Here is a 72,089-nt window from a genome sequence, read left to right on the forward strand (position 1 = left end):
CAGTCGAATTGCAGAGGTCCTGAAAAGGAAGGGCCAACACTGCAAATACTGACTCTTTGCATAAATGTCATGTAATTGTCGATAAAAGCCTTCGAAACTTATGAAGTGCTTGTAATTATATTTCAGTACATCACAGAAACAACTGAAACAAAGATCTAAAAGCAGTATAGCAGCAAACTTTTTGAAAACTAATGTTGGAGCTATTTAGTGCTGTGTTTAGATTTCATTATAAATTTATTCATTTTTTGATTTAATTATGATTCAATTTCTGTTAGTGTTTTGTTAGTTTATTATTTGTTTTGTTTGTTTCATGCACGCTAGGGGGCACTATGGGTTATTTAGGTAAGCGCACGGCAGGGACTAGTATGCACCAGGTTAGGCATATGGTTTTTTACCGGAGCGGGAGAGGCACAGGAAATTTGCTTTGTTCTGTGTTTGCTCGACTTCAGTCAAAAATAAACCACGTCTTGTTGAATTTTAATACTTGTTTGGACCTGATGTTTTTCCCACCCGCGTACACCAAAACCCACGGTGCATCAGTGGCCTTTTGATTTTGTTTGATTTGAACTTTGACTCGAGTTCCTTTTCTTTTAGTTTTGTTTGTTACTTCGTTGACAAACGGCCACTACATTCAAAGTAAAAAACCGGCCTTTGAACTCTTCAATACTGGACTAAAAGGATCGCTTGGATGTGGATTTATGGACAAAAGACATTAAGCAGTCCTAGATTCAGCCGAGGTGGCGACAAGACGCATTCTCTGGCCCAGATCACACAAGACTTCAACCTTCTCAAAGACACTGGTAAGTCAGCGATAACTGTTTTAGAGCCGTAATGGAAAACGGCCAAACGAGTGGAGTTTGACAGTATTTCATAAGGAATCGGTTGAATGTCACACGTCTACGCATGGCCACGTGCCTTCATTCATGCATAAAAAGTCCGGCAGTGTGTGTTTGTTTTAATGAAGAGGATCTGACGATCAATAATCATTGTGTGTTTTGCAAACCTGCTCTCTTGTGCGTCAACGAACTGTGTGATTTGTTTGTAAACAAAAAAGGAAAATAATTAAAAGAAACGGAAATGTCCGACGTTGGTGCAAACGATACTGAAAAGCCAAAAAGAAATGTTAAAATGTCTGCTAAAGGTATAGAATATAGTGTGATGACACTCCAGGAAAAAAGGAGTGAAAAATGCAAACATGCCAAAAAGTGTATGAAAAACATGAATGAGTTAATGACATCAAAGGAAAATGTTGAGTCAATGAAGAATGAGCTTTCTGTGTTTGTAAGGTGTTGCGAAGACGCACATGATGTCCATAAATCTTTTATGAGTCTACCTTTGCCTAAAGATGAAGTTGAAAGACAAAGTAAATATTTCACGGACAAAATGACAGAATATCGTGATTTCACTGAGAAGGTAAAAGGATGGCTCTCTGACGCGCATGATTCACGTGCTGAGCAAAATAAAGATACTCCTGATGATCAATGTAATGCTGATGAAGTAAATCCTGAAGACAGTGTCTCCAACGTTTCAAGTGTAAAAGCGAGCATTGAAAAGGCGCACTCTCAACTATCACGGACTTCTTCGACGTCATCTGCGCGCATTAAAGCAGAGGCCGACAAGGCAGCGCTCGAGGAGCGCATCGCTGCGCAGAAAAGGAAACATCAAATAGAAGCGCAACAGGAAAAACTAAGGAGAGAAATGGAGCAACTTGAGCTTGAAACGGAATTGGCAGCAACAAACGCAAAGCTTCATGTTTTGGAAACCAGGTCACAGTGTGGCTCAAAAGGTTTAGACGGCATGAATTCTTATTATAAAAGGAATAAGCCACGAGGAGTGAGTGATTTAAATGCAGACGCTAACACTTTTGTCCCAGATATCATGAATGTCAATGATCATGCTCTTGGTTTGTCTGCTTCTGGACTCCAACCAGCAGTTGTTAAGCCTAAACAAAGACAAAGTAAACAAATGGATGAAATGACATTAAAGGCTGATGCTCCAGTTCATGTGATGCAAACTGTAAACGGAGTGCACATGGGACATGCTCACCATCAGACCCAAGCTTTGACTGACAACTATCAAAATGATGTTTTAAACATTATGCAAAAACAAAATGACATCGCTGCTTTGCTTGTCCAACAAAATCTGTGTGCTGTCCTCCCATCTAGGAACATCTCTGTGTTTGATGGAGACCCTCTCCAATACAGATCTTTTATCAGAGCTTTTGAAAATGGGGTGGAGGCTAAAACAGATAAATGGAGTGATCGTTTACATTTTCTTGAACAGTACACCAGGGGGCAGCCAAAGGACCTGGTGCACAGTTGTCAGCATTTACCATCAGAGCGGGGATACCACAGAGCCAAAAGTCTTCTTGCAGAGCACTTTGGAAATGAACACAAAATTGCTGCTGCATATATGGAAAAGATACTTAACTGGACACCTGTTAAAAGCGAGGATATTAAAGGGTTGCAATCATTTTCTTTGTTTCTGCGTGGATGTGCAAATTTAACAGAACACTTGATGCACATGAAAGAGCTGGACTTACCATCAAACATGAGGAGTATCATCTTGAAACTTCCCTACAAATTAAGGGAAAAGTGGAGAAGTGTTGCTTGTGATCTGCAAGAACGAAGAGGTGATAGAGCAACGTTCACTGATCTGGTAGGATTTATAGAAAGACAAGTCAAGATTGCTTCTGATCCAGTCTTTGGTAACATCCAAGACCTACAGCTCACCAACTCCAAAACATCCAATGCCAGTCACTTCAAGCAAAGGAAAAGAGGGAGCAGTTTTGCCACCAATGTCACTGCAGTCAAAGAAGGAGTTATAACTCAACATACAGGAAACAATGCCAGACACCCTACTCTTAATTGCCTGTTTTGTACACAAGGTAATCATTCATTGGATCAATGTCCACAGTTCAAAATGAAAGTACACAGGGACAAGATTAATTTCATTAAAGAAAAAGGAATCTGCTTTGGATGTCTGAAAGTGGGCCACATGAGTAAAGATTGTAGAAAACGTTTGGACTGCAATATGTGTCACCAAAATCACCCAAGTGTCCTTCATATAGAGCGGCAGGATAAAGGCACATCCTCCAATCAACAGTCTGTGAGCTCAACAACTGCTTCACCTTCAGTGTCTCAGACTTGTGGCCATATTGGGGCTGGTCACAAAGATGCCTCAATTTTTTCTATTGTTGCAGTCAAAGTCAAGAGCCAGAGGAGCAACAAAACTGTGCAGTCATATGCTTTCTTGGATCCCGGGAGTTCAGGAACGTTTTGTACAGATAATTTGGCAAGAAGATTGAATGTGAAGGGTAAAAGGACAAGTATTCTGTTAAGAACAATGGGTCAAAAGAAGATTGTAAATGCTCATATGCTGTCCGGTCTTGAAGTGTCTGGGATAAATATGAATGATTTTATTGAGTTACCTGGCGTTTTAACGCAAAAGGATATGCCTGTTTCCATATTCAATATTCCACGACAAGAAGATTTGGAACAGTGGTCTTATCTCAAGGCTGTTAAGCTTCATAACATTGATGAAGGCATTGATTTGCTCATTGGAACGGATGCACCAAAAGTGATGGAGCCCTGGGAGCTAATCAACAGCCAGGATGAGGGACCTTATGCTGTCAGAACCAGAGTTGGTTGGGTCGTTAATGGTCCACTTCGTGGTGGGAGCAACAGGAACAAAAGTGACTACTCTGCTGTAACATCAAACAGAATCTCTGTTGAACATCTTCAGGAAATGCTGATTAAACAGTTTAATTATGACTTTAATGAGAGGTCATCGGATGAGCAGCTTGAAATGTCCAGAGAGGATGTAAAGTTTATGAACGTCATGAACAACACCACAAAGTTAATTGGAGACCATTATTGCATTGACTTACCTTTCAAGGAGGAAAATCCCCTGCTGCCAAACAATCGTCGCGTTGCAGAACAGCGCCTCAAGAGCTTGAAAAGAAAGTTTGTCAAGAATGGTCAGTTCAAGGAACAATACATCACATTTGTAAATGACATGGTGAAGCAAGGATATGCTGAGCTTGTGCCTTCTGATCAACTAAAGCAGAGTGATGGAAATGTTTGGTATCTTCCTCATCATGGGGTTTATCATCCCAGAAAGGGCAAGCTGCGAGTTGTTTTTGACTGTGGAGCAGCATACAGAGGGACATCACTGAACTGTCAGCTGTTGCAGGGCCCTGATTTAACAAACTCTTTAATCGGGGTCCTTGTTCAATTCAGACAAGAGCCTGTTGCAGTGATGGCCGACATTCAAGCAATGTATCACCAAGTTCATGTTTCTGGAAAGCATATCAACTTTCTCCGCTTTCTCTGGTGGCCTGGTGGAGATACTTCACATTCTCCAGAGGAACATCGCATGAAAGTACATTTGTTTGGAGCAGTATCTTCACCAAGTTGTGCAAATTATGCATTGAGGAGAACTGCAGTTGATAATGCCCAACGTTTCCCTCATGAAGTGGTAAATACAGTCAAAAGCAATTTTTATGTTGACGACTGCTTGAAATCAGTGGCCTCAGAGGAGGAAGCAGTGCAACTGGTTAAGGATCTGACTGCACTTTGTCACAAAGGAGGATTTAATCTTTCCAAATGGATCAGCAACAGCCGAACAGTGTTGCTGTCAATTGCTGAAAACTGTAGAGCAAAAGAAGTGATGGAGCTGGATTTGGACATGGACCAACTTCCAATGGAGCGAGCATTGGGACTACAGTGGTGCATTGAAATTGACAAATTCAAGTTTAGGACCTCATTACAGGAACAGCCACAGACCAGAAGAGGTATTTTGTCGGTGGTCAGCTCACTGTATGACCCCTTAGGATTTTTAGCCCCATTTACTATTCCAGCCAAACTGTTGTTACAGGAGCTTTGTAGAAGAGGCTTGGGGTGGGATGAAGCCATTCCTCATTCCCTCTCTAAAAGGTGGTTTGAATGGTTGGAGGATCTTCAAAAGATGGCTGAGTTCAATGTGGATCGCTGTATTAAATCCAGAGATTTTAAAGACCCTGACACAGCACAGCTTCACCACTTTTCTGACGCCAGCCAAGTCGGATATGGAACAGTGTCATATTTGAGACTGAAAAAGAATGACAGAGTTCAGGTTGCATTTCTGTTGGGAAAGGCCAGAGTTGCTCCACTAAAACAGACAACGATTCCTCGACTGGAACTCACAGCAGCGGTTCTTGCAGTCCGAGTTGATAAAATGCTTCAAAAGGAGTTGCAACTGAAACTGGAGAAGTCAGTTTTCTGGACTGACAGTGCAACTGTTCTTAAATACATCTGTAATGAAACCAGGCGATTTCACACTTTTGTCGCAAACAGAGTTTCCTTCATCAGAGATGCAGCAAGTGTTCATCAGTGGAGATATGTTGGATCAAAGGAGAATCCCGCAGATGATGCCTCAAGAGGAATGAGGGCAGAGACTTTCCTGAAAGGCAGGAGATGGACAAATGGTCCAGAGTTTCTTTTTGAGCCAGAGGAGGTTTGGCCTAAGTTGGATGCTGAGCTCGATGCGATTCCTGTAAATGACCCAGAGGTCAAAAGGGATTTGATAGCAAACTCTGTTGTTGTGGATTTTGAGTGTGCCACAGACCGCCTGCTTTGTTACTTTTCATCTTGGAAAAAACTAAAAAGGTCTGTTGCTTGGTTGCTGAGGGTTAAGAGAGCTCTTGTGTTATTGGGACATAAGAGGAAGGAGTTGTGTGCCTCTGCAGACTTCAACAAGGACGAGCTGGAGACTCAAGGACCTGCAGTGGAAAGTAAAGTTCAGAGCTTTAAAGCCATGCTCAAAGAAAAGAGTCTGATTCCTGAAGATTTAGTGAAAGCAGAACATGCAATTATTCAGTATGTACAAGAACATAAGTTTAAAGCTGAAATTGCACTATTGAAGAGTGGCGGCAAAAGTGTTTCCAAAGCCAGTCCGCTGTACAGACTAGATCCTGTGATAGATGATGGAATTCTCAGAGTAGGTGGTCAGCTGGGTCGAGCAGCAATGCCAGCAGAATCCAAACATCCTGTCATTCTGTCCAAAGATCTGCATGTATCCATACTGATTCTGCGCCATATTCATCATCAACTGGGGCATGCAGGGAGAAATCACATACTGGCTAAGCTGCGTCAGAGGTATTGGATCATTAATGCAAATTCCGCTGCCAGGAAGGTGATATCTGAATGTGTGGTCTGCAGACGAAATAGAGGAAAGCTTCTTGAACAGAAGATGGCAGACTTGCCTGAGGAAAGGGTGTTGCCTGATAGAGCCCCTTTTACGGACGTAGGAGTCGACTATTTTGGGCCTATCGACGTTAAAAGAGGCAGGAGTCTTCTTAAAAGGTATGGAGTGTTGTTCACATGTTTCACCAGCCGTGCTGTGCATTTGGAGGTAGCACATACGCTGGATACAGATTCCTGTATAAATGCTGTCCGGAGGTTCATCTGTAGACGAGGCCCAGTTTCCTCCATCAGGTCTGACAATGGTACAATCTTTGTCGGAGCCAACAGGGAGTTGAAAGAAAGTCTGGCTGGGTTAAATCATGGAAGCATTCAGAGAGCTTTTGTTGAGGATGGCATAAAGTGGAACTTTAACACAGCTGCAGCTTCCCATCATGGCGGTGTGTGGGAGCGCTTGATTCGTTCAGTGAAGAGTGTTCTCACTTCAGTTCTCAAACAACAAGTTCTGGACGATGAAGGACTCCATACTGTGTTCTGTGAGGCTGAGGCCATATTAAATGACAGACCAATTACAAAGGTCTCTGATGACCCAGATGACCTGGAGGCACTCACACCTAGTCACATTCTGACGTTAAAAGGCAAGCCAGTCATGCCACCAGGATTATTTGACCACAGTGACCTGTACATCAGGAAGAGGTGGAGGCAAGCACAATACATGTCAGAACTTTTTTGGAAGAGATGGATTGCTGAATACTTACCAATGATGCAAGAGAGACAAAAGTGGATAAGACCAAGGAGAAGTCTCACTCCTGGAGACATCGTCCTCATTGCAGATGCCACCGCCCCAAGAGGATCTTGGCTGATGGGGAAAATTTTGGACGTGAGAGCAGATGCAAGGGGCCTAGTGCGTTCTGTGCGCCTTCGGACAAGAACCAGCATTCTGGAGAGGCCAGTGACCAAGCTCTGCCTGCTGCTGGAAGCAGGGGTGTGACTCCATGGACTCTCTCTCTTTCTTGCTTTTTCTCTCCTTTTTTGTCTCTATCTTTCTTTGGTTTGTTTTAGGTTCACCACAAGGAAGACCGGAAAACGAAGCTGATGTATGATATGCTATATCCAGTTGTAGGTTAGGGTTGAGTGAATAGCTCCTTTGGGAGTTTGACGTAATTGTGATTTAATGCACAATTAGGGGCTGGAGTGTTGGAGCTATTTAGTGCTGTGTTTAGATTTCATTATAAATTTATTCATTTTTTGATTTAATTATGATTCAATTTCTGTTAGTGTTTTGTTAGTTTATTATTTGTTTTGTTTGTTTCATGCACGCTAGGGGGCACTATGGGTTATTTAGGTAAGCGCACGGCAGGGACTAGTATGCACCAGGTTAGGCATATGGTTTTTTACCGGAGCGGGAGAGGCACAGGAAATTTGCTTTGTTCGGTGTTTGCTCGACTTCAGTCAAAAATAAACCACGTCTTGTTGAATTTTAATACTTGTTTGGACCTGATGTTTTTCCCACCCGCGTACACCAAAACCCACGGTGCATCAGTGGCCTTTTGATTTTGTTTGATTTGAACTTTGACTCGAGTTCCTTTTCTTTTAGTTTTGTTTGTTACTTCGTTGACAAACGGCCACTACAACTAATATTTATGTAATTCTCAAAACTTTTTGCCACGACTGTATAATTGTTTGCCCTTGATTCCGACCAAATGAACCGAACTAGAGTATATGCTATGTTTAGGCAAAAACTATACTGTCAAATAAAAATTAAGAAAATAAGAATAATCTACAAGCAACAGCACAAATAAATACAATAGAGTAGGTAGGTTTTTTTGGGGGGTAGGTCTAACATTAGTTTTTAGATACAGAAATTGAATAAAGAAATGAAATTTAAAACAGCATTGTTCAAGCAAATTCAAGATTGCTCTTTATTAAAGTTACAAAAGCTATTCAATCAAGAGCAGTGAGTGATTATTATAGTTAGATTTTTTCCGAGAAAACGTTCCATCCCTACTGACCTAAAAAATGGAAGCTGTTTTTGTTGTCATGAATGACCACTGAGGTCTCACCTCTGTATTTGTATTGTAATCTCGGAGTATAGTTATGAAAAGACAAAATGAATCCGGTGGGGTCCAAAGAGGCCCTGAGATGTATTCACAGTCTGATCAATTGTTCATTAGTCGGCACCAGCCAGCTGTCAGGCTATATATATATATAAAAAAAGAAAAGAAAACACTTTTCATGAGGCTACAAGAGTTGCAGCAGAAGCAAGATTTAGTCTGCAAGATTGACAGTGAAATCATTTTCATAGAAGTTTCTTATGTTTGCAGGTCAAGGAGGTCTCCTAAACAAATACTAGCATTAGCTACATAGCACTGGTATTCCTCTGAAATTTAGTTGCAATGATAATTTTTTGGCAGGTAAACCTGCAAAGCTAAAGTTGCCATTTGTTTAGCATTGGGCAACATAGAAATATTAAATAGGAAATTCACAGATCTTTTTAATGGAACACAGCATTCTTACTCTAGAACCAAAGGAAAATGATGTTATCACACAATGTAAAAGCTGCAAATTGTATTACATTATTATTGTTTTCCCTCCTCTGCGGCTGTCAATCATTCTCCATTCAGTATTCAAATAGCGCGCACCTCTCCAATATTATATATTCACATTATAATGCTTCATCTGTAGATAAAAAGGCTGTGGATTTGCATAAAATGACTTTATTTTGTGTATTTGTATTTTATGTTTGTTGCTGTTTTTAAACGACTCACTTGTGCCTGTTAGATCACACACATCACAAGGACTATGAATCAGTATCAAACGCACAATAACTGGAATCTAAAACTGTAAAGAAACAAATGATCAATAAACTGTTGGACAGATATAGAATAGGATTTGTGCGCTCGACATTTCTTCGCTTTGTGCAGTGAACTTTTAAATGTTTTAAAAGCCGTAAACTTTTAAAATCACTTTGTGAGCTCAGTTTTGAAGCGTTTCATATTATCATGGTTTTGCGCACTGAAAGATTATTAAACTTATTATAACTTTATTATAACTATTTAACTTATTATATTTTTAGCCTGCACAATACATTTTAAATAAGCATAATTTAATTGTATATTATTTCTGTGTAGTCTAGTGTAAGCATTATAAATATATACACTTTTGAATTCTTCACATTAATATATAAATATAAAATTGTGAAATGTATGATTGCCTGTTTGAATTTTATAAGAGTACTAATAGTAATTTGTTTTTATTAACACGTTTAGATTGTATAAAATTACTGTGCAGATTTTTTCAAGAATTACTTTTTGCATTTATTTGCATTACATTTAAATAAAATATGTTGCAATTTTTAATGTGCCCCTCTGGTTAAACACTGGCCCCTCCTTGGCCCCCCTAGTTAAATTTGTCTAGAGCCGCCACCGAGAGAGAGAGAGCGAGAGAGAGAGAGAGAGAGAGAGTGAGAGAGAGAGAGAGAGCGCACGAGAGAGAAAGAGAGAGAGAGAGAGCCCCGGCCGCACGCTCACCGTCTTCAAACAACACGAGCACTGTCTTGCTCTCTGTCCCTTAATTAATCAATTGACACGATGGAGTCGATGTTTAAATCATTTAAAATGAGAATGTAAGTGTGCTCACTCCATTTTTGTTTGTAAGAAAAAATTTGATTACATTTCATATCGCAATATATAATCGCAGAAAAATAAAATATCGCAATGTCATTTTTTCCCAATATCGTGCAGCCCTAGTGACAACTTATAATGTAATCACAGTTCATAAGGTAATACCAGCACATAATTTAAAACAATGTTTACAATATAATAATTATCTTTCAATAAAATAAAAAGCAATTATATTAAAAGAAAATTAATCTTATTAGGCTACATTGTGAACTTTTAATTTTGTGATTTAAGACGTGCTTCATTATTTTTAGCCACTTTGACCCAGAAATAAATTTTATATATATATATATATATATATATATATATATATATATATATATATATATATATATATATATATATATATATATATATATATATATATGTGTGTGTGTGTGTGTGTGTGTGTGTGTGTTCACGGTGTTTGTGTGTGTGTGTTCACTACTGTGTGTGTGCACTACAATGGGTTAAATGCAGAGTACAAATGTGTGTCACCAAAAAAACTAAACCAAAAACAAGAGCACCTTTAGTTGAAACTGCAATAATACATTATTTGGCTAAATCTTCTGTGCATATTTGCATTTGTGCTCTTGCAGTGCTGAGCAGTGTAGCCAATCACAGACACGTCCGTTGGAACTGAACTGGGATGAGTGACAGGCTCAGGGAATTTGAAATTATAACGGATGCACACTTTGCATGCATTCCATACTGTCTGTAATGCATTCAGAATTTGAATAAAAGGTTCAATGTCCCCTCACTAAGTTCAGCTATAGTTAAGTTATTCTATATAAAGGCTAAAATGAATCTCAGATATATATTTGCTACACACACACACACACACACACAAACACAAACAAATTAATTATAAAAGGAAATATATGTTTCTTTATAGATTTAATTTGGACAAGAAAAGATTAAGCAAAGCAAATATGTTCACCTCGAAGATTTCTTTTGGCATTTCTCTCTCTCTCTCTCTCTCTCTCTCTCTCTCTCTCTATGTATATATAATAAACATACTGTGGGCTAAATAAAACGGCACACATATTTTGACAGTCCCTTATACTGGGCTGCTTATAATTTATGTCCCCAACAATGTAAAAATCATACATACACCCTTGCTTCACATAACACAAAAAAACTTTTCTTCATTATAATACTATTACTATAGCTGTTAATTATAATTATATTTAACAAGTCTTCTTATTATACCTACACTGATACTACTAATTTATAATTTATATTTTTTGGTGTTTTGTTCTCACAATTTCAGAATTCTGAAACAAAATATTTTGACAATATTTTGGTTAGTTTATAATGTAATACATTTCTCATAATGTAATAATTGTTTTTACATAACGAGCTCAAGCTTTTACTCACATTTTGGGAAAATTATTACATTATGAACATTTTAATACAATAATAATGTAATACTTATTACATTATGTGCAGTTGTGAGTTGCTACAGGCAAAGCTGACTGATGGAACACAAACAGGACAGTCCCAAATGTTGTACTATCAACTATACTTGGCTCTTTGAAAAGAAAGAAAGCCAGTGAAGAAAAGTAACACTGTATGAGTAATTATCATACTGGTTTTGTTTTTGACCACTGCTGTATGACTAGGATATGATGCAAAACAACTTTAAACTGTAACTTAATCAACCTTGTCACTCAGGCAGTATAATACAGTAAGCCTGCCTCAACTTAAATTCTTTGTGCTATGAGGGAGAGTGTTGTAATTGGCTTTTATTTGTTTCTTCTCTTATCACTGTCTTGCTTTCATGGAGAACTTCAAACTAATTAATCAGGCCATGAGAATGGAATGATGGAACCAGTCATTGTACTGGTTCCATACTCCCTTGTCTTTTTCTCTGAATGTCCCTTGCAGTGCTGACAAAGGCCTTTTGAAAAACACACTATTATGAGCAGATAAATTTGAGGGGGGGAAATGTGAATATTCAGTAAATATATCTTTAGTATTCATTTTCCACAACCTCAATTACATTAATTCTGTCTTGCAATGATTTTGTTCCTATATTATCTCATCCAGGCCCCAAGCTGTGTCATATTCAAGCACATTTTCAGTGTGTTTGAATTTCTTATAAAAAAAAATCTTAAATGAAAAAATAAAATTTCCCTTTTTAGGGAATAAAAAAACATACAACAAGAACAATGTAGCTTGATACCTGAACAGTTCAAAAAAGATGAGTTACTGGTTTGAAGTACTGCCTTGTTCAATTTACAGCATTAACAGAAACAGAATCTATTTTAGATAATCAATAGAATTATACATTAGAATCAAATCAAAAGCTTAAGAATCAGAGTCAAATCAGCAAATCTGTATTTATACCCAACCAGCATCCGTAAAGTGGTGCATGTCAAGTCCATTACACAACTAACATGACAAATTTACCAATTATTTTAGAATTAATTTTGCATGAAATATATCTCAGTATACTACAAATGTGCTGTAACCAACATAAACATTTGTCATAAACAATCACACACACACATACAAACAAAAAAAATAAGATCTTAAATGTCACTTCAATTTAAAGCTGCTAGAAACCTGACAGCATTTAGCCCTCAAGTGCTGCAGAAAACATTTTTAATTCTCTGGTCTGAATGTATGGTGGTCTCTTAAATGAGGCCTCCTGCTTGCTGTTGAACTCTTAAGTGGATCTACGTGGGCTAACATCAACGATTTAAAAATCTCAGACAAAAGTTGTCATTATCACAGCATAAATCTCTCATTTGATGCAGTCGCAGCAGGCTTTGAGACATAATGACTGCTGCTAGATTTACAGGCACTCCATGCTGCCACTGTAAAGTGGCTTAACTGCTGGCTGCTTTTATAGCCCCAGTGGTTTATTTAAGCAGGATGTTAAGGTGCAAGGAAGGCACACAGGTCTAAAGCAATAACTCCAAGTTTATAGCAGTGGACCATGACCACATAACCCACCAAAAGCTGGAAAAGGTCTTCCACAAATCCACTGAGGAAAGAAAAGACTGTTTCATTGTGTCCTCTACAGTATGTTATTGAATTCTCATATTCGTTTTACAAAGCAGGGGTGCTGACTAAAACGGAATAGAAAACGATTATAGAAATGATACTTAGGGAAATGAAGGGGAAAATTATGAGGATGGATGTAACGTTCACAGACAACTAGGACAAGTAAAACGTTCATCTACAAATCAATGTCTGCTAATTCTTTGAGCGAGCATCGGTGTCAACAAAGCCATTTGTTATGTTGTCTGAAATAACCAGAAGGTAAGTGCTAACCTGTTAAAAGACTGCATAGCAGCTTTCTCTCATTTCCCTCAAGCTTAAATTTAGTGAACAACACAAGAGAGTGACTAAGAGTAGCAATGCTTTCAGCTCAGCAAAATGCCTGGATTTCTTGCTAGTAATAGCAGTATTTGATTCCAGAGGGTATAGTGCAGCTCATGTGCCAGCTGACAACTGACAAATGGCTAAAACACAGGAGTATGAATGTGGCATGATGCAGGAAGACTGGCGGATGAACGCTGCTTGTTGTCATGTTGTAGCCACACACTAACACAGTGTTTGCTGTGAACATAATTGTTAGAGAAATATTTCAACATTGATTATGTTATGTCTGCTTCATTTTTCAAAAACAAGCCAGGTGTGCACATTTGTAATTAGACATGACATCTAGCTTCATAGGAGTGTGTAGTTTTCACCAACTGCATGTACTTAATGCATTTGTTCTTAAGTTGATTACTTGACAATTGACAGACTTCATTTAAACTATTTTAAGATTAACATTCTGGTTGATAATTACAAATGTGGATGATATTAAAATTCTGTTGTTTTATTTTTTAAATATATATATATATATATATATATATATATATATATATAAATTAACAATAATGTTGTAAGTTAATTTAGGCAATATGCCATTTTAATGTACAGTATAGATATTAATTTATATATTCAATAGTCTTATATTATTAAATATAATTTTTAAATGTTAAACAATAACATTAAGTGAGCGTAGACAGCTGCAAAGCTCATTGTAAATGTAAAATGTAAAAACATGGCAAATGAGAATGCAGAATTACATGTATAATGTAGACAAAACTTGACAAAAAAAAAAAAAATCAACATACATCAACTGATAATTTATATGCCGATATGCTGCATACATTAAATAATTTATTTCTCATAAATATATATCTCTAATATCTCTAGTCCACATATTGAGCCAACCCAAAACAAACATTACATAGTTAATCTAATTATGCCTCTTAAAAAACAAGTGCTTGTTCTTAGGAAATTCTGTGATAAGCATTACAATCATTCTCTGTGTGATCAGACAGGAGAACTAATCAGGAAGACCTGTCTTTTTTAATCTTTGAACTGCCTCTCAACTGCTTCTGCTTCACTGATCTAAGAAGCATATATTTCCCCAAATAATAAAGCAAAATCGAAAAGGAAAAGCCAACATCTGTCAGCAAAAGTGATTTCCAACTCCTTATCCATATAGGCCCAGAATTGGTGATGTATCCTCAATTTAACCTTTTGTCTATGTACAGGATACAACATCTGCTGTTCAACCAGAAACATATAACAGACCTGTATTTAGAGAACATGCTTCCACTTTCAAATCTACAGGGATATCATCCCAGGGGTCTCATTAGTTTGGGTTTATCAAGAGCTGAATATATCTGGGAAGGTCTGTGCTTTAGCCCACTTATCATTGAGTCTTACGGAAATTGAGGTCGGAGCCTGTGAGATGCAAGGAAATGATTTTTATTAGAGTGCTTATGAATGCTTGCCAATGCAAAAAGTCGTAACCATTTACAATGGCAAATCCAGAAATATGCCTAAGCATGTGTGCATTTAGATGCTTCCTATAAAACATTTCCCTCTCAATTTAGGCCCTTTTGTTCATCAGTGATTCCTGTGCCCATACCTCAGGGGACAATTAGTGCTAGGCTAACATTAAAATGTAATTATCACAGCAATAAATTATGATTAACTGCAGGGCTGTCATATTCTCAATGGACCCGCTGCCATCTCAGAGTGGTGCTGGAGGTACACATTCAGGGGCTTCAGTCAGCTGTGCAGAGGGCACAAAAGCTTTGAACAGCATTCATCCAACATCAACCAAACACTTACTGCGTCCTTACATCCAAGTGATGGAAGTTGATTTGTGAAAAGAACTGTAAAGTTGTCACCTGGGAGAAGGGCACTGCTGATTTTTGTGCTTCTTTTTATAGTGTTCTGCTAAACTAACTTGCTCAACCGCATAGGTTAGGCCCTATTGTTAATTATTTAATTAATATTATCGAAAGGTTCCCTATATCAGGGTATGTGCTTAATAATTCAATACTGCTTTGTTCACAAAATAACAAGAAAATAATCTTACAAAAACAACATAACATACATAAATCAACAACATAGTGCCACCAGTAGGGATGGGTTTTATCTCTGTATACTTTGATGTTAAAGATGAATTAGAAGCTGCTGCTTGTCATTTCCCTTCACTGAAATATGTGGCTGACGTTTGCTTGACGTGCGTGTGATATCCAGAGCATGTGCGGTGTGTGTGTGCGTGCAGTCAGTCATCGCAAGAGAGTGAAACGTTCTAAAATATGGGCTCTCCTTACAAAACTAAGCAACACCAGTGTCAGATGCAATATATACAGTAGTGTAATAGTGAACGAAGGAGGCAACACAAGTAATATAATGAAACATTTACTAACGAAACACAACATATACAGTACTGCACCTCAAGCATTGCACTGTAGCTATTATGTCTCTAACTGCAACTCGCCAGACACATTCATATCAAATGTCAATCCAGCAGTAGTTATACTCACAAGACACTGCACTTATTTGCAATCACAAAATTACATTATTTGCATGTGCTTTAAGGCCTTGCCGGTGAAACTTTTTTTGCGTGCTGTTCTAACATGTGCTTATTCAGAGCACGTCCACCTGAGGCGTCCATACAATTAAGACAGCGCCTGATTATTTAGTTATATTAGTTAGTTATCGTCTGATTGTGTTGATACGGTCAAAAATACACAAGGTTTACATATAAACACAGTTAATTATGTATAAAGTGAAAATAAATAGGCAACTGAGAAATGGTGCATGCATCTCTTAAAGGGACAGTACTAAACATACTGCAGCTTGTCATCAAAGGGATAGTTCACCCAAAAAGTAAAATCTTGTCATTATTTACTAAGTCATGTTGTACCAAACATGTATTATTTGGTTTTTTTTTTTCTTGTGCTGAACACAAAATAATATATTTTAAAGATTGTGGGTAAGCAAACAGTTGCTGGTCCCCACTTACTTTGATGGCAGGGGGAAAAAATATGAAAGTCACTGGGGAACAGCAACTGTTTACTTAGTATGTTCAACAGAAGAAGAAACTCATTCAGGTTTAAAACAACTGGAGATTGAGTAAATCATGACACAATTTTCATTTATGTGTTTACTATTCCTTTAATGTTAATAAAATAAAAGACAGAAAAATAACTCACTGCTCTTGGCTAAAGAACATTAATACAGTTGCTAAAGTTCAGCAGCAATAAAACAACTTGAAATTTTCGACAACTTAATTTTTTTTTGTACCAAATAGTATCGATAACAGTATCTATAAGTATCGGTATTGATAAAATGTAAACGATACCCATCCCTAGCCACCAGTGTAGCCTGACTCCTCAAAAATGAGCCATCTAAACATATACACCTCTTGTCACAGCTAACAGCACCCATCTTCTGGTCTGTTTTTTCTACTTATTAAAAAGAAAGGATCCAGCAGTAGCTACAGTAACAAGCTATCCCTTCATTCCAAAGTGTATTGGCACTCTCCCAGATGCAGGTCCGTCTGATAGCTACCCACGTCCACGAAGGCATTTCCTCATATGTGTAGTGCACCCTGCCTTCCTCCCAACAGAAATTACTCCCGCTGAAATGTGCCATTCATCCCCACGAATCAGATGGTGTTTCGCCTGCCAGTGCTGCCAGCCATTTAAACCCAACTGCAAAGCTCCAAATGATGATGTGAAAAGCCAATCTACGTTCCAGCAGGAGAGGGAAGTAATTTTCTCTTCCCGCCTCTCTATTGATCTCAGCATGGCTGAATCAGAGCCCTGCTGTTTTCTGGGCACAGGAAGTAGAGAGAAATGGCCTCACTGGGAGGAAAAGGCAAACAATTGAAGAGAGACATTTTTTGTCTTTCCTTCATTGCACATTTAAAATCCCATAGAGGACAAACAAGCCATGACAGACACCAGATCAGAATCAGCTGTATTTGTGTGCTTCCTCTCACTGAGACACCACCTCATTGGGCATCATGCTACAAGATAAATTACTTATTTTTTCAGAAAATATCCTTGGTTGCTCTTTCCCAGGCATGTACAAAAGCTGGTTCCACAAAGCATAATGCATGAGTTTACACAGCCTTGTGGAAGTCATTTCAATGTACAGTCGTTTCTGACCTTATTCTGTGCTGCACTCTCAAACACAATGCAGGAAAAAAGCACAAGGCCAGAGAAGTATACAAATTAAAGCATCCATTTTTCAAGTTTAAAAAATAAAATAAAAATACTTACTTTCTTTCCAGAAATGACTGGAAGCACACCAACAGTCATCAGTGAGTAGCTGTAAATCTTCAGCTCACTGCCTGGGGGAAACAGCACCTTACCTTGGTGGCAGATGTGCTGCTGAATAACTTTGGTAAAATGAGGAATAAACAGCCAATGGGCTTGTGCCACATTAGTGACAGATTATCAAGGTGCCATGCTGCAGGGAAGTTAGTCCTTCAAGAGAACCTGTTGATCCAGCCATGGGGGTCAGTCTACATGCTTAAGAATAAAATCTAGAATTTTTAGTTATTGCCACACAACCAGGGCTAAGTGAATTGGCTTTCATTAAACACATATTCACACTGGAACAACACAGGTGAAGTGCTTTACGCAAAGTTATAAATTTGATGGCTCATGGCATGATTCTGGTGTTAATTGACCCAGCAACCTTCCAGTTACCAGCCTTGAGTCTTAAGCCCTAAACACACTGCACGATTTTTGGCTGTCCCTAACGAAAGAATGGCATCATGAAACAATCGTGACTATTTTTGTGATTGTGGCTTCTAATCGCTGGTCCTGTGTCTTACAGTGAGAGAGGTTCAATGACTGTCGTTTTCAAAGTCTTGCGATCAAAGATCACCTACAATACAATTGCGCAGTACGTTTGCTCGTACAATCCACGTTTATTGACCAACCAATAAAAATGCGACATGAAATCAACGCGACATGCCGTTAAAACATAAAATTGCTTACCTCAAGCTATTATATCTTCCTCTTTCACTGCTTCCACTTTTTTCAGCACATATAAAGACTACAACTGCTAAAGTGTGATTTATCATGATCTTTTTGTTTACCACTAGCACATGCTGGTGACATTATATTCTTCTATAGTAACGTGCGTTGAATTGAACGTGTCAATAGGTGTCATCATCGTACAGTCTACACTGTCTACACAAATTTATTCAATCCATGTGACATGCAGTGATCCTATAGGATTGCTAAAATTGTCCAGTGTGTATTGGACTTTAAAGATGAAGAATTCTTTCCACTAGCAGTCCCAAACGGAATTGCAAAAATTTATTTTCAAACCGGTTCTCTAAAAACGAATAAGAATTTTTATTTTTTTTTTTCTCACAATTTCTACCCGATAAAATAAAATGTAAAATAGATCATAAAAAATATGTAAGAGCTGAACATTATATGGCAGTTGAACATTATATGATTATATTAATCTACGGTATGTTTAATTTAGGTATATAAATCACATGTTTAGACTTATTAGACTTACCTATAAATTATCATAATATCACAAAGTGAGTTCACATAATCCAATTTTTAAAAATAATTTTTTTAGAGAGTTGGAACCAAGATTCTTTAAAGAAAAATGAAAACCATCCTGATATTTAATAGTTTGGGCTTATTTTATAGCTTGGTTTGTCTTAAAGCAACACTATTTAACTTTTTCTGTATTCAGAATTTGTAAAATGTATATAATGAGCTAGTACATCATAAATTAATCTTCCAAACCGCCTCTTATGTCTTTTCCCACATCACTATGGTACATTTATAATAAATGATTATTTTTGGATTATAGTAGCCTGTTCGGGTCGTTACCGCTGCAGAGTAACACATACCTGTGTGAATCAACATAGACATAAACTTGGATAAGTAGCTCAGGTTAAAATGTTCCTCCGTGGGATGCGTGCAGTTCTGTTTATTAACCGGTAGAGTGCCAAAATTTGCATAGTGTTTGTTCAAGTCATCACTGAACTTTTGCTCAGGGCCCCTGATTAAGAACCACTGTAATATTGTAGTGATATTGGGCATCCGTGTTTTTGAGGACATATTCTGATATACATATTCAATCAAGTACTGTACTGAAGTATACAGACATTTGACTCTATAGTACTCTGCCATCCCACTCACCCTCTGTAAGAATAGAATTGTGGAAGAGGCCATTTGTATACATGATCCATTAAATTATACATAATGCCCCCCATCAGGCCAGGTTAATGTTTGTATATCACCACCTAAGGGTCTCTATAATGCTCTGATGGAGGTGAGGAAGGGGGTTGTTTTGCCGCCTGGGGAACTGCGAGATAGACTGGACTCATTTGCAGCTACTCTTCAGTGGACACTGTCAACTGCATGCCAAGTGGAGCTGTGCATCGGAGGTGTCAATGTGAGCTCCCATATGGTGACAGGCCCCTCTCTACTCCTTTCTCTCTGTCGTGCCTCACACATTCAGAAACTCTCCCAACCTGCTCTAAAGGAGCAAGTGTCAAACAGTGAAGCATGACCAACTGTGAAATTGTAACTGCTCATATTGATCTGAGAGTTGAGAGTGACCCAAAGTTGTGCAAGGCTCAGTGCTGACACCCAGTCTTTCATTCTGCTGCAATGGTGCCTTTGGGTTTCTTGTTGAACCTGCACTTTAAAGTTAAAATGTTAAGTGTTAACAAATACACCTGCACTGTGCTTGTCGCTATTTAAACTTGACTTTTCCCAAAGTGTAACCATCTCACTGTTAGAGCTTAAATAGTTCTACAGACAAAAATTGTATCTCTGTTACTACAGAAGAAAAAGAAAACTTGAATGATAATGAAATGATAACAGAGAGGGGCAAAACGTGCATCCTTTTTTGAGTCTGTTCATATGTTGTAATATTACATTTATATTTTGTGTATATATGATTAATCTCAGAACTAATCTTAAAAACAAAATCTCAATCAGAGAAATAATATTTAAAAAAAAATTTTTATTATATATATATATATATATATATATATATACATATATATATATATATATATATATACACACACACACACACACACACACACACACACGGAAAGCAGCATAGTTATCAAAAGTGACACTGTCACAGTAAAGACATTTATAATTTCTATTTTAAATAATTGCTGTGTGATAGTCAGACGGTTGATGCCATCTAAATGGTGCTCTGGCAATGAAATGAACTAAGATTTATGAATTTGAAACAAAAAAATAAAATTCAAAACAAAAAGCAACAGCAACTATCTCTCAGACTTTCAATTAGCTGTAATAAATGTACCTTGTCATTTACTTCACTAAACTCTGAAAATACTGCACAGTTTAATAGACATTACAGATTCAGCAGAGGGCTCTGATGCTTTAAGACGCTAAAGGCTCATTTAGATACCACCGTGACCGTTTTGCTGCACTCAGTATTTTTTAAGATACAGTTCTATATCCTCCCACATCCCCTGCTCCCTCAGGCTAGCAGCACATAGGAGAGGATAGAGGATAGGAGAGGTTGTAGAAGTTGATTAAAAAGCCATAAACCCAGGGAGAGTAGTGTGACTGCACTGTGACCCCTAGAGCTCAAACATGGCAAATTGAAAGCTGATAAACTCCAGCACAGCCCCTCCACAATAACCAGCAACGGAAAAAGAGGGTCAGCGGTTATGATGGTGCAAGAAGAGGAATTAACTCAAAGTCTGGATGGGTACAGTATATATAAAGGCACTGCATGAAAAGAGCTGTATACGGAGCAGTACTCCTGTACACACCACAGATTTTTGGACAAATCCGGGCGTATTACTGACCAGACACAGGAAATATCATGGTCCGTATACTGCCAAATATGTACCAATTTGCATGTATTTTACTGAGGTATTCTTCCGTGGAACAGCCATTTGTTGCCATGGCAAGTAATACCCTCAAAACATTTTTTTAAGGGGGACATTCACACCTTTGTTCCACTGTGACCTCCCCTCTCGGTCATTCGCGTTAAACTGGATTGGTGGATTTGAAACTAAGGCCCTGTCCACACGGACACGGGTATTTTTATAACCGTGACTTTTTTTACGCGGTTCAGCCTTTCGTCCACATGAAAACGCAGTTTCAGGGCACCGAAACCGAACATTTTTGAAAACTACGGCCAGGGTGAGCATTTTCAGAAACGCCGGTTGCAGTGTTGTCGTGTGGACAGTATAACCGGGGTTTTTGCCTTGCGACGTCAGAGTGTGCGCCGTTATCCGCTGTGTTTGACGTCAGATTGTGCGCTGCTGACTGCTTCTGATTGGCCAAGGTGACTTTACGATTTGGGTTATATCGCCGCCTGCTGGTGTGGCATGCTCTTGACAGCGCTTGATAGCATGTTTTTGCGTTTTCATGTGGACAGGATTTTTTTTTTAAACGCACGAGGAAAAACTCCGGTTATAAAAATACCCGTGTCCGTGTGGACTAGGCCTAAACCCACCCTTAAACCAGTTATATATTGAGCCACTCAAAAGTCAGTTCATTGGTAAACTTGTGATTTATCCCACCCAAAACCCTTAAAGAACAGTCACTTTATTGGTTGCATTTAAAATACATCCCTCCCAAAAACACTACAGGTGAATGATGTGATTGGTTACAGATCATGGGACAGAAAGAACGAATATATAGTTTAACCAACTGTTTGTTTTTCCTTATAACTTATTTCCTTTGTTAAATGTGAGTCAAAATAATCACAATTAAAAGAACCAAAGACTTAAACTACTTGAATTTATTTAATACACAAGTTTCACAATTTGAGCTGAATTACTGAAATAAATGAACTTTTCCACAACATTTTTATTTATTGAGATGCACCTGTACATGGCATTGCTTTGGTCTCTTAAGTTACCCTTCAACTGAAAAGCAAAGTGAAAGTTCAAATCAAAAGTTACAAGACTTCGGGAAGGCTGTGTAATTCCCTTGACAGAAAATAAAAGCACACAGAGTGCCAACTAGTTTGGCAACAAACAGATTTAACATGCGGCTGTACACTATGAAAGATGACAGGTGGAAAAGGAAGTGACAAGGTAATAATTCACCAAGGACATAGGGCAATCCTGTATTTACCTTATGCTCAATGCAGAAACAAATCTACAGTAAATCCTAGTCCACTACATTGCATGCTAAAGGCACAATATGAGAGTGTCAAATGCGTAATGTGAGGCTAGCGATCAACTTATTAGAATTTACTCCTTCTATAACTGATGCATTTATAAAAGACTTTTACGTTTGCTGGGTCACAATGTCAGCTACTTTCAGATCATTAGCATTCGAACGGCTTGTGAAATAAGTCAGCTGATGTGAGTGAATAATAGAGGTGAAAGTTGAATAATGGGCTTCAGTCACGGCCAATTTAGTGACTGTGGCCTTCATCATTACCATAGCTACCAGCTAAAAAAAACTAATTTAATAGTCATTTCAAATCACCACTGGTGATTCCCAGTCATGTCTAGAGCAGAAATGTAGTAGCATGTCACACCTAAGCCCACGCAACATATGTTATATCATCTAGTGTTTAAAGCTCCAAGAATAACCAAATGGCACTTAAACAACTGTGTCATGTGATAAAGGCCTAATCAGTTTTATTAAAGCAGTCAGCACAGTGTTACAGACCAATTTTTTAAAAATAGATTTTAAAAAGGCGGATGTACCATATTGAATTTATCCACTGTAAGATGTTCTTAAGGGAGTATGGCATTTGAACGCCTTTTTGTTTTGATTTAATTTAGTCCCTCCCTCAAGCCACTCTCTTTAGATCGGAGCAAATGAAAGATAGACATTCAGCATAGAAGAACAGGCTATCCATCTGTTTCAATGGCCAAAAATGATGCTAATACATCATTTATTTAAACTGGGATTGTCCCCGTTTACGTAACTTTTGGCTCTGGGGCCAGTGAAGATGTGCCAACATTGAGAATTTATCCAATTGAATGAATTTCTGCTCCATAAATTGCTCATGAATGCCAGTGTTGTGTGAAATACCTGCCAGCGATACACTGACCCCTTTCTTAGTGAGTGCTTGGCTCTCCTTAGAGGAATGAATCGATCTGAAAACAGTCAAGAGTTAATTATAAATCAAAACCAGCAGACACTGACAGGGATACTAACGAAATGCCCCCACTGTACAGTGCAAGTCTCCCTCAGATACTTTCAGTCAGAAATGTTGCTCAAAAACATACAACAACTCTTGAAATGTACCCTGTATAGACCCAAGAAAATGAGCAGAAAAGAAACGAAAAAATAAAGCCAAATTAAGTGGTTGGTTAAAAGTGGACTTCACCTACCTTTGAAATAAAATAAAAAAAAAAACATTGAAAACTGAATTAAAAGGGCTAAAAACTACCTTAGGGAGACAACAAGGTCACATTAAAAGGCAGAAAGATGATGACTCAAAGTAGAGAGGGTGACCTTCACATTTAAGACCAGTAATAAAAGAAAAAGAAAACACTATTATAATTATACAGAAAATTATATTTTACCATGCATGCATGTCATGTATGCTAAATATAAGTAATTGGTATGCAACTAATTGATGTTACCAAAAAAACTTCACATGATGTCAGCAAATTATATAATGTTACCAAGCTGCCAAATTTGCAAGCAGTATTCACAACTAAACACCAAAAAGAAAACAGAAAACCAAAAACAAATGCATGTAGACCTATGTTAAAAAAAATGCCCACAGCAAGTGACAGCTTCATCAACTGAGAGTTTTGGCCCAAAACTTTCTCATTAAAGGCCTCCACACTATCTTTATTCTTGAGTCCTGAAATGTATTTATAATAACTACGCATTTGCATAGCAAGTTTTCTTTATGCCCTGTTAAGGTTTGCTTGCTGTTGCTTAAACAATACAACAATTATCTTTTGTCCCTCTTGCTCACCTCCTCTACAGCAGACAAAAGTCGACATGGCTTGCATCTGAGGCTATTTGCCTTGTAATCACAGAGGAGAGAGGCCATTAGGGAGGTGCAGCGGTGAGCAGGATTTCACAATGGAAGTCATTTGGTCATTATCAGGGATGAAGTTAAATGAGAGAGTTGGGTTTACTAATGAGGTGGTTTTATTACAGAACAGACATGAGGCATTATTAGCATGCAATGGATGGTACCGATGTTTGCCAATCTCTTTCTTCCTTTCTCAGGTTTATCCCGCGATCCAGAAAAATAATTTTAATTCATAAAACATCACATATGCGATATTTACAACTCTGCACAGAAGGCAAACAATTATTGCAATGGTAAATGAATGGTAAATTCAGCTGCTGTCTGTATAGATTTCACCATAAGTGCCTCTGAATGGCATAAATGAAAGCTGAGAGCAAATTGACTATCAAATGAGTTAATTAGACAGCTTATGAAAAATAACAAGTGCAGAAGAGAGAAAATTTTATGCCAAAAGTTTGTCAATGCTTCTGGATATATTTCAGGGTATCATTTGGGGTTTTCTCACGTATATGCATGTCACACATTGTGAGCAGTACAACAAATTACTCAAAATGAGCAGGAGCAAAGCGCCATGTCTAACCTAGCAAAAGTGTGTACAATTAGTCAGAGCTGACTGATCACATCTGACAAATAACACACAGTTAACACAATCTCCAGTGCTTCTGTTTGAATGCAGTGACAAAATATGTCCAGCTGACAATATTATATTATTCAAGTTTATCTGGAATCTGCTTTTAGCCAACAACTAATTTTTAAAGGTGCATTCAGTATGTTTTGGTTGAAGATTAGTTTGTTCTTAGTCATCTGGTTATGGTCTATTTTTTTTATACTTTTATGTTCATGCTTTGTACAGCACCTCATACGTTCATACAGTAACATCAGTAACTTAACAGTGTAAAGAAAACTGTCATATGACACATGAGTGCACCTTTACTAGTTTAATAAAATAGAGCCAAAGACACGCCTCTACTGAAGGCACTCAACTAATTCACAACCATAAACGGAAGAACTTATTGTTAACTCTATGAAACCAACAGGTGTAAAATAAAGAATTTAAGTCTTCATGTCAGGCAAACTTACTCATTAACAAACCAAATGAAATAAAATGTACTTATTAGCATTTCGGTCAATTTAAGTAGTAAACATTGCAAACAATTTCCCCGGAAATTGAAAGAAAGTAATTACCTTTCTTCCTGAGAAAAGCTCTCCTAAACTTCCGACTCGTTCATCATCCGATTCGCGTTCGTACGCGCACTAACGTAACGTAACGTAACGTAACCAGGTAACAGTACCGACAGTACAGGGCGATGATGTTCTTCTTCTAGTGTTTTACGCCGGTTTCGCAAACCAGCGAATAATATACATTACCGCCACCTACCGATCTGTAAGAAAGAAAGAAACACCTAGATACAGGTGTTTTCAAAGAAAAGGTTCTTTAACTTCAATAAAAAAAACTGATGTAAAACAGAGAGAGAGAGAGAGAGAGAGAGAGAGAGAGAGAGAGAGAGAGAGAGAGAGAGAGAGAGAGAGAAATGCAAACAAAATAAGTATTCTATTAAATTATTATTTATCTCTATGATATAGTTTTCTCAAAACTGTGATGTAATAAATGGCCACAAGCTGGAGGAAAGGCTTTGAACACATACCCTGTATAAAAACAGTTTGAACATCACCACAAAGGTTTAGGCCTAGTTGAAGCAAAGGCTATTATAAGCTTTAGTTCACCTTTTCTAAATTCAACAAAGATAAAATTAAGCAACTAGTCATAATTAATGAACTAATGAATTAATGAATATTTAAGAATGTAATCGTTGAAGTTATAAACTTTTATTGGTTTCACTTTTTGATTTTCTAAAATGTTTAAATTACTGGTTTTATGGGAATTTCAGCAAGCCATTGCAGAAGATGCTCTTAAAGAAAGCCCTCCACTGCCATCTAGCGCATTTATATCGGAATACTCTTCTTAAGGATTTTTTTCATGACGTGCAACATCTAAAAAGGTTCATAGATGCGTAATTTATGTATGCATTTATTTATACTTTTTAGACTATCAAAAGAAACCGAAAGAGGGAGAATCCAAGATGAAAATCTCTTACTGTATCGTCTAGATTCTTTCCTCGAGAATTCTCATGAATATCTATTGTTCCTTTCATCTGTCCATTAATAAGGTGCAATTTAAAAACGGACTTCGAGACATATTTCTGTGGCTCCCTAGCACCAATAAAAGCTCCTTTATCATGGTTCTCATGCTTGAAGGCTTGACCTTCCTGTCAGTTATTTTCATGCTTTTGTAACGTAAACTGAATGTACTCCAAAAATATAAGACAGACGTCACATTGTTGATGAGGTACACCAGCATGTCTCACAATACCTTATTTGCCATTTTAGAACCACCTTGAGTAAAAATTAGAGATGTAGGAGCCAATATTGGGCTAATTTAAACAACATCAATACTTTTGTCCCAAATGCTCTAAATCATCTGCATAAACTAAAACATTCAACATTTACTCTCCGAGAGCATATTTGTTCTCAAAAGATACAACTAATACAGATCCTTGTTAAGAAATTAACTTTAGACTGGGTATTTAAAGTCTGATATTGCATAAACACCTAAAGAGTGAACAGAGGGTATAAACCAGGTTTTATTGCACAGAGCAGCTAGCCTCATACATGATAAAATTAACAAAATTAGCTTTGTGCTTATCAAAATCATCAAAATGATCCAAGTAGCACAATGTCACCTCGTGTAATTTTTTTAGACAATTTTAACCAAGAGTCACAGAACACTATAACGATGAAGCTAAAAAAAGTCAGTCAGGTAGTTAAAGACAATAACTTTAGAAAACACTTAAACAGTTTCCAAGTCAGAGATTACCAAATATTTACACCTTTAGCAGCACACATAAAAAAAAGTAAACATGTGAACTGAAACAATCAAAACCAATGTGCAAAACGGCAACAATTCTGTAACATACAAGTATGAGGAATCCATTTTAAACTGGCCACATTTCCCTAGCAGAGATAACATTCAATTGTCAGTATAAAAAATATATATGTATATATATATAAAAAAAAAATTAAGAAAAAGAACTGAACCCTCCAGGGTATGATTTAAAATACTATAAAAAAAATTTGGTTCAAGAAAAATCATCAGCAGTAATTCCATAGTTTAAACTAAATAAAACAAATAAAAAAAAATCAGTCAAAAACAATTCAATGGAAATAAAATGAACCTAATCAGAACTTAGAACTCATTTAAATTGTAAACATTGGGGGGTGGGGGTCAAAAGAGAGCCATTTGAAAACCTGATAATGTTTTTGAACTGCCTTTTGCCTAGAGGCCATCGGCCCTTACTGTAGGTGGACACAAAGACTGTCTGATTCCACACACACACAAATGTCCTTGAGCTAGAACCAAGTGATCAAATAAAAAGGAAAGGGACAAATAATTAAGATGCATGAACTGCAATTATGTGGGTGACTCAAAAATCAAACAGACTCAAAAGGAACATTGCAATGAACTATAAAAATCAATAGTGTCAGGTTTAGACTTAGAGGACATTACAGCAGTGAGAAATATAACAAGAGCATTCAGCCATGAATTAATGGCACCCCGTGATGCAGAGCCCTTTTCCACATGTAGTAGGTGGAACGAGGAGTAAGAGGAAAGTAAGACCGGAATTCTTTGAATGTGGGAAAGGACTTCTCTTCAAAGCGTTGCTGCAAGAACAGCTTTGCTTTGGCCTTGAAATTGGCCAGTGCCACGACATCCATCACAAACATCTGTTCATTACTGGACTGGTCAGGCAGGGAGTATTTAGGCAGTGTGAATTCAGAGGGACTAACTGTCTGTCCTTTCAGGCGATCGATGTTCCCATCAAAAGAAAACATTCTTTGAGTTTTTATCTTTTCAAAGACATCAGGAGAGACAACCAAGCTCTGGGATTTCTCTGTCTCAGACATCATGACCGGCTTCTTGGCTTTCCTGTTCAAAGAATCTCTCCAGAGCCAGTAGAAAGAAGAGGAAACTGAAGGGAACTTGAGCTTGAATTTGATGAAGGACATTTTTGTCCTCCGGACATGCATTTTGGCTTCTTCCCTTAACGTTTTCCTCTGGTGGTACACCAGCCTTAGGCTTCTTTGCTTGCGTCTGGAGATCTTCACTTTTTGTGACAGCTTAGCAGGGGACACTTGATTTCTGGGACTCTGGGTTTTATCAGCATCTGAGCTTTCCTCGCTGCTACCAGAGAGCTCTTTGAAAGGCGTAAACAGCATGGCTTCCCTCCTCCAATTGTAGTAGGTGGATCTGGAGATGCCCGGAAACCTTCTTTTGAAAATTCTGTAGGGGAACGATGTGTTTGCAATAATACAGTTCTGCAAGCTCTTCTTTGCCTCCTGCATCAAAACCACATTCTGGGCACGTTCCCCTTCCAGTTTCTCACATTTGAAGGCCAACATGCTGGCAAAGCTCCCTTGGCTGGGCTTCTTCTTCACCTCTGGTGAGGACCAGTAGTCCAGTTCAGTGCTGTCTGCAGGACTCAGCTCCCCTGTGGAGCCGCCTGATACACTGCAAGTGGACACAAGCTCTTGCTTCCACGCATAGTAAGTGGATCTTGGAATTTCTGGGAAAAGCTGTTTGAACTGGCTGAGTGGAATAAGCTTCCCTTGCTTGTAGGATGTAAGGAAGAAGCTTTTGGCTTCATACCTGGCCACTGATTTCTTGTGATACTCAAGGCTTTGCCTCTTCCAGCGGTAAAAGGTGCTCTTGGTGATGTTGAACTTGTCTTTGAGGTTGGAGTAAGACAGCTGGGAGTCCTGATTCAGAAGATCCAGGGACTTCACCAAGGGTATTCGCTGCTCGCTGTTGGGACTCCCGATTTTGAGGTCGCTCGCATGAATCAAGGCCACAAAGTTGTGGGGTTTAAAAATAGAGCCTGCCTCCAAATCACCCGACCACATGATGTGTAGGGTCAAGGGCTCAACGTCTTTCGGCCACGTCCTTGGCCGAATGACTCGACTGAAGTAGGGTCGAATCTTTAAATTGTACATGGGATAAACCGAATAGATGTTGCACTGCAGGACAGACGCCAGCGCATACACGTGCCACATGTTTGCAAACGAGCCGGGGAAGCAGGAGGCCTTGATATCAGCATCGAAGATGGCTTCTAATACTTGAATCGGTAGATTGAGCATGTCCTGAGACTCCTCTGTGCAGAGGGAAAACCTAACTGCCTGCAGCATGACCTTCGAGTCAATCATACCACACAGGTAATATCGCTTCCGAAGTAGCATCTCCACCACAGTTCTGACCTGCAGCTCAAGACTCAGGCTCGTAGAGCCAACCAGAAGCATGCTAGCTGCATCAAACAGCATGTTTCCTTCTCCTTTGCAGACCAAAGGAAGCAAACCCGTCGGTGCGTCTCCCGGGTACAGTCTGTGAGCTACTGCGTCAATGCCCAGCCATGAAGAGATCTCAGAGCAGAGTGTTGTAGGAAGATGGAAAGGGGCCAGGACCTGCTCCACCTCCACAGCAACTTTAGTGAGGGCATCAAGACCCACACACTCTGTGGCCTCCTGCAGCTCCCCCAAGACTGAGAGCACCACTTCTGTCCTCTGAAACATGCCTACACAAAAATCACAGGAAGAAACAAGAAGATTAGCATTAATATAAAAATATATATAGAGCAATTGCCAAAATGCATTCATTTTGTATTACTGACAGATGTAAAATATCTTTTAACTTATCGCTACTTAAGCAGATGAGATGAAAATAAAAAATACTGTATGAAATTAATTCATTTAAAACATTTTTGTCCACTACAAAAAGTGATGATGATAGTAATAAAAATAATGCTGATTAATGTAAAATAACAATGGAGTAAAGTGGTTGTTTCTGCCGCCAATCCATACAAAGATTTAACCATTAACCCTTTTTTGTGACCAAAAATAAATAAATAAAGAGAGAATCTAAAAGGATTGTGTATTTTACACAGTTTTGACAACTATATACAAGAAATATACAACTATATATTACACAAGAAATGTTAAGACCTTTATTACAGTAATTTATTTCCAATTTGTTCCACTGAAATGAATGCAAAAAAAACAACAAAAAAAATTAAATATAATACTTTTATGGTCTATTGCTCTCTCTGTATCAAAGAAATCATGATAAGCAGCATACAGACAAACCCCACTATTTTGACTAAAAAAAATATAAAACTGCTAAAAAGCTATTAAGAATTTATTCTTATACTATATTTTCAAACCCCCATTACTAACTGAACATTTTGCTGATTCTCTTTTGTAGATTCGCACGCATGAGACTTCTGAAACCTTTTTAGAAATAGCGTTAAAAGGAATTTATTAAACGGAAACAACTAAACGGTACACCATTACACAGAGAGGACAGTTACAGATATTTTCCATTAATCAGACTGAAAATAAAGACCAAACGCGACAGCAAACAGTCTCCGTTGCACACAAAACAACAACAAACAAACAATTCAGTCATACGGACCCAAAAACTTACCAGCACTTTCGTAATTTTTTTTATCGTATACGATTATGAATGAAACGTTTTGTTAATTAGTGGATTCATCAAATCAAAATAACAGAAAAATACACCTAGGAAAATACGCCGGAGAACACAAAACTGTTCTCATATCAGAATTATACCGAATAAATATAAACAGTAACCCACCGTACAGACTGGACTATATTCAAAAGAACATAATTATATATAAACACCTCACCTTGTGTTTAGCGTTTCCCTCCCTTGAGATTTAAATAAACTTTGTAAAGTAGTCAGGTATGGCAAACTGTGACCTACTCTCAACTCCAGGTTTAATCCATTGTGTGAAGTGGACAGCGTGCTCATCATAGGAGAGACAACGAGCGCAATCTGAACACAAGCAGTGGAAGTTTCACATGATAAGGGAGGGACCTCCCTACAGGAAATTGTCGATCACTGAATTGTGTTGAACCCCTACACACACACAGACACACACTCACACACCTATAGTCTATCAGTGGACGCATAATGGTTTTATACTAATAATAAGATAGCCTACTAACAAGATAATAATGCGTACACTCTACCCTTACATCTAAGCATGACAAAAAAGATAATAGTAGTAAAAAACAAAATTTGACTCATTTATGAGCCTTTTAAATAGTGAGGAACACCTCACAAAACACATATATGACATATTTAATGATAACTGTTAAGGTATTTTCCAAATAATTTGTCCATCACTAATATGAAGAAACCTGTACAGAGGCATCATATAATTTTCTGTGTGAAGTATAAACAAACCAATTTGTTTATCATTATCACAGAAGACAGCAAACGATGTGAAAGCATTTTATATTAGTTAATTTATTGGGGACATTAAAAACAAATATATATGGATAAGCACTTGAAATGTATAATATTAAAAGCATAGCTTGCAATTGCAGTGTAAACTATTTTAAGTGTATTCATTTTTACTTTAATCTATGTACACTAAGAATATATTGGAAACAAAAAGTCTCTCTAGATAGAAGTTTGAACTAGGTTTGTTGCATACTTTAGCATTTATGTTGGCAATTACTTTATAAAAAATTACAATATTTTAAATAGACAGCAAAGTTTGAATACAGTTTATAGCTTCCTTGGTAATTAAAGTTAAGCTTCACTGTACTTTTGGAGTTGGCCAATTATCATTGAGGAATGCTGGAAATTTCCATTTCCATTGCTCAAAGTGAACTCCATCACAATGGCTTTGAAGTGTTCTCTTTCCATGCCAAACCCTGGGGTCCAGTTTCAATCAGATGTAGATGGATTTTTTTTTCTGTATATCTGGGGATGTTTAGTGTAGTTCTCTCTTTTAATGGATTAGCAGGGCTAATTTTAGCCAAACCCCAGTGCCCCCGAACACAACATTTATCATTCTCAAGGTTCAGCAGGTATGCTATTTACTCAAACCTTTACCTATTCATTAATTGTGCTGCATGTGTTAATCTCACTAAAAAAACAAGTCAGACCAGCAGGCCGCACAAGGTCAGGCTCACTATTTTGTTTATTGGAGTTGTGCTAGAGACAGTGTGTGCAAATGGCAGAGAGAGAGACACTGATCTGGGAAGGTGCATATCTGCCTCTTGTTTCTTCAAGGTATCACTTTTAACACCTCTGCCTGTCCACCTTTTGCAGGCTTTTCACACAACCTTTTGTTTCTACTGTTTCAGCCACACACCCCTCCTGAATCTACAGTCCAGTTTTTTGAATGGAGACAGCCTGGTGCCCAGCTTAAAACAATGCTGAAATGTTACTATCCCTATGTTTATGTCCAAGATTACATTATCATTATTAACTGTCTTAAATGGCCAGTCCAAAGGATGCAACTCAAATAAACTTGGAACTCTAAGTCAACCAACAACCAACACATGTTCATAATCCAGTTTGTGAGGAGCTTCTTAAAAATAAAGGTTCCAAAAAAAGGGGGTTTACTTGAAATAACTTTTATTTGTATTTTTTGGTGTGTGAAGTATATTGTATTAATCTGAAGAAGCTTCCTTAATTATAAAGAACCTTTTGTGCAAGGAAACTTTTCCATGAATGTTAAAAGTTCTTTGTGGAATCATCAATATGAATAAAAAATACCTTTATTTCTGTACTGTAAAAACACACTAAATCGGTTTGATAACAGACATTCTTGCTAAAACGTGGAGCTGAAATGTTGATGAGCCATTGTGGGCTAAAACACCTCAAGTGTTCTCTTTCCATCCTGTGCTTAAAATGCAAATGGGACAACGTTGGGTCGGCTCCGGTAGTCTGCCACATGCTGAGGTTGTATGTATGTGCTGGGGTATGGGCCGTGCTTGTGTATGTTTGGGGTTCGAGGGGGGTCGGCAAAGATCTGTGGGACAGAGACAAGGAGAGTCTTGCAACCTTTTGTTCTTGAGCTTGGCAATGTGGACTCAGGCACTGTCAAGATCAAGCCCTTGACACCTATTGGGTAATCTCAACATGGGTTCTGCTAGCCAGAGTTTGCTTTTAAACGGCACTTCACCTCATTAAACACCAAATATAAACTAACATTCATTCATTCAATTTTATTTCCATATATTTATTTGTTTGTTAATTTATTGTTATTGCTATTTATTAATATTTTTTTTTGGAGGGAACAATAGGATTAATTATATTTTGTACAACAATATTTGTTTAAATTAGCTTTTTGATATATTGCATGCTGGGTCAATTATAGAAAACTTTTTTTTTTAGTGCTGGGGAACAATTAATCACATACAAAATAAACGTTTTTGTGTACATATATGTGTGTGAAGAATGATTATTTATTATGCATATATATAAAGACATATACATACAGTATATAATTAGAAACTCTTTACATAATTTATTTTATATGCCAATATATTTCATACTGTATATAAACATTAAATTTTTCTTAAATATATACAAGCATGTGTGTGTATTTATATATTCATAATACAAATACACAGTAAGCACACATATTATGTAAAACATTTTTTTTTGTTTGGGATGCGATTAATCGTTGCCCAGCACTAATGTTTTTTAAATACTTTACCATCTTTTTGTTGTTGACATCACATCAGTTTTACTGTTTTTACATGGATGTTTGTATATGTTGGCCCAGTGTCTTTAACACACACAAATAGTCTTCATTGAGATCATTATTTCCTATAATGGGGGTTTGTTATCACACTTATAAATTACAGGTAAAATGAAAATGGTTTTAATCCATGAAACTGAAAAACATCTCCATTATGTCTGGAATTAAACAGTTTGTGAATATTTTCATATCACTTATAAAAGTTTTATGTGTGGTTTCATTTCTCATAATTTCATAGAATTGTGGATGTGAATTTATACTTGAGGAATTGGATAACCACTGTAGTACTTATATAGCAACTTCCTAGCAATTTACATGAAAAAAGTCAAATTTCACATTTAAAGTATGAACAGATTATAGAATGTGAAAGATCATTTAAACCATAGACCTTATTTTTAATGTGTGTGTGTGTGTGTGTGTGTGTGTGTGTGTGTGCGTGTGTGTGTGTGTGTTAAAAACATAAAAATTCACAAGGAAGCCAAACTTTTTGACATTGTGATTGAACGGCTCTATTGGTAAGTACTGTATGACAAACTGCTGATGTGTAAAGTTTCATGGTTATTGTGTAACTTCTACAGTATATTATATTAGTTTTGAAAACTATCCAGTCCTGACTGCTATTTTTCTGTATAACCTGCATTAAAATCAAAGTTGAACAGCAACCCAAGACGTGCACAAGAGCAAAGTCATTTTTTCTCTTTTAGTAACAGGTTTTGCTCTCAGTTCCCACAGTCTTATATATACACATACTGTGCAATCTTTTTACCACAGATCAAAAATAAGACTCAATTTATACCCTAAATAATTACCAAAAAGTCCTAAATAATGTTTAAAATAATGATTAACATAATCATAATTGATTTCTGTTTTCTGTAGGTCTATTATTTATTTTTAAAATATATATATTTATTGATATTCACTTTCTATATAATTGTTATATACACAAAGATATGTTTGTATAAATGTAATACTTCTAGCATTTTTTTTGGCACAACTAACTGATGTGACATGAAAACCCAAATTCATTTCATACCACATTAGGTTACATGCTCGCCACCCTCAACCAAGTCCATGTTTCAGAGGCTGAAGTCCTGAATACTTACACCACTAAACCAAAAACATAGTCTGTTCCTGTCCTGCACTGCCAGAAGTCAGGCAATCTAGTGGCAACACTTCCTCAGAGTTTGTCTCTGGTTACTAAAAAAAAAAATATCTGTGGGGAAAATTGTTGAAATGTATTAAACAGACAGTGAGTAAAAATGAGAGGCACACACAGTAAGACACATCAACTCTCTCTTCTTCAAAAATCTTAAAATGTAGCCTTTTAGATCTTCAGACAGCTTTTAACACAATACCCAATGGCAATATTGTACCTAGTTTGACCAATCACTTACCCATCTAATGACTTTTAATATGACAAATGGTTACAGTTGTAAAATTGTATGGTATTTAATTATAAACATACTGATATTCATTCTTTAGATGAATTCAACTATTCTTTAGATGAATGCACTAATCTGATGTTGGTTATTATTTCAGTCATAGTGCAGTGCAGCTGTTTTTCCAGCTGGTGGCATCAATGCACTTGTTGAATAAAGTGTCAAAACAAAAACACGAAGGAGCAAATGGGTTATTATTAAACGAGGCGAAAAAAGGGGGGCAAAATTTGTGCATGCTGTAAATCTTTGACTGATCCCCACCCATGATTAGTACTATGCCAAACATATGACGCTACCAATAGGCATATAACATTTTCTGACATTGTTTAGGTTGATAAAGAGGCCTATAAAATAAAGGCTTGGGGCACACTAGGCTTTAATATATGAAAACACCTGTCCTTTGCCATGATTTATAAAATAGGCTACTGAAAACTATTAAACGAAAATTTGTCCAAATGTCTGTCTATAGTTGTCCAATGATTTATAAAGTTTGTGAAATAACAAAGTTGGTTGACATTTGTGGCAATAGTGCGGTGCATCTAAAACGTTAAAACAGAATGTGAAACAGGGTAGGCCTGCCTTTTAAATGAAGCATGTTCATGTACATGTTATTTGTCCACTACCAAAACACAGTCAGGAGGATTCTGACAGCATGCATGACGTTTAGCTGTGGGCAGCGACTAGTTAGTGCGCACTAGTGAGACCCGCCTCCTTTAATTTTCGCTCTATAACACACGGTTCCCTCACTGCATAACACTGAGGCTGTCTGTATGTCTGTTCTCATGTTATTCAGCAGATGAATCACATCTTAGCACTGGTTCTGCTTCAGACGGTGTGAGGTCGCTGTAGCCTGATATAACGTTACCGGTCATCTGTTACGTCCTCTGGAAACGTCTCTGCATGGAATAACGTCCACACGCTACTGTCATGCTAGAAACAGATCGCAATTGTGGATTTGCAAGATTGGAGGAATGATGAATGAATAAAAACACAGCGACGTGGATAATCGACAAACGCTGTGTATCAAACCGTGAGCAATTGTCTTGAATAATCTGTCAATAACAAGCGTTCAAGACGGACGGCGTCCAGGAGCACAGAGGGAGAACCCGCGCGAACATGAGGGAACGGGACTTCATGCCAAACATGGAACGGGGCAAACCGGCCACATACACGGGAGACAAAAAAGCTAAAATGGCTGCTAAAACCAATAAAAAGTGGGTGAGACTGGCAACTGTATTCGCATATGTCTTGTCGGTGTCTTTGGCTGCTATAATACTGGCAATTTATTACAGTTTGATATGGAAACCGACGTCTGCATCTCTGTCTGGACGGTCAGATGTTTTGGTGACGGCTGCAATTAAGCCCATAAACACAAATAACATCACAAGTGATGTACCAACCTCGAACAAGATGAATAATACACCACTGGTCAGCCTGAGATCGACAGAGACCCCCTCGTATGCCCACTCTACTTCTTCATATAGACTACAACACTGGGGTGATACTAAAGATCATGATGGCCTTCTCAATATCCCCACAACAAAAACAAATACTGACCAAACAGGAACATTTGACTCAGCACACATTCATGAAAAACCAGTACGTTTTAGTACAGTAAAAGTTAACCATGTGTCAGAAACTAGTGTTCTTGTAGCAGGTGCATCAAGTGAACCTCCTCTGGCCCATGGAGCCACATCTTCTACTAAACAAAACGGCAGTTCTGGGGTTGGTGCCACTGAGGAACAGCCAAACATGTGGGATTCAGCCTCTCCCACAACTGACCAAGAATCATGGACAAGCTACAGTGCGAGACCTGACGTCTCCTCTTTGACAGAACATGGTCTGGAATTAATGGAGGGCTCGTCTCCTTTGCAAGATGAGTTGGTTACCAAGGACACAGAGGATGCAGCAAGTGGAGTGTGACACCAGATTATTTGTGTGGCACGTAATTATATGACATTAGCTGTGATGACTGTGCAGCGAGAGAAATAACAACTGCCAATGTGAGAGAAGTCATCGCACAGTTTATACTGATTTGTTTCTATTTAAAGGACAGAAACTGTGCTGACCTACCTGCTTTAAAAAAGCTTATTTAAAAGTTGTTACATTAAAGAGTGCAATAGATGGGTTCCGAAAGTAAAAATCCCATTCATTTTCTAGACTGAGGAATTGATTTAGAATGATTACTTTCAAGCCTTTTAAGACAGACCTACTGTGAGCTACAAGGTTTTTAACTTACATGCTTAAAAAAAAAAAAAAAAAACATCAGACTGCACTATTTCAAATTTTTTTTATTTTTTTTTTTTATAATTGTTTATCAGCAGGATTCTTAGTGTAAATCTACATTACCCACGATTCTGAAAAGAAAACTTCACCAATCAGAGAATTGCATTAAGCAAATTGCCCCTCCAAAAGCTGTTTTGCAATCCAGTCACTCTCCAATTATTTCTCATAATTTTTAAATGATGTCATTTGCAATGCTTCTTTCCCATATTAAAACTGTCAAGTATACAGTCTTGTACCATTTTGACAGATTTTCAAAGAATTTTTTGTTTCAAATCAAGATTGTAATGATGTTTTTCACCTTGTGGTTGATTTGGTCAATGGCTTAGAACTCTTCGATGAAGACTTATTTTTTTAATTCATTGGAAAAATTAATGGGAAAAAAACTTCCGGAACCAAGGCTGCTGAAAAAATGGGTAAGCACTGTGGCATAATTCATTTGCAACTAATCACAGACATGCTCATATTCAGAATAACAGAACAATTATGTGATATAGCTTTTATAAAACAGTTCTATAAACCTTCAGTTAGTATCCAGCAACCTACAATTTAAACAAAAGTTTGCTAGTTAGTGTGTATATCTCTTTCCAGTGACAGTAGTTCCAAAATATGTCAAATTTGACAAAGTAGTACACGGACACAGCTCCACATTCATTCCTGCTTTTCTAAACATAGACAAGTGGGGTGATACAAAATTTGTAAAAAATTAAAACACAGTGCCGTTATACTAAATATAAAGTCCTGGAACACTTCTTCAAATCAACTCAAGGATAAAAATTAACTGTTGTATAATGGATTGATAAAGATTGTGGTTAAGCGATAGGATCATGGTTCTTGAGATGTCTTTTTGAACAACAGGAAAATAAGCCATTCTCGTCACCAACAATCCTTCAGTAGCATTTATTTTATTGTGTAGTAATTATGAGCAACTTAAACACTGTTTAAAGCAACTTAAAACACTTTGCCTATAGAGTTCAGGAATGCTCAGGAATGGAATATGTCTGAATGTAGAAAACCTGGCAAGTAGGAAATATTCACTGTGCAAACTCACCCATGTTGACATTTTAACTGTCTTTTATAAATCAGTGTTTGTTGAGCAAGATATATAGTAACTGAAATATGATGTATGAATAAACACATATTTTTCATTCAGTGCAATGATTATTAAACCAGAAATGTGTCCACCTTAAGTGACTTCTTACTAAAAAGGCATAAAGCAGTTTTCTGAAATGGAGTGGTTATGACTGTTTAAAAGGGGCACATATTTGGGAATTAAACTTGTCCTGTATTATTATTATTATACAAAGTCATGCTTTCACTTTGAAAATTCCATGAAAACTGATTTTTAATGATTCTGAATAAAAAAGGCATCAAGTGAATAAAAGTTTGAGGAATTAAATTATGTATTAGTATAGATTTTTGGTTCATGTTTAATCCATATTTTTATATTATTATTTCATATGGACAACAAGCTTTATCATTCTTTTGTGTCGCAAAGTAATTTGTTTATGAACAATGTCTTGCCAAAGCAGTTTCTAGTAATTTTTCTTTCTTAATTAGATTATTAGCTACTTATTATAATAATATGTAATGTTGGCCAAATTTTCTGAGAAAGTTCAGACGCATAAATTATATTTTGAACCATATTTTTCAAAGCACTTTAAGATAGCAGAAGGACAGTGAAAGTAACCAGATGTCTGCACATGTAGGCTAGACACTTATTCCCATCTCGGAATAATCAATCTCTGGTAGAATGCATGAAATGTAAGCCAAACCTTACAGATGAGTCCCAGTACATTTTGAATGCTTATATATGTCATAACAATTCAAATGAGTATATAGTAAGATGTCACTGTAAACTCATGTTTTTGTGACACTGCAGGGAGATGACACATTTAATCAGTTGAGTGCTGTCTAAAGGGAATCATTTGCTTAATTAACACAGACTTTTACATCCCTTTCAACTATATATTTAGCCACATAAACCAAACTTGTCCATTGTGTGATACTGGAAATTGTATGACTCAATGGTTTTAAAGTGACCTGAAGTATCCATCAGCCTAGGTTTGTCTCTCACACTGTGTATGCTCCAGCCATCAGTTGTCCATGGGGACTTCTTCATCACATTAAACCTCAGCATTCCATTCAACCAAAAAATAGCACTGTCCCTCGGCAGATTCCCTTTTACTTCAGATGAGCAGATTGTTTACGCCATAGCAATAGCAACATAAAATGCTACCTTATTTTTTCCACCTTGCACAGTTTAAAATATAAGGAGCTGGGCATTCCCTGCATATTTTAGGATGGTACTGTGAGTGACACTCTTAATAACTGGAAACATAATGCTATTTAGACAGAATCCATTAATGGAACACTTAAGTTATGGGAAAATGTTTTCTGGTGGTTGTAGTGAAGGAAATGTGGAATGGAAAAGTGGGCAGAAAACATGAATTGGAGGATATTTTCAGTCAATAAACGGTTCTCATTAAGTCAATATGAACCGAAATTGTTCAGTTATCAACATTCTTAAAAAGTCTTCTTTTGTGTTACACAGATAAACATAAGTCAGATGGAATATGTCAATGAGTAACTGAGATAATTTTGGGGTGGACTATTCCTTTAAGAATAGGTTGTAAAAAAAATTTGCAAGTACGCATACATACAAACAATTCAGATATAATGTACAGATCTGACAACGTTGACTTTTTTTTAATTAATAATTTTATTCAGGAAGGAAACTGATTGATCAAAGGTGACATTTATAATGTCTTCTGAGAGAGTTTCCATTTAAATTTACATACTCATGTAAGGCATGTAAGCCTTTGGATGGGGTGATAATGCTTATGAAATCTCCTGTGGCATCAGTCTTGTCAATCAATGTCACTGTGTATTGTACACCTGCAGCATCATTCTGTCCATTCTTTTCAAATATTAAAATCTTATGCAATGTTTTTTCTTTCTTTCTTTTGAATCACTTTTTAAAATCTAATGTGGCATGTTTCATGAGTATGTACAGTTGTTCACCTCGAATGGCCTCTCGTTGCCTTTGTGGAATGAAGTTCCTGAGGATATTCTGTCTGCTAATATTTGTGGTTTCTATTGCTTGACATTTCGCAGGGGTCCTCAAAGGATAAACCACACACATACCATGGGATATAGAAACAATGGGGGAGCAGATGCCCTCAGAAGAAAGTATCTGCATATAACCCAGGACTAGAATGACTGAAATATTTCACCTCAAAGGACCCTGTTGGATTTCTGTATATACTGTACATCTTTTTAAAATTGTTTACAGAAACAAAATACATCCACCTTAACACTAAAAGGGTTTAAAACATTTTGGAACTATAGTGATCGAAAATTATGGAAACATAACTGTAAATTCTGAATTTGGTGACCAAAAGTAATTGTGTTAAAAAATTTTGTCCAAGTTATTCACAAAGTGGAGGAAATAGGATTTTGTGATGCATATGTTTAATCTTATCAAATACCTTTAAGAGCCATCCTTGATTAATTTCTACACTCATCATGCAGACCAGAACAGATTACCTATTTGATATGTTATATTCTGGTGCAGTGGATGACTAATTCACTCCTCTGATGTCAGAGAATTATCATGAAGATGTCATTTAATACACTGCCAACAATCAACATGTATTGGTCCATCAGTACAGAATAACTAATTTCATCATTTATATTTTTTTCTCCAGCATCTGAGGTTCTTGGCTTATAATGTCAGTCACATTTTTAGCCAGCATGCATATGTAAGTGACTTTGCATTATGTCATAAACAGATGGCATGGGTCTGTTGCCATTTGAAATATTTCAAGAATGGCTTATTATGTCCTTTTAAGGCAAAAGGCTCTAAAAGCTGTTATCTCACATATAGCACTAGGCTATCTGTGAACATTCACACCCACAAAGTAGGTCAAAAGGCACAATTCAAGCAAGCTTATGTTCATGTAAAGAATGGTGCTTATGTTAGGTTATTTTCTTTTCTATATAATATTTTAGTTTTATTTTAGCTGAAGTCTGTTGAGTCCATGAATTTAGCTACATGAGTCAAGTCACAGCTCTTCCTTCTAAGATTCTTTACACATTATGAATTGCCTCTGGTGTGAGAGGACAGATGGTGGGAATAACAAATAAGGAGAATGTGGGAAAAGCCAAATCAGACGTGAACGTATTCAGGCGTTTTCTAGAATCATATGCAAATTTCAAAATAATAATAATAATAATAATAATAATAATAACAATAATAATAATAATAATAATAATAATAATAATAATAATAATAATAATAATAATAATACTGAGTGTGTTGCCACACTTGACACATTAGAGTGTGGGTGGGTGGATTGGAATAATGAATCAGAAGAAAATGTATGATTACATAAGGTCGGTCAAGAGCAAATTACTTTTGAACAGAGGGCAGGTGAACAGAGTTTAATCTTAAATTACTCTGGACAAAGGCATCGGTTAAATGTCTGATAAAAACGGACATAATTCTAGAATTTTCCTTAGGTTTATCTGAGCTCACAGGATACAGTACTCATGAAAGGTTAATATTTTCAAGAAGTCTAAGAGCCAAAGCCTGTGCTAAATGATATGTAATGAAGCAACTACAAAAGGACCAGGTGGCTGGGAAGTGCTGTAAAGTGCACCTTCAAGAGGATCGTGCCTGTAAACATATGACTGGAGTGGGTGGACGATGTGTTATGGAAAAACTCTCTATTACTGAAGTCGACATGACCAGCTCCCATTAGGACCAGACACCCACAGTCATGACAAACAGACCTGCCTTAAAAGGACATCATGTAAACCAGACTAAATCAGAGGGGCACGAGAGGCAGGCAATGTGGGTCTGTAATCCAAGGCAGAACTCTTTTGATTTGGAATTAGGGATAATGGAGAAGTAATTCATTTAGCAGGGTGTAACGGAAACAGACTGTATAGCATAGATGTCACAGATATGTAGCTCAAGTAACTGCTGGTTTTGTTAACAAACCATTAATGTAAAAAAAACGTTCCTAAAGGTCACTTGGAAGTCATCATAGCCACCCAGATCCAGTATCCAGACCAGATGGTGGTTCAGCACCTAGAGACGACCTCTACAGCCCTGAATGTCAGTAGAGACCATGACCATCAATGATTTCCAGATAGATCCCATCCAAAGACCTCATTAACTAGACGGCCATTGGGACAAGACTACAGAACCAGATGAGTCCTCTGCACAATCTGACTTTGTTGCAGCCTAGAATTAAAACACTGGTTCCATCTGGCCAGAAAAGAACAGCACTATTTCGATGCATTAATTCCCTGTTTAATACCGCAAAGCTGCTTTGACACAACCTGCATTGGACAAGCACTATATAAATAATGGTGACTTGACTTGACTAAAGAAATTCTTCTTAAGGCTACTTCACGCAAGTATGTGAATACAAACCAGTTATCATTTAGATGCCTCTGCCATTTAAACTCACTCTCTTAAAATGAATAAATTAGGTTACAATAGTCATACCTGCTAACTCGCTCAGCAATATTCTATTTGACCTGTTGCTCTGTCATGACAGTAGTTTACCTGATTCTCACCATGAAAGACTTTCTGCCATTGTGCCCCTTGTGGCAACTCAGAGATAAATAACCAATTTTACATCTAGATTAGTGTAAGTTGTGTTTCAGTCTTAAAGGGTTAGTTCACCCAAAAATGAAAATTATTGGGGTGAATAAAGGCCTCCTGTAATGAATCCATGCATTTTTGCAAGGAAAATATCCATATTTCAAAAGTAATAAACACTTTTCTCTCACCTCCCTTATCTGTCATACGTGGAAGCCGTTCCGACGGATGATGCAGCACCTCTGAGATAAGCTAGTCTTGCAAATTTGTTTATAGAACCAAAATTTCCTAACTTTAGCAAGGTTTTTGTTTTGTTCTCCGCATTCGTCACTAATCATGCAATGGCAAACAGAGTGTGAGCGGAGTGGAGTGGGAGCAGAGCGCTGTGATTTTGACTGGCATGAGGAGCAGATTTTTTAAAAGTCGGAGCATCGTGGTTTTTTCTTGCTCCAAGAGCGCTCCACCACCGCTCCATCACGAGTGCAGTTCATGCCAACGACCTGTAATATAACTGCATATTTAGCAAGAATTCACGCGTTAAACATATTTACTGTAGCTATCTTGACAGAGAAGGAACACTCAAATCAGAAAGAATGTGAAGGCTATGATGACGGCAATGGACATGAGCGGGAAGTTATAATTCTTCAAGGAATTTGTTTGTTCCTTCTGGAAATAGATATTTTCAGCTGAAAGCATGATTTAAACAAGTATTACAACAATTATTCACATGCAGTCGCTCTCTCAGTAAAAATCAATAAAAATCCATTGTAGGAAACATAATTGACATATGTTTTCTAATAACTCTTTACTGTATTCTTTAAAGACTGGTTTAACTCACAATATATAATGATATCTATTTATGGATAAGGATAAAACAGCGCCACCAATTGGAGCGGGCAGACATTGTGCTTTGCGCTTCTAGTAAACAAACACTTGCACATTTTACAATAAACAGCAAGGCAATATCATAGCAGGGCCTATTTTTTGTTTCATGATAAGAAATATTTGTTTCTAATTAAGGATGTTTTTATTAAACAGCTTGAGATGTCTTAGTCAGGTCTAACCCATTGAGAACGAAAAGTTCCTTCCATGCTAAACTAATTTGTTTGGTCAAATACAGAGTTTATATGCGTCACGGTGAGCGCCACAAGAGGTTTCCAGGCATCTAGAGATGGTTTCCAAAACCACAAACTCACTGGCTGCAAAGGCAGTCGAGCTGGTAGGGCAACATGTAGGCATTAAAATAGCAAAATACAGGCTATAGGCATTAAAAAAGCAAAATACAGGCTATGTGTACGGGATGGATGTTTTTGTGCTGATATTTAGAGCTCAGCATTGAGGTGGCCTTACAACATTTGCCTTTTATATAAATCCCTAAGACCATCACTCACTACACCTAACATGTTTCTTAGATACTTAGAGTTATACATACTTAAAAAGCTCCTCTAGATCTTTGGGTCAAATAATGAGAAATATCACCATCTAGAGGTTAGTGATGGAACTGTCCTGCAAACAAACAAACAAACAAACAAACACTGTTCAAGTTCAATTTGGCCCATGTGTTTGATTAGTTCACTATGTTTCTGCTTTCCTACAGACCTACACAGATACCTCCCTGTTTCGACGTTGCAGCCCAATTTCAAAATACTGCAAGAGGGCACAGGTGATTATTATTATCTGTGCAGCTACTGAACATCAGTGATAATACATCTAAAAGCCACAGCATTTCACATGGTAATGCAGGCTAAAGAAATCAGTAAAGCAGTTATTGTCACACACATTAAAGAACCATGATGTTCAGTTTGACAAATTAATCTTCCTTGCTATATTTTTCACAAGCTATTGTTTATTTGTAGCCCAGGTAAACAAAACTACAAAAAACAATGCACCAAATTATCATTTAAAAGAAAGCTGTAGTATAATTTTTAATAAATTTGACAGGCATAATAAAAGTAAAGCTTTCATAATTAATAAAAAAATATATAGTTACTCTTTTGCAAGGTATTCAAGCTATTGTGTTTGATATGGTCGGTTAAATATAGGGATAACATATCCTGGATAGGTTTGTAATGATCATTTGCATGGCAAATATTAGCTGCCATTATCCAACAGCCAGAAGGTTGTAATAATTCAGCCGGCAGTCTGTAGTCTGTCTAAAGAAAATACTTATGTGATAAATTAATCATTCTCTGATAAAACCGTAAACACACCTTATAAGATATGGATCGCATTCGTGTTCGTGAATTTTCATGACTTTTCATATCAAATACATCACACAAATCACCAATTTTTAAACTTTTATTTTGTTTCTTAATTCCAAGAACATATCAAACACTGAAGGATTTTTTTTAATGTGATCAAAAACAATATTTGCATATATTCCTTACAATATTTCTACAACGCAAAACAAATATTTTCACTACATTTATATCACACCACCCAAACACACCGCTGAACAGCCAGTGCAAATGTCTAAGCTGTTTGTCTGTAAATTAAAACTACTTGCTTGCTTTGGTCCTTTTTGTTTAAAAACCCATCACAAATGTAACTTCTGATGAAGAACACAAGTGGGCTGCATAAACCCCACTGTAACACAGTTCTGATATACTTTTTAAACAATCCATAGATTAAGTCATTAAGCTATGTATGCCGGAATAGGTCAGTTTGCTTGAATGTGACAATGTATTTTAAACAGAAGCGTGGAGCACCAACTGCCACAAGTTTAGCCAGACTGCCTGCTCTTAATCCAATCATTAACTGCGTCTAGATTAATCTGTATGATCTCAGGGCGCCGTTGATAGTTCATGGATCACAGCTCCAAAAACCTGCTCTCTAGTCTGTATGAACATCACGTGATTAAACTTGAAAAAAACAAAACCAGATTCAACTTGAAAAACACATAACCAAAAACAAACCAACCTGGCTATTTCACAGGATTAAATAATGCTTGCTGAAGTACTTAATAAAAACATGTAATGATTTACCCTACACCCTTGTGCAAGCATTATATGGCATACTTCACATCAAGCCACAATAATTTTACAAGGTGTGAAATATGTGAAATGTTAAGACCTTTTATAAGCCAATTTAAGCTTTAGATGGACTCTAAACAAAAGCATATAGTTTGATAGCTCTGAACAAAAACAGCGTAGGCTGATAAGTTTTGTATTTCACGTAATCCTTATTAGAAACAGATAGTCTGTGTACAAACCGAAAGAGTTTATAAATCTGTTTATATGACATGTATTTCTTTGGGATATTGAAATAACTACACATTAAATGTTTTTACTCCATGAAACACAGTTCACATTAACTCTGTGAACGCACACTAAATTGGGGATGAATTTATAATAGTTTGCATAGATTCCTGGGTTTTGTATGAGTGACGGTTAAAACAAATACAGCTAGCTGAAAGGCATCAACAAGAGTGTTTTTCTCTGCTTTTTATAAAATACAGTATTTTTAGTGTTCTGGTGCAAGGAGGGAAAAGTGCCCTCATACTATTAGCATTTCTATTCTCCTTTATTATCTCTTTAAAAGCTTTAAAGGGATAGTTATACAAAAAAATTACATCATTTTCTCACCCTCATGTCATTCCAAACATTACTTTTTTTCTTCTTCTGCGGAACAGAAGAAAAAATATTTTGAACGATGTTTGAACAGTTTGGACCCCAATAACTTTAATTTTATGAACAAAAACAGTCCATAAAAAGCAGACCTTTTTTCAAAATCTCAACAGAAGTGAGTCACAAAGGTTCAGAATAACATACAGTAAGGGTGAGTAAATGATGAAAGAATTAGTCTGGGTGAACCATCCCTTTAAGGACAAATGAACATGGAATATTATGACAAATAACGCCACCAGAGTTACTTGATATAATGACAAAATGAAAGCAGTATATACTTATGTTCACTAAAAAAGCACCACCTATAAAAACAAATTACCTTTTTGACAAAAGTCCTCTTAAATACGAAAGTTAAAATGTTGATGTGTACTACTGTTAAAGCTTCATGAACAGATATAATTAATTAGATGTAAAACTATTAGCCACTGGTCAGTTTCATAACTACAGACCTATTTAACATTTTCAACTGAAACACCACTGATAGTGTGATTTAGTCAATATCTAGACCTAACCAGTGTCTGGATATCCATTTCGAAGTATGAGAAAATGAAGACAAACGCTTGAGGCACTATGTCCCACCAAAAACATTGAGCAACACATCCAGAATTTGCATACACATAGAAAGTGCAGTTGGAAAGGTTACAATTGGTGTCTAAGTGCATAGATTGGTTCTCACATTTACAGTATGGCTTATTTCTAAGATTCAAGGGTTTCAGAGAGAGGCCTCTCATTGTCTCTTGGTGTGCTTGGAGTTGTAGTGGCTCCGCATGTCTTTGCGGAGACGGAACTTCTCTCCGCAAACGCCACAGATGTACAGATGCACATCCATGTGCTTCTCAAGATGTTCACCGCTGGGGAAAATCTGGAAACACACCTGGCAGATAGTCTCTCCGGCAGACAGGTGAGAGATCATGTGTCGCACGTGATCATGTTTGAGGAACGTACCCTGATCACACACAGGGCATATGTACCGTGCCATTCCCTTGTGCATGTCAGTGTGCAACCGCAGCTGTCGCTCGCGCAGAAACTGTTTTCCGCAGGTCTGACAGGTGAATTGCTTTTCCTTGGTATGCACAGTGTAGTGCTCCCGTAGATGACACCTTTGGTAAAAGCCTTTCCCGCAAATTGCACAGAAATGCTTGCGCCGATGGTCTGGCTCACCACCTTCTTCCAACAGAACGGGCCGGAACGACTCCTGCTCCGGACAAGCCAATGTGTGCTCCACCGCAAGACTTTCACTTTCAAATATCATTCCACACAGTGGACAGCGAAAGCCCAGGTCGGCCCCTTCCAGCAAGCTTTCTTCCATAGCCTCGGCATCTTCAAGTAGAAGCGAATCTTCACCTGGGGAGTCCGTCTCGGTCCCTTGGGGTTCACCGCAGCGCTCGGCATGCTCCTGCAGCTGCCTGCCTTTAATGAGCACTTGGCCGCACCTTCCACAGGCGCAGATATGTCCCATGTGGCTGGAGATGTAATGAGCTGACTGATCCTCCTCCGTCAACAGGGCTCCGCACAACTCACATGGAATGCACGTGCCATCTTGCTTTTCCTCTTTGATCCTGTGAACCTTTGAATCTGTATCTAACCCTGTGCTTTGGCCCTCCAAAGCATCCATGGCTGATACTCCAGCCTCCTCCCCACTGTCAAACTTTATCTGGTCTGCAAGATTGTCTTTGTACACTCTGGTACGAACTTTGCAGCTCCCTACGTTATGGTTCCCTACCTTTACGACTTTTATAGTTTCCAAATCGGTCTCAGAATCATCATCTCGCTCCACTTTAATGGTAATATTCCTGGTGAAGGCAGCTTCACCGTCCATGCCGGTGGCGACGGACCTGATCACTGACTGTGTGTCTGGCTTGTGGTCTGGCCAGTCTTCTTCACCCTTACAAACCATTCTGTGCTCCTCTGTACCCTCTGAGAGCGAACTCTCTGCTTTTCCGGCATCACCGTAAACCTCCTTGCTGGCTTTGGGAGTCTGGAAAGCTTTGCGATTGGTGCACGTGAGGATGTGTTCGATGAGCAGCTTTTCACAGCTGAAAACAAAACCGCAATCGTCGCAAGTGTATGTACGACCAAATCGAGGACGTTCTTTCATGGCAGAGCTTCGGCCTAAAGTTCTCTTCCTCAAGTCACATGGCTGGTCTGCAACGGTCTCTGAGTGTGGTGGAGGGTGTGGTATGACCACATCTTCGGCAGGCCTGACAGTTGAGATGTTAATGGTCTGACGAGCAGTTGTGGTTGAGGCTTTTGGTGCGCGTTCATTCTCAGAAGGGCTTGGTCGCTGCTGCTCAAACATTCGAACGCCGAACATCATCTTGCTTCCCACCACGCTGGATGAAGACGAGGAACTGGATGATGAAGAGGATGATGCAGAGGATGAGGGTGTCAGATTGGATGTTCGGATGTCTCTGAGGTCCTCCAGTGAGTCGGGGATGTAGTACATTTGTAGGTAGGCCATAGATGATTTCAGCTCTTCAAATTCATAGTGATCTACTACTATTCGGCCAAGGTACATGAGCTGCAGAATGAGATCAAAGCACTCTGCACTAATCTGCATGTTGCTGAGATCAAACCGTGTGGTTACCTGCTGATCTCGGATGAACATCATTCTGAAGTAAGAGCTGCAGGCCGCCAACACGGCCTTATGGGCCCTAAAATAAATGTCCCCTATGGCAATGCAGCAGTCACATAGGAAACCCCATTCCCTTTGGTTATTGAGCTGCTGTAGGACATGCTCACTGTGGCTTGGTCTTGCCATTACCCTGTGAAGAATTGTAAAGAAACACGATACATCAGCAATCTTTCTTCTTCTCACAGGTGCCCTATTATGATAATATAATGACTCATACATTGCATGCAACTGTGGAATGGAAACATGAGTGCACAGATCTCAAGATTCACTTTTAAAAGTTGGACTATTTTTAACTTGACATGCTGCCTTAAAAACATAACACTAATGACAGGATGTTCAAAACCAGCCAAAGATGTGTGAATGCTTATGGCTGTAGCTTAAAAAGTGGATTTCTTTTCCACTTCTATGACAAGGTTTATCATACCAACTTTCTAAGAACTAAAGTACGGCAGGCTAATCTAAAAAATATCTAAGTTAAATAATACTGCTGTTCAAAAATTTGGGGCCACTAAGCTTTTTACGATTTTGAAAGAAATATCTTATGCTTACCATAGCTGCATTTATTTAATTTAAAGCACAAAAAAAAGTAAATAAAAAAACAGTAATATTGTGAAATATTATTGAAACTTAAAATAATTGTTTTCAATTTTAATATATTTTAAAATGTAATTTATTCCTGCGATGGCAAAGCTAAATTATTCCAGTTTTCAGTGCTGATTTGGTTTTCAAGAAACGTTTCGTATTATTATTAATGATGAATACAGTTGTGCTGCTTAATTTTTTTTTTTTTTTTTGTGAAAGCCATTGTACTTTGATGAATAGGAAGTTCAAAAGAAAAAAAAATTATTTAAAATCTATTGTAATTTTTTTTCTGATAAGATAAGAAAAAAAACAGAAGTTTAAATATTTTAGATGTAATTATATCTTATTGCTTGATTTCATAAATGTAATAATATTAAAATATATAAATAAATATTTGCACAGATCTGTAACCATCTGAGCAACTCAACAGGTAAAGTTCCCTATAAGGACAAACCTAAATCAATAAATTCAGTTGGTCGGGCTATAATAATTAATGGAGTCTAGTGGAATTTTCAGATTCTTTGCAACTTGTAGAATACGGTTTTACTATTCAGAATAAAATCATAAAAAGCAAATGACAGCAGAAGAGAAAATCGTGTTCATACAATTAATAAGCTTAGTAAGAACTGGTTTAAATAGTACTTGTTTCCGTCGTTTGGCTCCATCACAAGCCAAACAGAGAGGTTTACATCCCGCCCCCGCGTTCTCATTGGCCTATTTTAGAGACAGAATCATGCGGGCGTTGTGGCTGTCAATCATTTCCCACTTAAAAGTAGAATCAAACTACTTGGACAACACACAACAGATCTGACCATACAATTATCCTTAGTGACAACATAAAGTTGTTAAAGGCTCTGTTACTTAAGATACGGTATAACCGAATATATCTGACCACTGTCGTAGGGAGATCTCTCACGCAAGCATGCAGTGCCACCCCCGCGCAGCTTCCCGCACATACGCTATGAGCTTCACATTACTGCAGCTCGTGTTTACACGCAAAACACACTGAAAATACTCACCGATGGTAATGGGCGCTAACTTGTAGCGAACGACAGAATTCAAGTTAAAACACAGAGCGAAGAAGTTCCACGTCTTTTGCCTTCGTCCAAGCGAAAACTTGGGACGAGAATAGCTAATCTCGAGGGCGAAGCCCCTTCTCTGCAGCGCGGATGAAAGAACTTCCGCACAGCCGCTCTGCGAGCTCTATCACCGCAATGAGATCCGGCCCCGCTCACGCAAATCCAGCCCGCCCCAGCACGCGCAGCAGTGAAAATGCAACCAAACCATGTATGAAAATATGCCCTTCAGGACGAACCCTTGCGGTGACATTCGTGCTGAAATATATCTTACATTTCGCACCTTTTCCACAAGAACTACTTTCAAATTATTTTATTATTATTATTTTTAGGCTATGTGTTTAGATTACACATTTCCTCGCTTTCCTCTGTATTGCTGCCATTACCATCACGCCAAGCATGTTAGAGAACTTAATTTCTGCTAAAATTGTGTTTTTATGGAATGGTAAGTATAATTTTCTGTTGTAAATCCATCAGATTAGATCTTTATTGTAGCATACCTATGTGATAAATGTAATTAAAAAACAAAAAACAGATGATGTCTAAATCGAGTTATCATTCGACACAAAAGAACAGAAACATATCGAACGAGCATGTAAATACAAGTTTTGTATGTTTACACTAAGTGTATGTCTGGATCAGCTAATGTACAGTACAGTCACGTGACGGATAACAAGCTTAGCCGTCAATCGTTTAGGAAGAACCGCGAGACCATAAGAGAATTTTCCTGCTGCAACAAACACGAAATAATTATCCGTTTCTCTCGTATAGTTGGTAAGAACGCATTTTTTGGGACCGTGTGAGTGCATTATGTCTGTGCTTTGGTAGGCTACATGCATGTTTTGTTGGCCAAGGTGCATGAAAACGTATCCTACACCGTTTCTTCGACAACACTTGATCGGTGTAGACCAGACGTGTGAAAATTATGATGATTCTGTCGCGGACAAATCTGCTGAGAGTCAGAACATGTATATAACAGAAGCACGAACTTAGCAGCTCCTACACGCTATTTTGAGTATTATCCATTCATTCATGGAATTTTCTTATGCGACGAACATTACTGTTTGTAAATGTCCTTTTGTGTAATGATTTTAAGAAATCGCTGTCAGGTATTGTCTGGACAGGTCGGCATGCAAATATTTTAAAATGTTGCGGTGTAAACATTGAATACAAATCAGTCGTTCCTGTTTCTCCGTTTATATTACGAAAAGTCAAATTACATGCAATGTGAAATTCTGTTGTAGATTTTAGTTATATATTAGGAAAACTTAGAACCAAATTCTTACGGAATTTCAGAGTAATTTGTTTTGTATGAGGAATGTAAGAATATCATTTATCAAAGCATTATCATAGTAGGTTTCACTGTAAAAAAAAATGGCAATCCTTTCCAGATGTAAACAGCTGGTTTGTCTAAAAAAAATGTATGGCTATTTCGATCGATAGGGGTCGCCAGTTACTTAGTCAACTAACTCTTCAGAGAGTCACTTCATTAGTTGGTTCTGCCAATTGCTGGTCCATCATGTTGAGAAACATTTGGGACAAGAAAAAAAATATGTCTGAGAAGACAAATATGATCAATCTAGTTTAAAAGTATGTGCTTTGGTATGCAAATATAGATTATTCAGTAATATCAATAAGTTTTTCTTAAAGTTGCTGTATTTCACCTGAGCAAAATATTACTCTTTTTAAATTAAAAACATAGCCTATGACATAAAAAAATAAAAATATAAATAAATGGAAGCATTTTCATCATAGATCATAGTTTTTTTTTTAAATTGTAGGTAGTATTATCAATCCCAGTGTACTGAGAGTAGGCTATTCAAATTATGCATAATAATTTATTTGGTTGACATTTGTTTTCTATGCATGTATGTATGTTCTATGTAACAGGTTGAGATGGACGTGTCCGGCCATAGTTTGTTCCTCCTGCAGCAGCTGAACGTGCAAAGGGAGTTTGGCTTTCTGTGTGACTGCACTGTTGCCATTGGCAACGTATACTTCAAGGCTCATCGTGCAGTCCTTGCTGCCTTCTCAAACTACTTCAAAATGATCTTCATCCACCAGTCCAGGTTAACAAAAACTCCTTTTTGAATGTATCTTGAAGTGTACGGGTCACCGATAATGCTTACTCTGCTAATCAAATAAGCATGGCTTGATTGATAAACATTAAAAGTTGTAGCATATTAATAATAATGCTTAATAAATGCAAATGCTTAATAACCATACTTTAAAAGAAATAATAAATTGCTGATTGTATTTTAAATGACTTTCCTGCTTTTTCAGTGAGTGCATCAAGATCCAGCCCACAGATATTCAACCAGATGTCTTCAGCTACCTGTTACACATCATGTACACAGGCATGGGTCCTAAACAACCCGTAGACCAGGGCAGACTTCAAGAAGGCATTAAGTTCCTCCACGCGTACCAGCTCTGCCACAAAACAGGTGAAGGCGGCCCTGATGCATCTTCTGAGCCCATCCGTATGTCCAACCTGTATGGCATCCAGATTTCTTCACAACTTTCCAGTAAAGAGAACTCTGGCCTGAAGGCTGGCGGTTCACTGGACCCTGAGGACGGCCATTCCAGCACTAGGACCGATCGCACACATGGCCGTTTAGCTCTGGCTGTAGGGCTGGAGGGCATTACGTCTGAGCGACAGCCTCAAAGCTTCCATGCCGTTTCCTCGGTGGCCTCGGGGGACGACTCTGACATTTCAGCATGGATCAAACAGGAAAGGGTAGAGGAGGAAGAACAACAGGGATGCGAAAAAGAGCCTTGCTCTCTCTCCCCAGCCCAGGTGAGTCCTGGTCAGGCAGGACTGTTCAAAGATGGCCCTCTTGCGCTTTTATGCCCCCGGTGCGGTGAACGCTGTCTGTCACCGGAAGGCCTGCAAGAGCACCTATTTACCCACGCACCCTGTGCCCTTGAGGCTGGCATTCTGATGGAAGGCCCTTCAGAAGACAAAACTGGGGAGAACAAATCCCTAGAGGAGAGGCGGCCTTATAAGGAGCGCATAGACTCTGGCAGTCTGGAGGAGGCCTTACGGCAGAGTCAGGCCCTGGCAGATGAGCTGGCCGTGGAACTCAGGCGAGGTGGTGGGACCAGACGGAGCGGCAGCCCATTGGCAGCCTTCACGCGAAAACGAAAGATGGCATGTGCCGTCTGCAACCTTCGCTTCTCACAGAAGAGCCAGCTGCAGGAGCACATGTTCGCACATGTGGGCAAGCCGCTGCGATACCATCGCTACAGCCGCTTTTGCGGGCAGCTGCTCCATGGCTGCGAGGGCCAGCCAGATATTACCACAGCCATGGGAGATGAGGCAGCCAAGGACACTCAGGATAATGGAAGCTCCTGCTACTCACTGGACTCTGAGGTCTCTCAGGGGAGCGTGGATGCAGTCACTGTGGAATGACTTAGAGTTTGACATATATTCATGCAAACAAACAGTGTCTGTTAAAGGAGTATTCTGAATTCCAGTACAAGTTAAGCTCAACGGCATTTGTGGGAGATTGATTACAACAAAAATTAATTTCCATCTGTCCCAAATTTTCTTAAAAATGAAAGGAGCAAAAATCTTGATTACAGTGAGGCATTTACAGTAGAATAGGGCCAATCTGTAAAATATTTAATACTATACTATTAGTATCTTTATACTATATAATAGTATACTATTAATTTAATACTTTTAATACTCACAAACGACATAAGCATTTTAATTTGTTCTCAACTTTTTTTTTTGTGTAAAGATGTATCCAATTTTAAAACCTCCATGACAACATAAAGGCCAAAGTATACTTCAGTTTTTATGCATACACTGGAGTATGCGTACTGTGCTTGTGACATAATACTTAATTTTTAACAGAATAATGTATGTTTCTGCTTTTAATTCCTCCAAAATTGGTCTCTATTCATTTACATTCCATTGTGCCTTACCATAATCTAAATTTTTGCATTTTTTAAGAGAACAGGGGGCAAGTCAAAATTATTTTGTTAATCAACATTATTCTTCATCTACTGTCGATTGAGCTTAACTTTTATTACACCCATAATTTTCCTTTACCTAATTTTGTTTTCTGCCTCAGCACTTCTGTCCTGTCACAAAAGTCCTTGTCTGTGTTAAAACACAAGAATTATGTTTAAAACTTATTGTTGGCGTTTGTAGTGTCATTGTATAATAATGTTGCTGACTCTTGGATGACTGAACACTGTTGGATCAATTATATATTTAAAGGAAGTATTAGATTGACAAGCACATGCCCATGAAACTCAAATAGCACTATGAAGTGCCACATTTTACTACAATTAAAATATATATACATTTTTCTTTCAGAGGCCAGCTTGAGCTACTAACATAATTATTTAGTGTTCATTTTTGGGTTGTGGCTAACGAGTGAAACTGAGCATAGAGTCTATATGATTTCTTCCCTAAATCAAATTTCCTATAAGAAACTGGTTCAGTGCCTTACAACATTTTTGCCAAACATCTCTGTAAAGAAAAGCACTTAAACTATTGCTCAGCCAGTTGAACTAAATCCAGCTGTTTTTCATTTTTCAAGTTAACTATGAACAGTGCCTATTTGTGCAAAGTTGTCCAAGACATCTACACAATCAGAATATTCTATCAAATGAATGTGTGCAACTGGTGCTTTTCTAAAAGCTTTTTGATATGTTGAAGGACTTTCACGATTATATTGTGTATGCAACACAGAGTATAATCTAAGTTTGCTAACAATCTAACTTTATAAACCGAGACATAACTACAAAGATGGGACAATGCCACTGTAAAAGTCTAATATAACACTTCTTGACAAAAACAGCAATGGCACATTCAGTAGTATTTCAAAAGAAGACAGGTCATTTTCAAAATTTGAGACATGACAAAATGTTTTATTTAGAATGATTTATCAATTTCAAGACATAACTGACGGTAGACATTGTTTCTTTGTGTTGTATTTGAACTGTCAAAGCACCACTTTTTGGCAGTTATATTAATTGAATACTCAAAATCGAGGCTGGTGTACTGTGATGAGTATTTTAAAACAGCAAAACTTGCATTTGTGTTATTGTGTGACTTGTGTAGTGCATTTAAACATTCCCTTTCGATTTTAATCATCATCAGCACTGAATGCCATTTTGTGACAATGTGTTTGGGTATTTTTTTTTTTTATATATAAATGGCACATTGAATAAACTGTTTTATAATGCATCTGCTTTGGTCATATATTTGTCATTGGTTTCCTTGGCACTGGATTGTTCATCCCAAATTAAATTCTGTCATTATTTACTCACCCTCATGTCAGTCCAAACGTGTGTATAATTGTACTTTTTTTTTGGTATTTACAATGAAAGTAAATGGACTTCAGAGTAGTTTTGGTCCCCATTGACTTTCACTGTATGGACAAAAAGTTTTGTAACACTATCTAATATATTCGGTTTTAGTTTTCCCAGAAGAAAGAAAATCATACAGGTTTGTAACAACATGAAAGTAAGAAAATCATGACAATTTTCATTTTTGCTGAACTATCCCATAATTGACGGTCTTGTAGTAACATCTCAGTGCCACCAGAGAGTAGCATTTAGTCACAAACACAATCTGTGTAATTATCTTAAAGAGTAACTCCCAAGCTTGAGATGTACAGTATACAGTGACTACACATCTAACAATTTCACTGAAGCATCCTATATGCACACCTGGGTTCTCAGACCACATATTTTCACTAAAAACGTTGCCCTAAATGTTGACAGAAGGCAGTTTCACAAAACAGAGCATAAGCATGTGGCTTGTTGCCTTCTCGGAGTACTGTGGGATGTTCAGTGCTACAGAAACTAGACTGCAGTGACATTGCCATAAAAAAATAGGAACAACAAAAGGTAATTTTAATGAATATATGACAAAAGTTAATTATGCAAGTACAAACTTGCATCATTAAAATGACATAATATTACAAACCTTTCCACAATCAGACATCAATAATAAACATCACCATTGTTTGTTTATACATCAGTTCCTTTTCTCTTTTTTCCATCTGTTACATACAGCTTTACTTATACCATCATAGAGAAATATGAAACCATTTGCTAAATAAAGAATACAGATGATGTGTGGTTACGCATGATCCAAACTTATCGGATTGTGCTGCTGCTCGATTGTGAGTTGCTTCACAGCGCCACGAATGGCTGCTTGCACCATTGAAATTGCCGTCTGAATCAGCAAGGTCTCATTACAATGTCTGTGGTCCAGTTCTGGAGACACATTTAGGTCAGAAGGACGCAGTGTGTTGATTGTTAGGCTGTTTATTCTTAAATGTTGCCAGGATCCATTCACTGTGAGACCATCAAACTGAGGTGTCTCATTCATGTTTTCTTCCTCTGATGAATATGCTTGCTCTATGGTAATCACTGGCTTGCATTTGACATCATTTTTAATAGGCTTCTCAATTAAGACACCACCTGATGATGTGCCTGGAAACTCACTGCAACAAGATGGAAGAACCTCATATTCCAAAACACCATTAGTTTTTAATACCTGGTTTTCTTCTTTATTTAAATTAACCTCTTGGTCAATACATATTTCCTTCTTCTCATCCATGTGGTCAGACTTGATATGTGTGTTAACGTTCACCTCTGCACTGAATTTAAGTGTCTCTGGAATGCTTTGCGCTTTTATAACTTGTTCTTCTTTTTCTTTACAGGAAATGTCCAAAGCAGCCTCAGGTGATTGATTCAGTTGATCAGCTTCTTCTTTTTGTGATTCCTTGGGAGCATTGTACTCAAACTGATCTATATGAGATGCTTTCTTCTTTCTTGGAAAGATGCGGGGGATCTTTTTAAATGTCAAACCTTTTGGTGCCGTTATCTCCTGAAAAACCATGCTATTGTCTTGCTCTCTACATCCCCTTCCAAGATTGACATTGGATGTGGTAGATCTCTTAGAAAGGGGCCACAATATAAAGAAAGCCCTAGTTTTACTTTTACCATTAGGAGCTTCATTGTTTACATCATTCAGTTTATTCTCATCCATGGAGTTACACATACTGTGCTGAGCTTTGTTTATGTTTTTCTTCGTTTTTTGAGGATTCAAAATCTCATTTTCTGTTCTCTCTGATTCCTCCCTCTTTCCACACCTGAGGAGTGAGGAAAACGTCCTTTTAATGGATGTTTTTGAAGTGCTTCTGGTCATTTTTGTTTTACTTTCCATATTTTCATCTTTGCTTTCACTATGCTCCAATGTTACAAGAATTCCTGAGATATCTCCTGGAGCATCTGGCTGGGTTTCCTTTTCTTCTGAGGGCTTTTCTGGGCTTTGGTGGGTAATAAGTGAGGATTCGTTTCCATAATTTTCTTGATCATTATTCTCCGCTGTGCTATCACAACTTTTAGCTTGTCTTTGCCTTCTCTGAGATTTACCTTCCAGTTTCTCCCTTGATTTTAACTTCCCCAGCAAAAGTCTCGGAGGACCCGTCAGTTTTCTCTTCAAACCCACCCTCTCCTGACTGTCGGGTAATTCTGTCTCTTGTGAGGACATGGTTAATCAAACAGTACCAAAGTCAATAACAGTCCACACTGGCAATAACGGATCAATTACACAAGCGGATGCTTTTTCTGCTTACATACTGTCAGTTTAAAGATGTGGAGATGCTGCAAACCAACACAAAACATTGTTTTGTTAAAGTTAAAGGTTTTCTGTATTTACATTTACATTTTACATTTATTCATTTAGCAGACGCCTTTATCCATAAAAAATATATAATATAATAATAATATATTTTTTATTTCATTTGTTGATTGAAATATACGTATTGCCTGATTTGTGTTCAGTGATATGCTTTTTGATATATTATTTATTTTAATATTTTATCTTATATATTTTAATCAGACACGACACACTGGCTGTTACAGCACAAACAACATGAATTCACACTGGGTGTGCCACCAATGAAAAGTCTCTTTAAAAACATCCTTTACATAAAGAATTCAATAGGTGTTTTGCTAACAGCCTAACTTTATCTCCCAACACATTGTTTAAATGACAAAACTTGAAGGCTGTTCCGACAAAACCCTATTTTGTTTGTGTCTGTAAATTAGAGACGAATACAGATGATACTTACTTTAACTTAATCTATTTGGTGATTAAAGATAACTCAGAACAGCAGATTCATTTAGATTTAAAATGTCCTACAACAATGTACGAATTAATAATACGTTAAAACACCTACCTGTAAAGCACAGAGCACCAGGTAAACTATTTTCACGGTTGTCTGGGGTGATGAGATTCCAAGAGCGTTGATAAATCCCCTCACAGATCTGCCGCGCTCAGACACTTGCGCCGACTCACAGCACTTTAAGCTCCTGTTTCCATGACGAACAGCTGATTGACGGTTTGTGCCGATCACCCATCCAATCAACACGGGGGAGGCTCTGCTAATGTGAAGAAATTATTGATATCCATCATACACACTCGACATACACAATTTATTGACAGTTACATTTATTGACATCTTCCCCACCTTTATCCATACAAAAAAGTAGAAACACACTAAAAAGGAGTCAACTATGAGTACTTTTGGAACATGAAACCAAGTAGCAACTTTTTCTACCTCTCTTGGAGCCAACACGGAAGTGACTAAAACTGTAATTCATCTACTGTCCGCTAAAGGCTGGCTCCAAAAGGGAGTCAACCCCATAGACTCCCCACGTTAAAATGCCCAACTTATAGCAAAAAAAAAAAAAAAAAAAAAAAACGTTTACAGCCTGGTACAAAATGTTTTTTTTTTTTTTTTTTTGGTCTATATAGATTATTTTGCCCTTGGTGACAACTGTGAGGGGTGATTTTTTTTTATAACACGTCCATTTAAATTATATTAAGCCTTAAAGTTCTGCATAATTAAGGGCTCAGCCACTTGAGTGACAGGTGGATTGCCGCTGCTGTCACCGCAGTCGAACCGCGTGGCTTCAGCAACCAGCTCCCGTCTTTTTGCCCATTTTAGATTATCCGGGAGTGACACTCGGTGATGCTCTGCCAAGATCGCGACGCCGCCTCCGCCCACTTTGGCCTTCAAAAACGCTCTTCGGAAACCAATGGGTGACGTCACGGACTCTAAGTCCATGTTTTAATACAGTCTATGAATGAAACACATTTCACACTTCCATTATTTAATTTATGCTATCTACTTACTTCAATGTCAATTAATGGTTAGTGTACATCGTTTTCAAATAATTTTGCTAATATGACAACTTAACTGGAAATTATGCATAATATATTTGGTTTAGGCCTATGTGATAATTAGGCTACCTTGTTTTTTCTTCACACATTAAGTGCCTGCATTTCATCTCATTACTGGCAAATTTATCTCCTTGGTAACCAAGCACTCTAAGTTTTGTTAATTTATTTTCTAATAAAATTGTTGGTCCTGATGAAAATGATGCCAAAATGAGGGACAATTTTATGTGTGTAAAAAACGATTATTGTGACACACACACACACACACACACACGCGCGCGCATTAGGTTTCCATGTTTTATGGGGACATTCCATATGGCCTAGTGGTCTTTATACTGTACAAACAGTTTTTTCATTACCAGTGGCAGCTCTGGGACTTTATTTTTATTTATTTTTTGTTTGTTAGATGTCCTAAGAAGGGGCTTAACAGTTCAGAGGGGAGCTAAAACACCAATGAATTTGAGTGAAAGTAAAGAACGCCTTGGCTATATGCTAAATATCTAAATGGTATGCAATTCAGCCACCTTCTGTTTTTTTATATACAGCAGCTTCGAAAAATGCAATTTGTGTGTGTGTCTGCGTGTGTGTGTGTGTGTGTGTGTTTATAGAAACCAACAGAAAGCGAATTACGATCGCTTTCTATTGGTGGGTGACTTTAATATCCATGTCTCCTGTCCGTCTAACCCCTTATCACATGAGTTTCTTAATATTATCGATGCTTTCAATCTATCCCAGTGGATCAGTGACGCTACTCATATTCAGGGTCATACGTTGGATCTTGTACTCTCATATGGGCTTGATGTGTCTGATATTGTGCTCTCAGATTTTATGATCTCTGACCATAAGCCTATATTATTCACACTGTCTCTTCCAGAGCTCTCTTATTTATCAAATACAACTGTAAGTCTTTCTCGCTTCTACTCTCCACAGTTTAGCACAAATTTCAACTTGTGTTTTGCTGATTGTTGCTCACAGTTGCACTTGGATCAACCGTTATTTGACTTGGATGCTGATCAACATCTTAGCCTCTTGAACTCTGCCTGGTTTAAGGCAGCAAATGCAAACTCTGATACCCGTCTCCTAAGACAAAACTGTAGAAAGGCAGAACGTAAATGGAAACAAGACAGGCTGCATATCTCTCTTCAAATGTTCAGAGACTCTCTTTCTTCTTACCAGACTGCAGCTAAGTCTGCAAAAGCTGCATACTTTTCTAACCTAATTGAAACTAATCACTCTAAACCTAAGGTTTTGTTTTCAATTATTTAATCTGTTACCAATCCTTCTGTTAACACCTTGCCTGTTGCCTCTGATGCTCTCTTTGAAAGCTTCTTAAGATATTTTAGTGACAAAATTACTAACTTAAGACTTGGTGTCCGCCCCACTTTAACTTTAACCATCTCTCCAATCATGTCATCTTCCTCTGCATTTTTGGATGCTTTTGAACCCATCAGTCTCCAGGAATTGAAGGAGGTGATTGACAATCTTAAACCCTCATTCTGTTCTAGCGATATCATTCACCCCAAATTTTTAAAATTAATTACTTATTCGATTGGGCCAGGACTGCTGTCTCTTATTAATAAGTGTCTCCAAACTGGCTCTGTTCCTGACGACTTTAAAGTTGCTACAGTCACTCCTCTACTCAAGAAGCCTTCACTGGACAACACTGTTCTAAAAAAATTTCGTCCAATTTCTGTTTTGCCTTTCATTTCAAAAGTTTTAGAGAAAATTGTGCTGAATCAACTTCAACACTTTTTGATTAGTAATTCTATGAGGTTTTTCAGTCTGGTTTTAAGTCTGCTCACAGCACTGAGTCCACCCTTCTGAGAGTGTTAAATGATATTTACCTCTCCACTGATTCCGGGGACTCTGTGGTTCTTATTCTTTTAGATTTATCGGCTGCTTTCGATACCATAGACCACTCCTTACTCTTATCTAGATTAGAGTCTTGGGTAGGTCTAAAAGCAAACGCTCTGAAATGGTTCCAGTCATACCTATTTGACAGAAAGTTTTTAGTGAAACTGGGAAATTTTTTCTCTTCCCCTGCTCTTCTGACCTCTGGCCTTCCACAAGGCTCTATTTTAGCTCCCTCTCTATTCTCTCTATACATGCTACCTCTGGGTTCTATTCTAAGAAAACATGGTGTGTCTTTTCATTTCTACGCCGATGACACTCAAATCTATCTTCCAGTTAAGAAAAACAACTCCACTGTGATCACTTCTCTTCTCCAATGTTTAGAGGAGGTTAAATTATGGCTAGCCCAAAATTTCCTCTTCTTAAACGAGGACAAGACTGAGGTAATTGTTTTCGGTCCTAATGAGGACTCTCAGTGTATAAGCCCTGAGCTAGAAAGTTTGTCCATTTTTAGATCCTCTCGGGTGCAGAACCTAGGTATTATTATTGACCAACACTTAAAATTTGATAGACATATCTCTTCTGTTATTGGATCCAGTTTCTATCAGCTTCGTTTACTGTATAAAATTAAAAACTTTTTCACTCCAAAAAATCTAGAAATGGCTGTTCATGCATTTGTTACAGCGCGTCTAGATTACTGCAATTCTTTATATTGCGGTATATCTAAATCTCAAATTGCACGACTTCAGCTTGTCAAAAATGCTGCAGCCAGACTTCTTTTAAACTGTCGTAAACATGAACACATCACTCCAATTCTTAGATCCCTTCACTGTTGCTGATTTCTCAGAGAATAGACTTTAAAATTCTCCTCTTCATTTATAAATCCCTTCATAACAAAGCTCCTGTCTATTTATTTGAACTTCTTCATCCTTATACTCCATCAAGAAGCCTACGATCCTATGACCAGGCTCTGTTGGTGGTCCCTCGCATTAGGCTAAAGCGTAGAGGGGCGCGTGCATTTGCGGTGGCTGGGCCACGACTCTGGAATACCCTGCCTTTAGAGATCAGACTGGCCCCTTTCTTGTCTATTTTTAAGTCCTTGCTAAATACTTTTTTATTCTCCTTAGTGTACCTACTGACTACTGTGATATGCTAAATTTTGAAATGGGTGGTTTTAAATTTTTGTCTGGTCTATTTTTCAGGTATGTGTAATATTCTTGCTCTTCTGTAAAGCACTTTGGTCAGCCGGGAGGCTGTTGTAAATGCGCTATACAACTAAAATTGAATTGAAATTGTGTGTGTGTGTGTGTGTGTTATTAAACTTCTCATATGCCACTGTTATCAGTAATATAACTTCTAATGCCTACTGCCAAATATGCCGCTTACAAATTTAATGCAATTTATGAACGCATATAGAAATATAATTTATTATTATTATTATTTTACACTATTTAGTATTTTTTTCCGACCATTAAGTGTCAGTCACTCTCAATGCCAACTGGCAGAAAAACATTGTTTTGTTTTTTTAACAATAGATAAAGTGCCGACAATTCATACAACTATTTCCCAACAGTGGCATAGTGGACAGGCAAACACTGCAGGGGGGCCCCGCGATAACCTCCCCGTGCTAAGTTGCATCGTGTCATGTGATGACAACAGGGATGGAAATTAGCACCGGCCACCAGCCAAATGCGGGTGTGTTTGTGTTGTGGCAGGTAACTCGCTTCACCTACCGGCCACTGTGGCGGGTAAATAAAAATAGCATACTGTTTCACCCGGCCGGTGGACAAAAAAAAGTTAATTTTCATCCCTGGTGTGTGTACAACATGCAATAAAGTGTAATATCACCCGAAGCAGCTCCGTGGAGAAAGGCGGTGTAAACCGGGCTCGAAACTGCGGCGTTGTTCCCAGTACAGTGTTTGCAGCTAAAGTTAGTGCCGCCGGCGGAGTGATATATTTGTTGGTTATTTACAGTCAGTGTTGGGGAGTAACTAGTTACAAGTAACGGCGTAACGTAATTTAATTACAAAATAAATGTAACTGTAATCAGTTACAGTTAGCTACTAAGAAAAAATGAGTAATTAAATTACAGTTACTTATGAAAATTTTAACGATTACAAAGGGGATTACATTTGAATATTTACACACATCCACATTCAGCTTATTTCCTTCCCAAATTGCACTAAGACATACGGCTCATAATCTCCGTGATGCAGAAAGACAGACTGGTTCATATAATCGAGTCATAAAAATGGAATTCAGCCTAACGCGGACGCAATATGCCACATTTCGGATGAATAAATCAAAAGTAGGTCAGTACACTTGAATCAAAACGCGATATGAGAGTGTCTGTGAATATTAAGCCTCAAAATGTCAATCTATGAATCCTGCACGTTCTGCAGAAATCAGGCGCTGACTGGCCATCTGCGATTATTTCCGAATCCGCCATTCAATAATTAAATCTCTAATAAATCATGAATCGGTTAGTCGTGACTGGCAATGGTTGGGCTCGCGCGCTCTCCGCACCTCCGCCAAACGGTCTGGATCAGACTCAGAGTAATCAATGCGAGAGAGAGAATAGAGTGAACTGTGGAAGCGCACAGCTGGAGCAGAGAAGCGACACTTCTGCAGGGTTTCAAGGCAGGTCAGTTTCATCTGTAAAGATGCTATTGTAGTTTGTCTTTGTTTACTTAGTCAAGCAGCAGCACATTGCTCACACTCACTCAAAATACTGTATAAACGACATCATTATCATCTATTGTAATGTTACAGTAGTAATTTAGCAGACAAATCATCATATTTTATCATAGGTTTAGGGGGAGCTAGTGCAGACAAGAACACAACCCTTAGAAAAATTAATGTAGCCTATGGTATGGCACTAACGTGGTTTAACCATGGAATTTGTAGTAAAAATAAATACAAGTGGTAATTAATTTGCCAAAAAACAAAAATGCACTTACAAAACATGGTAAAATCTAATAAAAATCTTCAGTATTAAAGTCATGAGAGGATGGATGGATAATGGAAGTGAAGGTGCAGTTCAGGAGAGAACTCTTGATTATGTTGCATGTCCCCAACCTAAGGATTTAAATCTTTTTCATGTCAGGTCCATACACAAAATAGTGTTGTCCATGTTTCAGAATGTGTTGTGGCTGTATGAGTGTGAGATTTCCCAGCCTATTTTTTTTTCCAGTCCGTCCCATTTTACTAATTTTGAAAAACTATCATCATATCATATACAAAGAGACAGCAGTGTTTCAAGAAGACACCAATGTTTCAGGAGTTTAGTAGACAAAATAGGACACATGCTTATTAGATAGTCTAATTGTGTGGTGGATGTGTTCAAATGTGATCATCTTAATTCAAGTGATGAAGGATCGTGAAAATCTGACAGTTTTGAGCTCTACTTTAAGGTTAAACCTGAATGGTGTAAATATTTGAAATGATTAACAGTTGCAAATAAACATTCATTGGACCTCAGAAGACTACAGAGGGTAGTCCGGACTGCTGAGCGAATTATCGGTACAACCCTCCCATCTATTCAAGAACTGTACTTATCCAGAGTGAGCAAAAGGGCTGTTAAAATCACTCTGGACCCCTCACATCCAGCACACTCCCTCTTTGAACTGTTGCCATCTGGTCGACGCTACAGAGCACTGAGCACCAGAACGACCAGACACAGGAACAGTTTCTTCCCTCAGGCAATCCATCTTATGAACAGCTGATAATAACTGTGGGACACACTACACTATTTATATTTATATACACTACACTTTTTATCCAACACACATACTTAGCGTACACGTAAATCTTTTGCACATAATATACATGTACATACATGGAACACACTATACTACTTATATTTATATTTATATAGACATACACTTATTTATCCAAACACACATACTTAGCGTACAGTTACAATTTTTCCACATAATATACATGTACATACATAAATGCTCTTTTTAATATACCTGCCATACATTGTCAATTTGTATATTGTCAATCCTTACCCACCTATTTGTATTTTTTTGTATTTTTTATTCCTTATTGTGTTTTTTTGTTCTGTCGCTGTTATGTTGCACTGCGGAGCTCTGTCACGAAAACAAATTCCTCGTATGTGTGAACATACCTGGCAATAAAGCTCATTCTGATTCTGATTCTGATTCTGATTAGAAATTTAGAAAAGTAATCAAAAAGTACTCAAAAGTAATCAGTTACATTACTTTTTTAAAGTAATTAAAAAAGTTACACTACTATTACATTTTAAATAGGGTAATTTGTAATCTGTAACCTATTGCATTTCCAAAGTAACCTTACCAACACTGTTTACAGTACGTTTAATAGCACGCGCTCATGATATACAAGATCGCGTGAAGACTTGAATTTGTTATCGCACAGAGCGCCAACCTCCCGCTCTCTCTCGTGAGGCCAATAAGGAAGTGACTAAAACTGCAATTCATCGACTGGCCGCTTGAGGCTGGCTGCAAAAGGGAGTCAGTCCCATAGACTCCCCATGTTAAAATGCCCAACTTTACAGCAGGAAAAAACATGTTTACAGCCTGGTTCAAAAAATGATTTTGGTCTAAATAGCTCATTTTGCCCTTCATGACAACTGTGAGGGGGGTGAATTTTTTTATAACTCATCCGTTTAAATTATATTAAGACTTAAAGTTCTGCATAATTAAGGGCGTGGCCACTTGAGTGACAGGGAGATTGCCGCTGCTGACACTGCCGTCGCGCTAGGTGGGCGTGGCTACAGCAACTAGCTCCCGCCTTTTTGCCCATTTTTGATTGTCCGGGAGAGTCGCGCGGTGACGCGCTGCCAAGATGGCGACGGCCCGCTCTACGGCTTCTCTTCAGTAGTCTACGGGTGACGTCACGGACACTACGTCCATATTTTTATACAGTCTATGTATCGCACACAAGTTTCCGCATAAGTTACGTCTCTGTCAGACCTCTGTCAGAGTAAATCACTCTCATATGCGACTAAATCTTCCTTCTGGCTACTAAATGATGTCTAATATTATCGATTATCTGATTTTACTCGCCTGTGTGTTAGTTGGAGGCTAAAATTAGCACAGATAGTTTCACTCGCGAACACTCTCTGACTCTCCGTCAGACGATCGGTGCTTTTTTTCCTCAATGGATCCGCAGCGCACCTGTGAAATGTACCGTGTAGCCTACTCCAGTGTTAATGAGCACAAATCGCCGTCGCTTTCTCTCACACTCACATAGAGAAAGAGAGAGAGGGGGGATTGACGTGCTATATTTAAACAATATTATTTGTTGTATTTTCCTGTCAAAATAATGGCGTTCCTATGGAAGACTTCAGCTTTTAAGAACAGCTGGGTTTTTCGGTAGTGGGTGGAGTTAATTATTATTATTAATTATTATTAATTATTATTATTATTATTATAATTACTAGCCAATGGCGATTCAATTGCCAAGGTGTCCATAGAGGGTTGTAAGTTGTTATGTAGAAACAACATTGTATCGCTACACATGTTTGACAGCTCTGGCATGACGAGACGCGTAAAAACGATTTATTAAAAACGCTGTGCGTTCGTTTGTTGATGGTGTAAAGGTTTGCGAGCCGAGATTTCTTTCAGTGATACAGTGTTGAACAGGGGACTTTTCCCCACGTGTTCCCTCAACCACACAAAAAAAAAATACACACACAAAAAAAAATACACTTACACATACAAATACTGGTGAATCCTTTCCTTTGGAATTAAATAAAACATTATTAATGCGTACGAAAACAGTGCAGTGTATCATCTGGTTGGGCTACGGAGTTGAGAGAATGAGCTACTTCAGCAAGAGTCAGCTGTTTCAAAACCTAGTAAGCTGCCTAGATACGCAGCATTTTTGAGCATCACTGAAAGAGAAAATGTCAGTATTTCATTGAGACATGAGATTAAATAAACTGCTTAAGTATTGTAGATCTTGTAGTATTAATGTTCACATGCAGTTACACATTGTCGGTTAAAAACAAGAAAGTGGCTGGTAAAAACATAGAGTGGCTGGTAGATTTTGAAATCCACCAGCCACAGTGGCCGGTGGACAAAAAAGTTAATTTCCATCCCTGGATGACAATATTGTCAATAGCATAAAAAAATAGGCAATATTAAGAGGATTTAGCATTTCCAATTAATGTAGGCATTTTACATTCTTTATATTATTAGGCCTATTGTTATTATTATTAGGTTACATTTATTGCCCCGCAATAATTCCATAGCACATCACCACATGACGCGCTGTGAGGATAAATAAAGTTTAGGCTATTAGCCTACTCATCATGGAAAATGTTTTTAAAAGGTTCATTTTTTATTTTTTATAAATATTTATTAGTTTATACAATAAATTATAGGACTATAATTAAAATGATTAACACTTAAATCATCAATGAAAAATCTATATTTTATTCTATACAGGTCACAAGAGAAATATTAAGGGGAAAATTAAGAGATTTATATACCGTTATCCGCATATGTTAAAATAGTTTCACCTCTCATTGTCTCAGAGAATATGCATCATTAAAGCAGCGTTAGAAATCTCAGTCAGTTTTTTTTACTTTTACTTTCTAGTGGCAACTCTTGCTCCCCAATAATATCAATTGTTTACAAGCCACACATTAGGCACTTCCTTTTTTGTTTTATTTTTAGGTAATTAATGTTTATTTTTCAGTGTTAATTAAAGTGACACCAAAATACAGGAACATCATTAGGAAATCCTTGGGGAGGTTCTAGGTGACCACCGACCTCTCCATCCACCGGAGGAGGTCCATGTGGAGAACCTTTTGTTTCCAGAAATCTCAACAAAAGAGTAGTTTATCTGTCTCTGGGTCTCAAGAGGGCATGGAGAGTTGCAACGGACCAACACCAGACCTCACTCATCCTTCTCTCATGCCAGCAGGCAGCAGCGGGCGGTTTGAGAGTATCATCAAAGGCCCTACTCACACACCCTCTGGCAAATCGTGGAACCAGTTATGCATTGCACTGCACACTCAGACCCCTCTTCGGCCCGCCCACGAGCCGGGTCCCTGGGTTTGTCTGATCTCACTGCCCCACCGTGGGTACATCATTGATCCCACTTGTACAGTGTCTGGATGGATGTTAGTTACCGAAACCTGTCTCGCCTGCGGACCTTCTGACTTGGCTAGTCACGCAGCTGGGGCTGCTTCATATGAGATTGTTTCAACACTGGCTTTATGGCGGAGTCCCAAGGTGAGCATGGCAACGCAGTACGCACCGGCCTGCCACTAAACCCCGTGGTCAGACCTTTTGTTTCTCAAGGCAGGAGTGTCCCTGGAACTGGTATCCAGGCATGCTGTGGTTTACATGGATGCCTCTACCACTAGCTGGGGGGCCACGCACGTCTTCCAGTTCCCAACAGTCAGCAGAAGTAAGAAAAAAGTGTTTATTACGTTTGAAATCTGGATATTTATCTTACAAAAATGTATGAATTTGCTACAGGGGCCTTTATTCACACCCTGGAGCCGAGTGAGGGACGTTTTATTACAGATGTGCGCACTTTATTTCACGTCTTCTGAACTGTTGACAACATACAGCTGCTTACCCCCATTGAAAGGCTTGGAAGAGCAAAGATAATTTTTAATATAACTCCAATTGGATTATTTTGAAAGAAGAAAGTCACAACTAGGATGCTTCAAGGGTAAGTAGAACATGGACAAATTTTCATTCTCTGGTGAACTAACCCTATAAGTACTGTTCACTGAAAAGTTCTTTGTAGAACCTTTTTTTTTCTATTGCACTACTGTAAAAACATCCTTTTGGAAGTCTTTATTTTTAAAAGTGTAAATGTTTTTCTATGATACATAACGACTGAGAATCTTATCTGGCATTAAATTAAATGTCTGTGATGAGCAGTTGGCACACAGAAATTAATTCTCATTTGGAGGCTTGCTTGATGTTTGCAAAAGACATATGTGCAAATATGAGATGTTATCTTATTTTCCCAGGGTCTATATCCATGTCAGTAACAGACATTTCCTTATGGACCTTTTATTTCGGACTGCAGCCTTTTTATTATTCAGGCATGTTTTAAACTTCATTCAGAAGAGGGATTGCTTCTTTCACTCAGGATATATGACACAAGTCTTGACATCTTATCCATGAAATGTTATTTCAAGCTCAAGGCCACTAATGCTAATGCTCAGTGATGTTAGGTCCTAGTGATCTGAGGAAAATATGCCCTTGAAAGCCACACCAGAACACCAAAAAAACATACAAAAGTACTCAACAAAGCTACCACATAAATGTATTTAGGTCAGGCGGAGTTCACTTGAATAGGCTGCCTCATACTGATAAACCTGGTGGCAATGTCCTGAACTAACCCCTGAATCAAACAGGCCAGATGCACACTCAGTCTCCCACTTATACAAATACGGCTCTATTTTCATGGTGACAGACCCACTCAACATTCATTTTACAAAGCACAATGTGCTAAAATATGATCATGCTTTTTATATTAGCGTTTCTGTAAGTATCTGTTTGCAAAGGTGTTTAACACGTCTATGTAATAACATTTTAAACCAAATGAAAACATAAACCAAAAATCTATTGTTAAAACAGGAATCAGAAATGTTGGGTTTCATTTTTGATTAGCTCAAATCCATTATCAGCACAGCATGGTATACACACATGGGTTTACCCCATAGAAACAGAATGCTTTTCTAGTCACTCCGCATCAGATAACTGTAAGGGCCACAGTGACAGTGATCATTGACCACTGGACAGCAGCAGTGGTTGCTGGGTAACGTGTATTGAAAAAGAGGCTAAAAATAAACTGGACTAACAAGCTGGACAAATATACAATTATCTAATTATAGTCTACAATCAGGTTGGCAGCTTGGTATCTATAGCAACTGGAAACTTCATTAAAGGCTAAGCCAAGATTTCATAGGAGTCAGATAAGATAGCATAATGTATATATTTTTACTTTATATGCTATCTCATATATTCTCACATTATCTATAAAATCAAATGTGGCTTTCAATAATAATGGCAAACATTAGCGTAATAGGAAAAATACTGACAAAAAATTGGTTCTGTGTTGCTAAAGCTCATGGCTAAAATACCATATGGATCAAGAAGCACAGCATAATAACTGGAGTGAATTTCTAAAATACAGAGCAACATCATTTGTCCTTTACAAATTTACACTTAATACAGTGAAAAATACATAATTAGTTGTTTTATAGCAAATAAACAGAACAGAAGTTGCATGAAAATGCTTAAAAAATACTACGTTGATCATACAGAGCTAGAATTTAATGCCTCTATTTGACTTAAGAGTATTTGTAGGTTTTAGAAATAATTTAGCCATGTTAAAAAGAAAACAGTTTCTTTCTTACTAAATGTTTGATTGCTCATTAATTAAACCAATTTCAGCTTGCCCATCTTAGCAAGTAACCACTGCGCTTCTTGCTGTCACTATAAATGTTGTTGCCATGGAAACAGGGCCACATGGGATCATCCATTTCTGTATTTGTCTGTAGGAGAGTTTGGAGAAATTAGTAAATCTGGTGTTATGATGAAGGAGTTATTTTGCTGTCTTAATAATACACCCAATTATGTTTTTTCCCCTAAGACAGAAGAAAGCTAGCCAAAGCAATGAACAGAAAAATTTAAATAAAAAAACAGTCCAACAAGTAAACAAAATCATGCTGAGCCAAGTTAACTATAACCGGATATGAAAATGACTGCTATCCTGAAAAACGGTTTAATTCATTGACTTACATTTGTAATCTGTAATGAACAAAAATGTTGGATAAGGTCACTTGGACCACCAGTGGATTCTGTATGTTCAGTACAGGCATGCAACCTAGCAACGTGTCTGAATAAAAATATCCACAACACGTGTGACCAAATATTCTCTCTCTCTTTTCTGCACTGTAGACTCACCCGATGAGTGACTGAGGGGGATAGAAATGAATC

At 37.7% G+C, this 72,089-nt stretch overlaps 5 protein-coding genes across 6 annotated transcripts; 2 read left to right on the forward strand and 3 right to left on the reverse strand.

Moving 5' to 3' along the window:
* Positions 1-26,787: 26,787 nt before the first annotated feature.
* LOC132106773 (vertnin) lies at positions 26,788-31,148 on the reverse strand. Of its 2 annotated transcripts, none has more exons than XM_059512759.1 (2): positions 30,919-31,148; positions 26,788-29,787 (listed from the first exon to the last, which is right to left on the reverse strand). In XM_059512759.1, the coding sequence occupies exon 2, from the start codon at positions 29,783-29,785 to the stop codon at positions 27,755-27,757; it is 2,031 nt and encodes a 676-aa protein (XP_059368742.1). In that variant the 5' UTR covers positions 29,786-29,787; positions 30,919-31,148; the 3' UTR covers positions 26,788-27,754. The 2 variants fall into 2 exon arrangements, with proteins under 2 accessions (XP_059368742.1, XP_059368743.1); XM_059512760.1 differs by having other exon boundaries at positions 30,996-31,140.
* A 4,673-nt stretch (positions 31,149-35,821) lies between these two features.
* On the forward strand, positions 35,822-38,919 carry LOC132106774 (uncharacterized). Its single transcript, XM_059512761.1, has one exon. It carries the CDS (start codon positions 36,354-36,356, stop codon positions 37,158-37,160), a length of 807 nt encoding a protein of 268 aa, XP_059368744.1. The 5' UTR covers positions 35,822-36,353; the 3' UTR covers positions 37,161-38,919.
* A 6,502-nt stretch (positions 38,920-45,421) lies between these two features.
* LOC132106776 (zinc finger and BTB domain-containing protein 1-like) lies at positions 45,422-51,244 on the reverse strand. The gene is made up of 2 exons (XM_059512762.1): positions 51,000-51,244; positions 45,422-49,528 (listed from the first exon to the last, which is right to left on the reverse strand). The coding sequence occupies exon 2, from the start codon at positions 49,522-49,524 to the stop codon at positions 47,491-47,493; it is 2,034 nt and encodes a 677-aa protein (XP_059368745.1). The 5' UTR covers positions 49,525-49,528; positions 51,000-51,244; the 3' UTR covers positions 45,422-47,490.
* A 498-nt stretch (positions 51,245-51,742) lies between these two features.
* Positions 51,743-55,364, forward strand: LOC132106777 (zinc finger and BTB domain-containing protein 25-like). The gene is made up of 3 exons (XM_059512763.1): positions 51,743-51,830; positions 52,947-53,125; positions 53,340-55,364. Exons 2-3 carry the CDS (start codon positions 52,953-52,955, stop codon positions 54,466-54,468), a joined length of 1,302 nt encoding a protein of 433 aa, XP_059368746.1. The 5' UTR covers positions 51,743-51,830; positions 52,947-52,952; the 3' UTR covers positions 54,469-55,364.
* A 1,564-nt stretch (positions 55,365-56,928) lies between these two features.
* Positions 56,929-59,470, reverse strand: LOC132106778 (uncharacterized). Its single transcript, XM_059512764.1, has 2 exons — positions 59,273-59,470; positions 56,929-58,694 (listed from the first exon to the last, which is right to left on the reverse strand). The coding sequence occupies exon 2, from the start codon at positions 58,579-58,581 to the stop codon at positions 57,163-57,165; it is 1,419 nt and encodes a 472-aa protein (XP_059368747.1). The 5' UTR covers positions 58,582-58,694; positions 59,273-59,470; the 3' UTR covers positions 56,929-57,162.
* Between the last annotated feature and the right edge of the window lie 12,619 nt (positions 59,471-72,089).

The sequence above is a fragment of the Carassius carassius genome, chromosome 27, assembly GCF_963082965.1.
Source record: "Carassius carassius chromosome 27, fCarCar2.1, whole genome shotgun sequence".
NCBI lineage: Eukaryota > Metazoa > Chordata > Actinopteri > Cypriniformes > Cyprinidae > Carassius > Carassius carassius.

Bases quoted from the DNA above. Each gene is read 5' to 3' on its own strand.
- LOC132106776 (XM_059512762.1), bottom strand. From the start codon at position 49,524: ATGGCAAGACCAAGCCACAGTGAGCATGTCCTACAGCAGCTCAATAAC.
- LOC132106778 (XM_059512764.1), bottom strand. From the start codon at position 58,581: ATGTCCTCACAAGAGACAGAATTACCCGACAGTCAGGAGAGGGTGGGT.
- LOC132106777 (XM_059512763.1), top strand. From the start codon at position 52,953: ATGGACGTGTCCGGCCATAGTTTGTTCCTCCTGCAGCAGCTGAACGTG. The intron at 53,126-53,339 runs GTTAACAAAAAC...CTGCTTTTTCAG, and splicing joins ATCTTCATCCACCAGTCCAG to TGAGTGCATCAAGATCCAGC.
- LOC132106774 (XM_059512761.1), top strand. From the start codon at position 36,354: ATGAGGGAACGGGACTTCATGCCAAACATGGAACGGGGCAAACCGGCC.
- LOC132106773 (XM_059512759.1), bottom strand. From the start codon at position 29,785: ATGTTTCAGAGGACAGAAGTGGTGCTCTCAGTCTTGGGGGAGCTGCAG.